General features: G+C 43.6%; 1 protein-coding gene and 1 long non-coding RNA gene across 4 annotated transcripts; both read left to right on the top strand.

Moving 5' to 3' along the window:
* Positions 1–1,728: 1,728 nt before the first annotated feature.
* Positions 1,729–29,680, top strand: POC1B (POC1 centriolar protein B). 3 transcript variants are annotated; one of them, XM_028746650.2, is made up of 12 exons: positions 1,729–1,970; positions 3,868–3,952; positions 5,004–5,175; positions 5,904–6,083; positions 6,262–6,369; positions 8,423–8,538; positions 12,420–12,553; positions 13,918–13,986; positions 14,293–14,445; positions 17,930–18,010; positions 27,009–27,254; positions 29,417–29,680. In XM_028746650.2, exons 1-12 carry the CDS (start codon positions 1,878–1,880, stop codon positions 29,513–29,515), a joined length of 1,536 nt encoding a protein of 511 aa, XP_028602483.2. In that variant the 5' UTR covers positions 1,729–1,877; the 3' UTR covers positions 29,516–29,680. The 3 variants fall into 3 exon arrangements, with proteins under 3 accessions (XP_028602483.2, XP_077790928.1, XP_077790927.1); XM_077934801.1 differs by having other exon boundaries at positions 1,955–1,970; positions 5,023–5,175; XM_077934802.1 differs by lacking the exon at positions 3,868–3,952 and having other exon boundaries at positions 1,879–1,970.
* A 16,145-nt stretch (positions 29,681–45,825) lies between these two features.
* LOC114605945 (uncharacterized) lies at positions 45,826–51,420 on the top strand. Its single transcript, XR_003708707.2, has 3 exons — positions 45,826–45,893; positions 48,409–48,509; positions 49,334–51,420. It is a non-coding gene; the product is annotated as an uncharacterized LOC114605945 (long non-coding RNA).
* Positions 51,421–60,948: the final 9,528 nt, after the last annotated feature.

Genomic DNA, 60,948 nt, shown 5'->3' with positions numbered 1-60,948 from the left:
TGGACAAAGCCAGAATTAGTTGGCTCTGCCTGCCATTTGCTCTAGTTCCACCTGCTGCTAGGATCCTGGACCCTACCAGTCTGATCCTGCCACAGATATTTCCTGTGATAAAAGGAGTGAGGATCCAGTGTTTTTTTGTCTCCCTTTTTTAACCTTGGATCCCCAGATATTGCTGGGCTGTAACTCCCATCATTCCCAGCCAACTCAGCCAATGGTCAGAGATAAAAGAAGTTGTGCTGCATCATAATCTGGGGACTGAACGAAAGGTTGACGAAGACTGCCTTAACTTGCGTAGGATGAACCTATGCTGCTGTTGCATGAATATATATTTTTCGTCAATAGTTTGGACTGCTTTAGTTGTATGTGCTTTCTTTTAAAGCTTGTTCCCTTTTCTTCTACTCTTCTACTGATTTAAATAAACATGATCTTTCTATTTTGAACTCTGATATTTTGCCCAGCTGCAAGAGCTGCTCATGTTAATGTTATCCAACAAATTTGCTTTCCCACCCTCCAAACTTTCAAGGAGAGATGCTGGGAACTGAAGATTGGACTCTGGCTATTTGCAACAAGTCAGGGATTTGGGATAGTATCTCCATCATTATAACTACTCAAAGTCTGGATCTCTACACCACCTTTTCTTTTAGCTTATCAAGGACTAAATATAAGAAGCAGCACCTCCCAGCTTGCCCCACCTCACAGGATTGGTGTGAGTGAGCTCTTTGTCATGCCCCACAAGCAGATTGCCCCTGGGTCCCCTGGTATCACTGTTCTTGGTGTAGTGAGTCTCTGAGTATGAACACCAATTCAGCCTCTCTAGCTGGCAAGACACTCGGGTAGGCTAACTACACTACAGTTTTAAAAACTTATATAATGGGCTGGAAATAAATCTTAATCTAAACCCTGCGTGCATCGTGACAGCCAAAGCAAGCCACTGTTGCGATCACTTTTTTCTTAGTGTCAAAGCCCTTGTTCTTTCAGAAAATGGCTTTGCGGCGAACTTTACCCAACGTAGTTTGGAAATGGAAAATATTAATGTTAATTCGATTTAACACATAATGGTCATAGAATTTCAGTTGTGCGGGGGGGGGGGGACTGCCACTCCCTCTCCCCAATGCCAGTTTGCAAACTTCTGCGCCAAGAACTAAAGAGCTGGTGCTTTTTCTGGGGGGGAAACTGGTCCTGGTGAATTTTTTCCTTATAATTCTAGATTGTTAAGCTCAATGGCGCAGCAACCGCTTTGCATGCAAGAGATTCCAGGCTCTTCCCACATATCAGAAGTGGGTTGCGGTGTTGTTTTTTGCATGCTTAAGGCAAAGAGAAAAGAAAGCCTTGCAAATCCGTGATACCATACCTTTTAACTTCTCCAGCTTCCTCTGCATATAGACACAGATGTGCATATGCATAGATGCGTCTGAATTTCCCCAGCGGGGAGCTGAGAAAAAGTTGCCCCCCTTCCCAGATTCATGAAGTACGATTTTTCTGAACTTCTAAACTGACCTAACGTCACTCTCACCTCAGGCCGAAGCGCACCTGCCAGAAACCCTCTTTAGTCGGGGCCTACAACTCTTCCCTTCGCTTTTCTCCGTAGTTCTAGGTGACGTTTCTCCCTTTCCTCTTTGCGTTCTTCTCTCTCCCATTGCGAAAGCTCCGCGACGCGCGCGCCGTCACTAGGCAACCGCCTCCGCTTCCTCGGAGAGAGCCGGCCCCTTTAAGGGCGCGTCGAACGCCGATGGCATAGATGGGCGAGCTCGGCTTCGGAAAGAGGCCGAGCGGCGCTTCTTCGCTCTCCTCCTCCTTCCTCCTCCCTTCCCCGCCTCGAGCGCCCGCCTATCTCCGCGGGTGAGGCTGGGCCAGCCTTGGGTCGGGACTCGACTGATATGGTCTGGAGAGCGGGGATTTTGACAGGGCCGCGGAAGGTGGTTGGCCGGGAGAGCGGAGGCCCCGGGAGGCCGATGGCGGCGGCGGCGCTGGTAGGAGAGTCTAGGGCGGATCCCCTGGGGAGCCGGCAGCGACGCTGGCCATTCAGGGCGCGGCTCCTCTTCCCCGTCGTTGTTTCCCTTGTCGCGGGGAGTTCCGTCGGTCGGTGTAGTGAATGAGGCGCGGGGGCTCACGGGAAGCCCCGGGTTCAATCCCCGCCCCCCGATGTTAGCAGAGCTGCAGGCTGCGATGAGCTGGGAGGGAAAATCCTTTGTGCTTTTTTCGTGGCTTGTAGGAGGTGCAGCATGGAGACGCATACAAAGATCTCCAGCCATTGAAAACACAGCATTAAGATAAATTCAACAGTGTAAATAAATTGTGATGGATGTAATAAAATACTGAATGGTTTAGTTTATGTAAAATACGCAGGGATTTATGATTTGTAAAATGAACCGTGGAAAGAGAAATCGTTGATATTTTAAGGATGTTTAAATGAGTATTCTAAATTGTAAAACAGAAAATTTAATAAAAATTATATTTATATATATACACACACACACACACACACACACACACAAAAACAAAGATCTGCAGCCAGCAGAAGTTCATCTTTTGATCAGAAATGAAAACAACCTATTTGTATTATTTTGTAACACACACACACACACACACACACACACAAAATTTTCGATTAAAACTATTGAAAAAGAAAATAAATGCGAGCGACCTTGCGAAAGAAGTGGTGCGTGCTTCAGCTGCTAGCTTGGGGTAGGAGTTGCACCAAAAGGAAGGAGCGCCTAGCCCTTGATGGATGGCTGTTCCCCACCCACCCACCTCGCTCGCCCTCTGGCTTCCTCCATGCTTCCTTGCAAGAAGTGAACACAAAGTGGTGATGGCCCACCAACTTGGATGGCTTTTGAAAGAGGATTGGGCAAGTTCAAGGAGGATAAGGCTATAATGCTTCTGAAAACCAGTTGCTGGAAACCGCAGGAAGGGAGTGTGTTGTTGCGCTCAGGACCTGCTTGCAGGCTTCCTGGTGGGCATTTGGTTGGTCACTGTGAAAACAGGGTGCTGGTCTAGATGGGACACTGGCCTGATCCTGAAGGGATATTATGCTCTTATGCTAACTTGAAATATTCATTATCCTTTCACTCACTAGCCAGAGAAGGAGGGCCGGTCATATTATGTCACTGCTGTTGCTTGAAGTGCGGTGGGGAGTCCCGGAACTGTGCTCTTCCATCCCACACACCCCATGCACACCTCAGTTCTTGTTGCACATGACCACCTGGACAGGTACAGAAAGCCTTGCTGGGCAGAATCTTGTACCTTGCTGACTGGAAAGGTGCATTGATAGTGTGTGCCTAACAGTGTAGTCCGACACATATTTATTCAAACATTACTCTTTAGAAAGTTCTGTTAGGATCACACTACTGTATCTTCAAAAATGACTTGACCGAACAATTGGAGAGTAAGAGAAGGGAGACAGTGAATTATTTCTTCATAGAACAGACACCTTTATTGATTTTTTTACAGAATAGAAAGCATGCTTCTACAGAGGTTAACACATTTATTTCATGTATTAAGTTTATTGTTACAAGGTATCATTGTTCTGTTTCTATAGCTGGCTTGTTTAAAAATAGCAGAGTGAGAAGCCATACAACAAGGCTTGGCTATAACTATGAGCCCTGGGTTTAGACAACGCACTAAGCCAAACCACAGCTGAGCTTGCAGCAGCAGGCATAGAAGAGGACAAAACAGCTGCAATCTCATTTCCAGGAGCTTTCATATTTGTGCTTAGTGTTATGTGCAAACCAGGTCTTTGAACTCTTGTGGCACTAACAGCTTGATTGTACTATTTGATTGATTGATTGATTTAAGCAATTCAATGATCAGATTAGGTGACTGCTTGAAGTAAACTTTGAAAACTACAGAAGGTTTCTTCTCCTCTAGGAGGATCCGGTTTTGATCCGCCATTTTAAAGGCCACAAAGATGCAGTCACCTGTGTTGCCTTCAATCCAACTACTAGAGCACTTGGTAAGCTTACTTGTTGAAGCATAAATGAACAAATGATTTGTGTGGTCTCTTGGATATTCCATAAGTTATTTGCCTGTTGGGCAGTTGTAAATATGAGGCTGAATGCCTTGGAATTCTGCCCCAAATGATTTGTCTTCAACACTTCAGAGTTAAGGACTGTATTAACGGCAAATATATATTTCCCAACAAAAACACCAGGTATCAAAATGAGAGCCCTCCCTCTGCATTTATTGGGGTACTTTTATTTGCCTTGATTGCAAGTTTGGGAGGGTAGTGCAAGTGTTGGGTAACTAGTCTTTTAAGGCTGTAATACTGTACACGCTTATGGGAGTTAGTCCCATTGAACTCAGGAGGATTTATTGTTGGTAGATGTTTTTAGGATTGCACTATGGGTGACCTTGAGAATGCACTGTAAGGCTGTAAGGCCATGCACATTTTATCTGAGGGTGAATCACTTATTGGAATAAGCATGCATAGGATTGCTGCTCTGCAATGTGCACCACACCCTGTTTACTGAGACACAATAAGCTCAGTTGAGTTCAAGGAAATGCACACAGAATTGCAGGCTTTGTTTCAGTTGCACTGGTTTTGCTTTGATGCCCTCCACCTTCTCTGGCAACTTAAGGCAAGATCCCAACACTTCTGAGCGTTTCGCAGCCCCAGGCCTCTTGATGCCATTTTGGGTGATGATCTAACCAAGGATAAGCTTACGGTATCACAGCTCCATGACAAGAGGATTTAACAGTGCATTTAACAATGGTCACCTTACAATAATGTCTTTGTAAAATTTGCAAATAAGTGGTGACAACCCTATTTGCTTACCCATTTTCATTCTTCATCCAAACACTAAATAGGTAACATGGTTTGTTATTTGGCTGAATTCTCTGTGGAATTATTGTCCTAGATCTCAAACTAGAATGATTGGACTTCATTAGATTCTGTGTCTTATTTTTATATCAGTTCATGAAATTGGTAGTAATAGTAACAGACCTTTATGTTGGAACACAAAATTGATATCTAAGTGTGGAGCTTTATAATTATTTCTTGCCAGCTACCTCTTCTTTGGATAGGTTTCTTATGATATGGAACTTGAAGCCAAACACCAAAGCCTTCAGATTTGTGGGTCACTTGGAAGGTGTGACCAGTGTACAGTTTTCACCAGATGGAAACTTGTTGGCATCTGCTTCTCAGGATAGGACAGCCAGGCTATGGATTCCATGTATGTAAGTATTACTGAAAATTAAATATTTCCAGGGTTTTTGGTTTCTGAAGGGATGTTGGGCTTAGGCATTGTATTGCTTCCTCTAGTTCAGAGAGGCCAGATTCATATAATCATAGTTGGGGAGGTACCCTGCGATGTAGGAATATGGCAGGTGTCCCATACAGGAATCGAACCTGCTACCTTGGCATTATCAGCGCCACACTCTAACCAACTGAGCTATCCACTTGGATTCCTTCAAGGGAAACCTTCTAGAGGTTGTATGCAAGTGGTGGGTGGGACCAGAGGCAAATATGGGTGGAGCCATGGATGTTATTCTTACCTTCCTACAATAGGCTGTGTTCTATCCATGTACAAGTCAGAGCCTTCTATATTCCACCCCACACACATCTCCATTGAGGCAAGCAAATGCATTATGACAGTTTGCAGACACATTCCAGCCAGGCAAAAGAGGCTGTTGGGCAGGCAAAGGACCAGGTGCAGCCTAAGAGTCCCAAGGGCTAGCCAGAAAGTTCTGGAGGACTCAATTTGGCCCCTGAGTCCCCCAGCTCTGCTCTCATCTTCTGTACTTTGCGCAAAAGGTTTTGGGTTTCGCACTGGGACAAAGAAGCAAGGGAAGCTGTCTCTTTGAGGATACAAACTAGGTTTGATCTGGGTTGAGGGGCGGGGAAATTGGATTAATCTGTTATGTGGTTGTGGGACTAATGCACGTGCAACATATTTTATATACAGTCACGGTGAATCCACACCATTAAAAGGCCATACATCAGCAGTCCGTAGCGTGAACTTCTCGTACGACAGCCAGTTTCTAGCTACTGCATCCAACGACAAGTCTGTAAAAGTCTGGAGTGTTTACAGCCAACGTCTTTTGTTTACCTTATTCCAGCACACACACTGGGTGCGCTGTGCCAAGTGAGTGTTTGCATGCTTTGCCTTCTTGGCAGTAACTTTTTTTTGTCTTTTTAAAACAGCTTCTCATGTCTGTTCAATTCAGGATAAAATGGTCAATCACTAACTTTGCAAGTGGCAATTGATTTAGATGCTAGATGTCGGCGTTTTTAAAGCTGCGGTATATTTCTTTCCTTTCTAGATACTCACCAGATGGAAGATTAATAGTTTCTTGCAGCGATGATAAAACTGTTAAAATCTGGGATTTAAGAAACAAAACCTGTGTTGATGATATAATAGATCATGAAGGGTAAGCAGTATTTGTATATGAAAGGAAATGTGGCAGTGTTGTAGTGACACTTGCAGATCTGCTAGAGGCCTCTTCAGTTGTTGTGAAAAGCAAAGTGTTGGAGGTGCAGCGCCATTTGCACTTTCTCCACGACCAATCTTCCAAACTCAGAGACAAGGCCCAAAGGGGGTTTGTAACTATGTTTGTCACTGTATTTTAAGGCTCTTCAGAGTAATCTACTGTGCTGTAACGTATTAGATGTGCTTCTGGTGTGCTTTAGTTTTCCATTCTGCTCTATAGCCATGTTTGGGCTATAATGAAAAGCCCTCAGTCTCAGATAACGTAAACCTAGTACAATCCAGTCTGCTGTGTTTAGATACCTTCCTTTACTACTTCTCTTTCCTGGAAGGTACACTGTTTAGATATGGAACACATAATAATTTGAATGATGCCAAGTAGTAAGCCAATCCCTAGTTTTCCTAATTAGAGTTTGTTTTAAAAATAAAAAGCTTAGGAAAGAAATAAGCAGCGTACAGGCCAAAATGAAGCACCAAGTATCGTTAAGCTAGCATAAGCTGCACAAGCTAAATTCTCTTACATGGTGGAGATCGCTTGGGTTTTCAACAGTGAAAGCAAAAACATTGCCAAAACTGTTCCATTTTTGTTGTGGGACTTGGGAGGTGAATGATTGACAGCTTGAGGAGCTCAGCCATTGGAAAGATGGCAGGGGATCAAAAGCGTATGTTTCACATATTTGTGAAATTCAGGGCCCCTTAAGAAGTGGGCAGAAAGGAGTGGTTAGAATCAGGGCCATTTTCCATTGGGCATGACTAAACAGACTTTAGCCTTGTCCTTGTGGATGGAGGTGAAGTGCAGGAAATGCAATCTCTGTTTGTGCCTCTGTGATGGAGAAGAAAATCTCTGCGGCAGCAGTAGGATTCCTTAAAGAGGCATGCAGAGTCTACTTTGCTTAGCATGACACTCACTCACCAGTGAGGAACTCTTGGTGACAACATGCACATGCCACCCCATAGATGGAGGGAGTCAATAAACTCACAATGATGAGCCCAGGCTAGGCGTGCACAGTGCCCCTAACCATCAGCCCCACTGATACAGCCAGATCAACAATTCCTCTTCTGCCACTTCCTAGGCAGGAGTTCAAATTTCCTCGAGCTCCAAAACTGTGTTTGCATGCAACCTAGTGTACAAAGAAAGAAAGGAGAGGACATTACTCCCTGAACAGGAGGCAAACTGAGAGTGCACACAGCCATCCCGGGGTAGCATCTGAGATTCAGACGCTTTGGCCAGGCAACCAAGAGAACGGGGTAGGAAATATGACAAAGGCAGCCACAGAAAAACACTGACAGTAGTAGTCTCCAGTGGGACATGAGTTTGGGAAGCAGGAGATAGGAGTTTAAGCAGGCCAGAAAGTCAGGGAAGCAACATCCCATCACTGCTGTGAAAAGAGGGACTTTCTGGCATGCAAGTGACGCCAGCATGGCTGCCAAGAGAAAGTATTGTATCTTGGGAAGGGGTATCTAGGTTCAAATCCTGCTCAGTATCTGCTAACAACTTCATTTTATTCTTTATGGAAACTGCTTTGCGGTTTTTTGGTTTTTTTACAATCATAATACAGTGGTACCTCGGGTTACATACGCTTCAGGTTACATACGCTTCAGGTTACAGACTCCGCTAACCCAGAGATAGTACCTCGGGTTAAGAACTTTGCTTCAGGATGAGAACAGAAATCGTGCAGTGGCGGCACAGCGGCAGTGGGAGGCCCCATTAGCTAAAGTGGTGCTTCAGGTTAAGAACAGTTTCAGGTTAAGTACGGACCTCCGGAACGAATTAAGTACTTAACCCGATGTACCACTGTATAAGTACTATGAAATAAATACATGTATCTCAGTGTGGCCTACCTCACAGGGCAATAGTGAGGGCAGACAGCATGGCTCTGAGTCCTTAGGATGTGATGGAAAACTCATTAAAAAACATGGGCCAATAAAGTAAGCCAAGTGGATGGCATTGTTCTTGTAACAAATGACAAATCGTTATTTTTAATGTTTCCTTGTAGATTTGCCAACTATGTGGATTTCAGTCCTGATGGTACGTGTATAGCTTGCGCAGGCTCCGATCACGCAGTGAAGATCTGGGACATTCGAATAAACAAATTATTGCAGCAGCACCGAGGTAAAAGGTTACTAAACCTCTTTCGTAATTTCTCTAAAAGCTAGTAGAGGTCTTAGTAACTAAGAATGCCGGCTGTGTCCCAGAAAGTTTCCAGTTACAATCATATCTCTGCTGCTAACTTCACTGGCCTAGCCTTTGTCTCTTATCTTTTACTTGGGGATAATAAAGCAAGCCTATGTTACAGACTTGGCCTAAATATTTCAGAAGGTATTTAAATCTGGCATTCTGAGCATCTGAAAGCATACATTAATGCAAAACTAATATTTTAAAAGAGGACTGTTTGATAAGCATATGGCTAATATAGCAGCATGTAATTATATAAATTGCATGAGCCATTTTAAAAGTATGTTCCCTTATCTTCCATTTATGTTGTTGCTTCGGTTTTATTTGGTGTCAGCACTGCCCTTGAATCAGTTTGGGCTTTTTCTTGCCCACTAAATCTTCTTGAGAAACATATTAGTTCAATCTGTAGACTGCCCAGTGTACCATTCTAGTAAATTCACATTTAGCAAGGTCAAAATGCTGACACAGTTTCCACTTTAGGGCCATAGTAAATGACGATCCCCAAAGCATTGAGTGTGTAAATATGAAAAGATGGCAACTCTATAGCAATGATAAACAATAGAGGACCACAATGACTGGAATTAATATCCCAGCTCGCTTCTTAAGCTCATTCTGTGGCCATGTAAAATCTGCAACCTCTCAGACCTATTTTACTTTATAGGATAACCCATTGTATGCTTCTAGTGTCAGTGGTCCCCAGATTTTTGCCTGGTCTTGGTAGCTAGCAAAAACATGCAGACACAACCATGCCCTTCCCCCAACTCCCTCTGATGCTACCCTGAGCTTTAGAGAAGCACGGTCCGTATGCAGGAAGAATCCCACACACCCCTTCCTAGCTCCAAGAGCAGGAGAAAAGTGTGGGTTTGTCTGTGATACACTGTGCTGTAACTTGGAGTGCCTCCAATGCACAGTTCAACCATAGGGAGAACTTCTCCTTCTCCTCTCCAGATTGAAGTTTAGGGGGAGGAGAGGAGCTTGCCAAACATGCCACAACAGGGAGGGCTACCCAATGTGTTTTGTGAATTTGTGGATCCCTCATCTTGGAGGAATGGCAAGATATAAATATAAAAATACACTCATTTTTTCTCACACGGCCCTGCATTGTAAATAAGAAAAACAAAAACAAAAATTAAAACATGTAGCCAAGTAGCAACATGCCTTTGTAAAACTAGTTACGGTTGCTATATATTCTGCTTATAGTTCAAAGTGGTGCATGCTGTTTGTTTTAGTGAAACGTTCCTTTTTGACCAACATGTTCTTTCTGAAACTTCAGGGCTCACCCACGCTTCCTCAATACTGCAGCTAGAAAGCATGGGTCGGAGTTGTTTTCTGCTTGTCTCGCTGTTTACCCCTAGAAAACTTGCTCTTTTGTGCTAAATCAGAGCAAACACCAGCTTGCAGAAAACCTGATTGATGTTTGCTCCAATTCTGTGCTAAAGATCGGAGTTTCCCAGGCAAAAGTGGCAGGACAAGCAGAAGTCTGGATGAGCCCTTATTCTTAATCATGGGTAGGCAAACAAAGGCCCGGGGGCGGGGGGCGGCCCAATCGCCTTCTAAATCCGGCTCGCGGACGGTCTGGGAATCAGCGTGTTTTTACATGAGTAGAATGTGTCCTTTTATTTAAAATGCATCTCTGGGTTATTTCTGGGGCATAGGAATTTGTTCATCCCCCCCCCAAAAAAAAAATAGTCCGGCCCCCCACAAGGTTTGAGGGACAGTGGACCAGCCTCCTGCTGAAAAAGTTTGCTGACCCCTGGGACTCTTGATCAAGGCTTTAAAAGAATCCATCTGCTTTCCCACAATAAGAACTAAGTGTTCTTGCTACTTTAAGCCACAGGATGGCAGCACAGTAGTGTAGATAAAATCACAAGTATCTTTTTCAATCCCCTAATAAAGTAGATACTTTGAGCTTGACCTAGGAGAGAAAAATAAAATCAGCTTGTGTTTCTATGCTCTGCTTTTCTTGCATTTGGTTGTTGAAGGGGTTCAGATTCTCTGTACCCAAAGACCCATCCCTAACCCTGTAATCATTCTCTGTTAGTGTGTGGAGATTCATTTCTTTCAGAAGCCAAAAGCTCTTCTTTAACCTGCAGCAGAGCCAAAGCCTATAGGATTGGCTCACACAGCTGATGTCGGCTCCACCACCATTGGATGGGTAGCAGAGCTGGAGCTGTCTGGATCTCTTTTGCATAACCAGTGCTTGTAGAAAGCTGAAGCCTCAGGCACTTTAAAGCACTGTGCAGGTCTCTTTGCAAGCTCTGTGTGGTGCTTTGAAGTCTCAACTTTGATGCTTCAAAGGTCCCAATCACCTGATGGCATTGGGATGTCAGGTGGTTGACAGGTGGGTCCACAAGGCTAGATCTAATATGGATACTTCCCATGGAGCCAAAAAGTTCCTCACCTCTGGTCTACAGGCTCTTTCACTTAAAACCAGGGCAGGAGAATCCGAAAGTACAGCCATTCTCTCTGAAACCCATGTCAGATCCCTTACACATGGTTTGAAACCCCTTGAAAATGGGTGGTTTTCCAAATCATTCATTTAACCAGCCTTCTTAAAAATCGTTTCTAGACAGCTGGTTCAGGGATTCAGCTGTAAGATCTGGCCTTTTGCCCTGGAACAGTAAGCAACATTTCCCCCTCCAGATGTTGACAGACTCCAATTCCCATCAGCCTTAGCCAGTATAGCCTGTGAACATGAATGATGGGATTTGTGGTCCAATAGCATCAGGTGAGCACCACATTGATTATCCCTGCCCTGGAGTCTAGCAAGCAAGGCAGCATCTTCTTTGAAGGCCATGCCCAAGGACTAGATAACTCTGTGCCTTCTGTTCCCAGCCTACCTCTTGAATATTTTGGATTTGTGAGTCACAAAGCTCTATTATATTTATTTATTTATTTATTTATTTATTTATTTATTTATTTACTGCCTTTCATCCAAGGATTACAGGGGGCTTTACAATTTAAAAACACAAAAATGCAAAACATAGTAACAAACAAAACAATACCCCCCCCCCCATGACAAGAACAGTTTAAAAGGCCATGGGATGTTTAGGTATCCAAAGGCCTGGGAGAAGAGCAATGCTTTTTCCTGACACCTAAATATATGTAACAAAGGTGCCACGCAAGCCAGAGCATTCCACAAGAAGGGAGCCACTGTAGAAAAGGCCTTGTTCTTGTGTTGCCGACCTCTCGCAGAGGAGAGATAAGGAGAAGGGCCTCAGTTGATGATCATATGCCTCCATCTTAAGCGGCACCGTTCAGTGCATCTGTTAACAACTTTGTGTGCAATTCTGCAGAAGAACACAGGGTTCTCAACAAAATGAAGCAGTCCTAACCACAATGCAACACAAAGGGGAAGCAGCTGAGGGGGAACTATAGGCACAGTTTAGGGTCGGCATGGCCAAACTTGGCCCTCCAGCTGTTTTGGGACTACAATTCCCATCATTCCTGACCACTGGTCCTGTTAGCTAGGGATGATGGGAATTGTAGTCCCAAAACAGCTGGAGGGCCAAGTTTGGCCATGCCTGATTTAGGGATAATAGAGTGGCAGTGAATCAGGAAGGTTAGAGGCAAGGATAGGTAGAAAATACTTTAATGATTACTGCAGAATTAAAACAAAAGGTGTTGTTCATTAGAGAATGAACTTCATTTATATTGATGAATCAGTTTTCAGCTGCACTCTTATGAACATGTATCTGGGAGTAAGTGCCTTTGAAAACAATTCACAGTAAGCATGCTGTGGATTGCAGTGTTAGCCAGTGCAGATATTGGCTCCTTTCTTTGCCATCAAAATCTGAATTCTTTTCTACTTAAATCAGTTCACAGGTCCGGCGTGAACTGCACGTCATTCCATCCTTCTGGCAACTATCTCCTCACAGCTTCCAGCGACAGTACTGTTAAGATTTTGGATCTTTTAGGAGGAAGGCTCTTGTACACACTTCATGGGCATGAGGTAGCATGTTGTTCTCTCTTCTACCCTCTTGCTTGTTTGGGCTTCTAAGGACCACCTCATACATTGCTGCTTTCTTGCAAGACATAATTGTTTCAAACGGAAATACAGAGTTACTGGACTGTGAAAAGTGTGGCAATGTATGTGCTTGGGCTGTGAATACAACCGTTCAGCAAACTTAGCAAACACAAAATGTTCAACAGGTGTATCTTTGGCTGTTTTACTTCACATGTTACAATAAAACTGATTTCCTACACTGAATTAAGGCTAAGAGAACTGAACTGAGTTACACAGGCCTGGTTCACACATCACGTGAAGCCAAAGGGAAGATAAAGTTTGGTTTAATGTGAATGAGCAGTGTGCTGGTGCAGGCTGCTGATTCTGCAGGCACTTCGCTTCTGCTGGGAAACAGAACTGGGCTTAATCATTTATTCAATTTCTATCCTACTTAGTGGCCTGGATTTCACCAACCTGGTGCCCTGTAGTTTTTTTGGACTACCTGTCACACCAGCCACAGCCAGCCATGACTGCATTAGTTCACACAGGACTTGAGAGATGAGCCGCTATCACAGGGATGCAGCCTGTACAATTTGGACTGGTATCTGCTTAGCTTGAAACAGTCCTGAGACAGCCTAAACAGAGTTGGAGGGATAGAAAAAGTGAAGCTGGGTGTTATCAGTGTGTTTATCTGAGCTTCCAATTTGTATGCAGTCTTGCTGAGTTCTGTATATCTTTTGAAACAGGCCTAGAGCTAGAATGAAGCTCAGTAGGACTTCACAGGGGATAGGATAATGAACATCATACGTGTTTTATATTTTTGTTTCAAAGGGAGCAAAAGGCCATGCTAATGAATGGCTAACAATGTTATGGCCCCAATATAAACTGCATTGTAGAAAAGGAGAGGGGCTTAAATTAAATTTCTGCCTGTGACACAGGCAATATTAATCAAAAATTTCATATATTTTTTTGCTTTGAGTTGTCAAGTTGAAATGAGACATCAACCTCAAACGTTTAAAGCTTCCCTTCAGATGTCTTCTAAAAATCATATAGTTGTTTATCTCTTCGACATCTGATGGGAGGGTGTTCCACAGCATGGACACAAATGCTGAGAAGGCCCTCTGCCTGGTTCTCTGTCCTTTCACTTCTCACTGTGAAGGCCAGAAGGCCCTCAGCACTAGACCTCAGTGTCCGGGCTGAATGATGGGAGCAGAGACACTCCTTCAAGTACACAGGTATAGGAAAGATGATTGGCAGGAAAAGGATAGGCATTATTATGGAGGGGAGGAGGAAAATATATTAAAATTATAAACTCTATGAAGTCTTTTAATTTTATTTTTAATCTGGCTTCTTTTCTTCTTTTTGACTAGGGACCTGTTCTCTCTGTAGCCTTTTCAAAAGGTGGAGAAACATTTGTCTCTGGTGGTGTGGATGCACAGGTTTGTTAAATATTTTGGTTTCTTAACGTAAAACATAATTTTATTAGATGCTCTAAACAATTAAGAGTTTACTGTGTTTTATTAATACTTTCTTAACAGTCTTACTGACATTATTATAATTTGAGCCCCTGCCCCTTTGTTTGCGCATCTGCGAGGTCTTGCCTTGAGATGCCTCCCTGCCTAAGAGAGGCAAAGTAGCTCGCAGTGTCTCTCCTGTGTCCTTGTGCCAAATGCAAGGACCGCAAAACCAAAAAAGTAAGTGTGAGTTAAACCTCAGTCAATATTTTTATTTATGACTTTTTACAGGTGTTGTTCTGGAAAACAAACTTTGATGCATTTGAATACAAGAAAGTTCTTAAAAATCACATGCGGAAATTACATGGGGATGAACCCCCTCACCTTCTTGATATTTACCCTCGATCACCTCATCGCCATGATGCAAAACCACAATCTGTTGAGGTAAACATTATGGCTTCTAACATCTAACTATTCACAAGTTAACAAGTAGTTGCCTGCAAGTGAGACCTGCAGCAAAATATTGCTTCCTGGAATGTCAGCCAACCAGTCTCATTTCCAGGCTATTCCATTCCATTCCCTCTCAATCTACTCTTTTGCTCTTCTACAGACCCTGAGGTTTTATATGGTCCATTTCCCCATGTTCCTAAATAAGCCCAACAAAAACTAGCTTGTTATCAAATCAGTAAAGAATTAATGTTTTCACCCAGGAACTCAAATCTGTAATCATTGAATCAGTACCAGCACAGACCCCAATATTCACCCCTCCCTTTAATGCAGAAATGTACATCAGTTCAAGTCCTGTTTTTTCCTTTTGAAAATAATTTTTATTTGGTTTTACAGAAATAAAGTTATAACAATACCAAATGAATGTCCACATTTTGAGATTTCTCTGAATCGCCCGACTTCCCCCCACATTCCCTCCTTGGGTCTTAGTGTCAACATTTTCAACTTCATATAATTTCGTGATCCATGTTTTGTGTCTGCCCATATTGTCCATAGTGATTGTTACATTACAAGTGTTATTAAAATCCTGCTAATGTTTTCATCTGCTTACAGTGGTCTCCTAGATATATTACAATTCTTTCCCATTCTTTCTTAAAGTTTTTGTCTTCTTGATTCCTGAGCTTTCTGGTCGGTTTTGCCACTTTGGCGTAGTCCACCAGCTTAGTTTGCTATTCCTCTTTGGTCGGGACTTTGTCTTCTTTCCATCTCTGGGCTAGTAGCATCCGCACAGCTGTCGTCACATACAAGTCTTTTCTGGTCCTTTGGGATGTCAGTACCTATAATTCCTAATAAAAAAAAGCTTCTGGTTTTTTAAAATAAAAGTTATTTTAAACAAAAATCAAATCAAATATCTTTAATACGGTCAATGACCAGCAAGGTTATTTTAAACATTTTTTTCATTTCATTATATATCATTTCCCAGAATGCTTTTATTACGTTACATGACCACCACATATGGTAAACGGTACCTCCTTTTTCTTTACATTTCCAGCAGGTATTTGTACTTGTCTTATACGTTTTTGCTAACTTAGGTAAAGGTACCCCTCACCGTTAGGTACAGTCATGGATGACTCTGGGGTTGCAGCGTTCATCTCACTCTATAGGCCGAGGGAGCCGGCGTTTGTCCACAGTTTTTCCGGGTCATGTGGCCAGCATGACTAAGCAACTTCTGGCAAACCAGAGCAGTGCACAGAAATGCCGTTTACCTTCCCACCGTAGCGGTACCTATTTATCTACTTGCACTTTGACATGCTTTCAAACTGCTAGGTGGGCAGGAGCTGGGACCATGCTAACTTAATAGAAGTCAAATAGATCGGTACATATCTTTATCAACTAAATAAATATTTGTGCACAGGTATAGACAGAGAAGGACAGAAATACATGCAGACATGCAAAAAGAAGGGAACAGTGTCATACAGTGAAAGGCAGTCACCATAATTGTTGGGTTTATTAAGTATTCCCATTAATGAAAAATAACACCTTTTAATATGGCTATTCTATATTTACCAACTGTAGATGGTTTATAATACTCTCAGTCATCTTCTTGATGACCAGGAATAATGCTGATAGGCCATGTCATGTTATCATTGTATCATCATCCAAGATTCTGTACAGTATAGGATAGCTCTATATCATGGGTAGGCAAACTAAGGCCCAGGGGCCAAATCCGGCCCAACCACCTTCTAAATCTGGCCCGCGGACCATCCAGGAATAAGTGTGTTTTTACATGAGTAGAATGTGTGCTTTGATTTAAAATGCATTTCTGGGTTATTTGTGGGGCATAGGAATTCGTTCATTCCCCCCCCCCCAAAAAAATATAGTCCGCCCCCCCCCAAGGTCTGAGGGACAGTGGGCCGCCCCGCCCCCCGCTGAAAAAGTTTGCTGACCCCTGCTCTATATGCTTTCCATAAAAAAATTAAAACAATAGTTGTCATCTAAGGCAAACAGACACTAGATGGCACTAAAATTTAAGAATAGTTTGCACAGCCAGTATGAATTTTTTCCCCCCCAGAATGAATATGTTTTTAAATACTGGAAATGTCACACTGTGTCCCATAGTTTCAATCTTACCTGGGCAATATATGTGATGAAGGACCAGGATATGGATTAATTTTACAGCCACAGGCAAGAGATTACCATAAAAAGTTCTCTGGGCCTCAATTTCCTAAACTGTTCAGTTTCCTTCTGCCATCCTTTATTTTGCACACACATGCACACACCAGTTTTGTAAAACTGTTTTAAATCTGGTGACTTGGAAAAGAGAGTTGAAATAGCTTTATGATCCAGAAGCTGCTAACATTTGGAAGCTTCAGTTGGTACCAAATGCCTTAGCCCCTCTCCTGACAAGTTAAATGAAGACAGGAGCACATGGACCCTGTGTGGCAGTTATCCAGAAGCTACTGCACTAGATTCCTCTAGGCTTTGTGAGGCCTTGCTTGAAGTCCCATCCATGGAAGAAGTTGAAACAATGTCAGGTTAGAATGGGGCTTTCCAGGCCGATTGCTGCACTGATAGTGAGGTGTGCATCTGCACATAATTGTTGATGTTTAAAAATTTATGTTAGCAAGCTTTTTAAAGGTTTTGATGTGACAGAGGGATATTTTAACATCATGTCATTGATTGTGACTGATCTGTTCTTGACTGCCTCAGATATATTTTAGTGTGATTTTAGGATGCTTTGTGGGACGCGGGTGGCACTGTGGGTAAAAGCCTCAGCGCCTAGGGCTTGCCGATCGAAAGGTCGGCGGTTCGAATCCCCGCAGCGGGGTGCGCTCCCGTTGTTCGGTCCCAGCGCCTGCCAACCTAGCAGTTCGAAAGCACCCCCGGGTGCAAGTAGATAAATAGGGACTGCTTACTAGTGGGAAGGTAAACGGCGTTTCCGTGTGCGGCTCTGGCTCGCCAGATGCAGCTTGTCACGCTGGCCACGTGACCCGGAAGTGAGATGGGCGCACAACCCTAGAGTCTGTCAAGACTGGCCCGTACGGGCAGGGGTACCTTTACCTTTACCTTTTAGGATGCTTTGTCACGGTGAGAGTCCTGCTGTTAGCACTCTGCATTTGTGGATAAGGCTTCCAGCAGACATTTTTTACTTACCGTTTTTAAAAGCACTGGTTCATCTTAGAAGTAAGAATGTGGCTTATAACTAGTAATCGCTCAAAACACCTTGAGGAGAAATCCAGTTACCTTGGCAGAAACCAAGCCATACAGAAGAAAATTGTGCTGTTTGTAAATGGCTGCTACTAACTGAGATTACTAGTTGAGATTCCTCCCCTTCCAACTCTGCAATTCTGTGATTTTGATACACATTTAATAGTTTGACAAGGAGAATATTATCTTGACATGTGGTTTTTGAGGGTTTCATCCTGTGTCCATTTTCTGTAGCTGAAACAATCATAATATTTTCAACTCTGATTTTCAACAGATAGATCCCAGCTACGACGTCACAGATATGCAAACACTTGACCCTCCTGTCGTAGATATTACCTCACCTTCTGTTTTACTGGTAAGTTTTCCAAGGATGAATTACAAACTAAAATATAATCCAAACATTGATTCTAATACTTTTTTTTAATCCAGAGCAATTAAAAAGCTGTACATATGTTTGGATAGGGTTGACTTCCAAATCCTGCACAGCATCTGGTACTCATGCCTTATTTATTTAATTACAGCCAAATTACAAGGGTATCCAACGCTACAGATTACCTTATGCCCAAAGGCTCTCCTTCTGTTTTGATGTTGCTGCTTCCTAAATACTTTGACTTCCAATGTCCATGCCTCAGCAACTATATATTTCACACATTGGGTGTATTATTTTCAGATTTCTTCTTATGTGATTTTTGTAGACCATCACCAATAAATGCTGCATGCTAGAGTCTTTGATTCAGCCCTGTGAGACTGTTGCCAAAGATGCCAGGGCAAGAGCTGTTGGTGGCTACTCTGGTTCAGTGAACTACAAGTACAGTGGTACCTCGGGTTACAGACGCTTCAGGTTGCAGACGCTTCAGGTTACAGACTCCGCTAACCCAGAAATAGTACCTTGGGTTAAGAAGTTTACCTCAGGATGAGAACAGAAATCGCGTGGCGGCAGCGCGGCAGTAGCAGGAGGCCCCATTAGCTAAAGTGGTACCTGAGGTTAAGAACAGTTTCAGGTTAAGAACGGACCTCCGGAATGAATTAAGTTCTTAACCCGAGGTACCACTGTAAAGATCTGCTCCACTTTTCTGGGTGAGAACTCCCCTTTGTATACTGCAGCTAGGGAGTATTTTCTTGACCAAAGGTGTCACTTTGAAAAGACAAATAATAGTTCAGTATATGTTATAGCAACCAATAGATCCTAGAGATCTAGAATATGTGTTCTGAAATTAAGTGAAAATGTGCACCACTGTGTTGTTCATTAATAGTCTTTACCAAGCGCTTTGTGTGAAAGGAGGATTCCTTTGTTGCTGCATTAACACCTCAGTGACTCTGTGGGATTTGGGCATGGACGCTCACTCTGTATTGCTTTCCCATAGTACCTTCATAGGGTATTTTACTTGTGAACTGTGACATCCTGTCTCCATCACCAATTCTCTCCTTCACACCTTCTCATTTCCCCCATTTTTCTGGGAATCTAAGCTGTGAGCATTATTCTCACAGCTGATTCTGGGGCATATATAAAATTCCTCACAGCCATCACGAACAACTGCTTCCTTCCTCTTCCTGTGGAAAAGCAACATTCTCTGAGAGCTATACCCTGAGGAATGCAGAAACAGCGGCAGGCCTTTCACACAGGAAATTACTACTCTAGCACTCTCAGAAAGTGCTTCTGTCACTTGGACTGTCTGCCCATAATGAGCTTCCTGCTGACCTACAAGATGATTTACTACTGATCTCAATGCCTTTGCCAGTCTGTAAGCATAACCAGCGGCTAATGAAGCTGGCAATCAGCAGTTCTGTAAATCTGTAACTGCCCTGCTTTAAACTTGAATGTGGTAGGCACACATATCTTTGGCCGAGCTTGTTCAGATTCCATCAAGTATGGTTAGGTAGCAAATTGTTCCTGCTTTCCAAAGTGGAAAATATTGTTGCGAATCACGGAACCATTTACAAACAATTTTACTTTTTTAACATTAAATGTAAACGATTTCTTTTTTAAGCATTCAATGCCTACAGCACAAATAGTTGAAACAGGACACAGAAGGCTTCCATAAGCCATCTTGATGTGCCCCATTGAAATGAGAGGAAGTCATAGAGAAGCAGTGCTGTATCTGAATCTGGAGCATTGCCCTATTTGTATAGTTAACTCTGTTAGGAATATTTGTAAGGCCCATTTTTCTGGGGAAATTGAAGCATGAGCCTCTGCACAACAGTCCAGCCTTTCCTCTTCAGTGACAATAGTACAGTACCCTACCTAGGTAAAGGTAAAGGGACCCCTGACCGTTAGGTCCAGTCGCGGACGACTCTTGGGTTGCGGCACTCATCTCGCTTTACTGGCTGAGGGAGCTGGTGTTTGTCTGCAGACAGCTTCCAGGTCATGTGGCCAGCATGACAAAGCTGCTTCTGGCAAACCAGAGCAGTGCATGGAAACACTGTTTACCTTCCCGCCGGAGCGGTACCTATTTATCTACTTGTACTTTGACGTGCTTTCGAACTGCTAGGTTGGCAGGAGCAGGGACTGAGCAACAAGAGCTCACCCCGTTGTGGGGATTCGAACCGCCGACCTTCTGATCAGCAAGCCCTAGGCTCTGTGGTTCAGACCACAGCACCACCTGCCTCCCTACCTACCCACACATAATGGGGTGGTGGTGATAGATGGGTGGTGATAAGGGAAATGACCATGCCATTGCAGAATAACCATGTGTATGTCTGCCTGCCTGCTCTCCTTTTGGAAATCTTAGATATATGTGCATTACACACCGCATAGGGAGTGCACAGCCTTCAGATAACTTAAAAATGAGTAGGATATAGCTGAGCCAAGGATAAATGTCACACACATGATGGGGAGTGGGAGGTCCATCCCCCCCAGTCGTTGCAAATTATGCCACCAAAAACACCCATCCCCTGAAAATGGGCACAGTCAAAACAGGAATGTGTGTGTTGTCTTGACCTACAAGTGTGGGCGCAGCTGGGGGCGGGAGAGGGGCAGCTGCCTCCTCCATCAATAAAATTCAATAAAAATACATAGCAAACTGAGGTTCTGCTCCCCCCAACAAAAGGCTTGCCCCCCTAACAAAAATCCTGGCTACGCCCATGCCTACAAGATGCAAAAACCTGTTGCATTCCCCCCTTGTTCATGTTCCAGCTAAAGCTGAGCACTTTAACAGAACAATTCTATGCCTGTTTTCCTCTGAAGTCAACCGATTGAAATCAGCATGGCACTTTAAACTCTCTGGCTGGATTGTGTCCCTATGTTAAGAATGCAGCCTTGAGGAAAGACATGCAGTTTGGTAAATGAGAGACATGCACTTGTTTGAACAAAAGCCCAAAAGGCTCTTGGAATCTAAGAGGGTTCCCCCCCCCCCACACACACACACACTGTGGTGTTATGAAGGATGTGGGAGAGAGTGGTAAGATTCTGGGTCACGATAAAGCTAAGGCATAGAAATTCAGTGGTTCTAGAGTAAACCTGGTTCAGACAAACTGCAATCTTTTATGGTGTAGCAGGAAAGAAACCAAGCTGAGCCTGTGAATCTGGAGGTGCTGGATTCAAATCTTGCCTCTGGCTCAAAAGTCACCAGGGGTTTGACAGACCTACATCAAAGCAGAAGCTAACAAAGTATTTAGCTTCTGAAGGGTGACCTTTCCCTTGCTGTCACTCTCCAGATGCCATGCATACCTGACCCTCTAGTGGATGCTCATTTCCTCAACACACTATTGTCTTCCCCAGGCCTCTGAAGAGCTATCTGCTATTTGCACATTTATGCCTTCAAAGAAACACATGTTTAAATTGCTTTTCATAAAGAAAGCTTGTACAATCTAGAAAACGTCACCTGTGATATCTCAGGCACCGAGATAGTCGGTGCTCTTCACTGTCCCTTGTCCTTCAGACTAGCAGAACTTGTTTCTCCTGAGTTTAGTCCCACACATGACAACAATATGTGTGCTTTCCATCATAGAGTTGCAGTGTTTTTGTAATGTTTCGCAGTGTTTCGCAGAGTCGCAGTGTTTCTGCAAAGTTTTCCTTCTCCTTGTGCCTTATTGTTTGCCCCTCTCCATCTTGTCCTCCCACAATTTGCAATAAGGTTAGTATTGTTGCTCCCAGTCTTACTGAGCTATTGCAAGGTTTAGCAGGATGATTAGATGCAAAACAGTGTGACCACTCAAAATCAATATCTATGCAAAATATTATTTCAACCAACAACAAAATATTACAGCATATCATCTCTTCACCCCACAGTGGTAGTGTTCTGTTCAGAGTACAGTGGTACCTCGGGTTACATATGCTTCAGGTTACAGACTCCGCTAACCCAGAAATAGTGCTTCAGGTTAAGAACTTTGTTTCAGGATAAGAACAGAAATCGTGCTCCGGCGGCGCGGCAGCAGCAGGAGGCCCCATTAACTAAAGTGTTGCTTCAGGTTAAGAACAGTTTCAGGTTAAGAACAGACCTCCGGAACGAATTAAGTACTTACCGGTAACCCGAGGTACCACTGTACCTTTCTACGAACTTGAGCAAACAATTTAACACTCTACACTCCACCTTTTCCTTTTTTAAAAATTTCCAAATGACACTCAACATTCCTTGCTGCTAGATTTTGGTGTGTGTGTGTGTGTGTGTGTGTGTGTGTGTGTGTGTGTGTGTATTGCAGCAGAGTGCAGAAAATTAGTCTGGCGAGACTGCTGGTAGCGGGGTCGGGTGGGGAGGAAGAAGCTTAAAGTTTATTATTCCTTGTGAACAAAGCCATTCTGAATACAAGCTTGCATGCGGCCATCATGGAATCATTATGCTAACTAGAGAAGGTCCAACACTCAGCTTTTGTAGCTGGAGTCAGTCCAGGTGCTGCCCTCCCAGGCCAGGTGAGGGAAAGCCTGCAAGGCAGGGAGCAGGTCTTTCAGGACTTGCAACCAAGATGGCTCACTATTAAGAGAGTGTGAAATTGCTCCCTAAGTATTCTCTGTGTTTCAAGTGGACCACAACTAATCATTTTTGTAAGGAAAGAAAATGTGCAGTCAGTGCTGGTGAACTGCTTAGCTTGGAGTAGATTCCATATATATCAGTTCTGCACCATTTCAGACTGAAAATCCAGTTGACAAAGATTCATGTGGCATGTCCTCTTGTGCATCAAAGACAAGATAGGGAAGGCAGGAAGGAGGAGTAGAGCTTGTTAAGCTGTTTTTGGAGAAGGTGCTAGAACTCCACACCAGGAAAGAGAGAGGTTGCTCTGCACCTTTGCCAAAAGGCCTCACTATAAGGTCTTAACTATGGTCTGAAAAAACTTGCTGCAAATAAAACTTGGCTCATTTTTATTTTGATAGCAAATAGTGGGAATGTTTCAGCGGTTTTGAGTTATTTGTCCTTCTCATTTTAAGAGCTTCCTGCAGCAGCTGTTTGCAGGGACACTGAAAACCAGCCTTTATGACATTTCTTTACCCCTCTCTGTAGAGATCATATTGTTATTTTTGGCGCCTCTGGTCTTCACAAGAATTTTTGTAGTTTATGAAGGCACTTGTATGTTCTCCTTCCTGAAGCATTTATATTTAGAGTTGACTTCCTGTCAGGGAATTTCTCACCTTTGGGAGCCCAGCGCCTGATGATTTTAGTGTCTGGTGGTGCCCTCTTTCCCCCCTTTTTTCTTTTTAAACTCAACCTGTTTTGCTGATAGATGAAAATTCAGCTTGCATTTTTAAATGTAAATTAAATTTAGCATATGAAAAGGTCATGTAAAATATTGACTTAATATAAAAATGCAATGTTTTAACATTCATATCTACACAGAAGTATAATTTTATGCAAGTGATTATATGCAACCAATACCTACACATTGCTCTAGTAGAGCACATTTCTTCACTGGGGTAGAAAATGCTTTGTTCTCTCCAATGTCTCACATTTGGGGCATAGCTTGACACTGAAGAGGATGGGACAGGTTAATCAAGCTCACAGAACTAGTGAATATTGGCATTTCCTGTTGTGCGCATCTGCAGCCCTTGCGCACACCTGCGATAGGCTAGATCTTTTTTCCTGTGTTAAAAATGCTAAGCGATAACCATTGATTTACAAGCTATTCAGGAAGCTTCCTTTAAGACCATTTGCAGTCTGAAGCACAACACTCATGGGGCTTTTCCATATTTCACACCCCAAACCCAGATCTGTCAAACAGACCATATAGACCCACTTACTGTTCCGATCGACCATGGCTGAAAAGCAGCTGCTATTTAATGCCATTGTAGTTGTGCTAAATATAGCACAGCTGTCAACCTCAGCAAATAAATAAATAAAACCAGCTTCCCCAACCACAGCTGCAAAGGCAGCAACTGGGGAGCTGAGTTTATTTCCCTTGCATATGTTATCATATAATCAAGTTGATGAGGTTTTATTTTTATTTTTATTTTCTTGTTCTGAAATGACCTGGTGCCCTCCAAAAGCTTGACCAGCTTTATGCTAAATTAGTAATAATAACAAAGTGAGCTGTGAAAATGTTGGTTTCATTAAGGGAGCTGGTAATCCTGTTAGTCTTGCCCCTTGTGGTTTGGGGGGGTGTCCCTGCATTGCCACAGATTTACAGCTCATTCCTAGGGCTTAGGCTGCAAGAATATATGAGGCGACTTCTACTTCTGTCTCCCTGGGAAGCTTTCCTTGAGTACTTCTCCATTCCCCTCCTCCCCTTCCCCAAAGCAATACAAACTTCCCTGTGTATAACTGCTGTGATGTGCCAGGAGGATTCTTGAGTCCTCTGTTGTCCTGCGCCAAACAATCTTTGTAGTGTAAAGCTAGTAGAAAGATCCTTAGGCTTGGCCTTTTCTTGAATCATAGGATCAGTCTGTTGAACAAGAAATTGAACATAGTAAAACACCTAACCTTAAGAGAATAGTTTTTAATCACTTCTTTTTTATAAATTGAAATTGTTACTAACATTTTATTATTCTGTATATTCAGGCACTTTTCTGAACTCTGCATCAATCAAGGGAATATGAACTTTAATTGAAAACTCTGTCTTATACTTCAGAAACTGAGGTGTCCCATCCCTGGGTAACATTGTACAAATGTCAGACATCAGCTAAAAGCCTAACCTGCTTAGGGTGCAGCCCACCAAGTCTTGCTGCCATTGCAGATTCCAGTAGTTTTGATAGGGTTGCTGGGATGGAATACATAAAACGTATATAGTAATTGCTTTCTTCCACAGTCACATGGGGTGTGTGTGTTACCTGATAGGTTCAAGGTGTGTGTGTGTATACACACACACACACACACACACACACACACACACACACAGTCATACCTTGGAAGTCAAACGGGATCCGTTCCGGAATTCTATTTGACTTCCAAAACATTTGAAAACCAAAGCGCAGCTTCTGAATGGCTGCAGGAAGCTGCTGCAGCCAATCAGAAGCCGCGGAAGCCTCGTCGGACGTTTGGCTTCCAAAAGAACGTTAAAAAACCGGAACACTCATTTCCAAGTTTTGATTGTTCGGGAGCAAAAAAGTTTGAGAACTAGGCTGTTTGAAAACCAAGGTATGATTGTATATGCCTTGAAGATAGAGACTTGCTCTCTCATTCTTTGTAAGGTGTCACGAATTCAGATGGCACTATAATAAAGCTATGGTTGGTTTTGACACTTCAAATGTGTGAAAAAAGTAAGTAATATCAAAGGACTAGAACCAATTGGCTACAAAGGAAGTAATATGGTAGGAGTAATAATAAATGATTACAAACTGGCTATTTGTATTTATTTTGCTTGAACAAAATTCAATTCAATTGTCGTCATCTGGTTTGTGATTTAATAAACTATTAGACTGTTGAGGAAAATACATAAGCTTCCTTCCAAACAATGCAGTCAGATATACTGATATTTATTTCTATAATAGCTACTCCTTAAGCATATATCACTGTGCAGATCTAGATCTTAATGAACTCCCATATTACGTATCTAGTCTGTTCTTAAATAAGAGGTAGAGTGTGTGTTTTTCACCTTGCATGCAACAGAGCAATACAAAAAAGTTCAACATCCGAAGGCAAACTGGGAGCTGGCCATCCTATTTTTAAATTACATGCCTCACCAACGTCATGATTCATTAGAAAGCCTATCTTCAAATCCTTGTTTGTCATGAGATCATTCCTGGTATTCCACAGGAAGCTGTCAGATATGCTTTATGTGTGTGATGCCTGGCCAGAGATTAAATGCAGATGGTTTTTGAGTCGGATAACATGGCATGAACTTTCTCTAGAACGCTACGACTTAATTTATTTGCAGGCAAAATTCTTACAACTGATATACTTTGGAGTTAAATAGATTTTGTTAAGGATGTGCTTTTGCCTTTGAATTGTACCAGTGTTTGATGTCATTAGCTATATGGCAGATCTACACGGAATAAATTCCTTCTTGCCTAGATTCAGAGAGAGCAGCACCTGGTCTCTTTGACTAGGCCTGCTTGTTGTATCTGTCAAATGGGAGGGACACTGACTAGAACAAGCTTCGTGCAGGACTGCTGTACTGAGGTTTTTTCTACGATCAAGCCGTGTATCAGTTTTATGAAAAAAAACAAATAAGAACTTAACCTTGGTTTAATGTGGAGAAGAGAATTTATTTCTCTGTGATGCTTTGTGATGCTAAATACTTGGCTCTATCTTTTTAGCTTTCATTATTTAAGCTACAGAGAATTCACTTTATGTTCCTTTTATTTCCCATATGTGTTTCAACATACGTACAGAATACCTCTGCCCCCCCCCCACCCCTACAACCTTATTTAAGAATAGTCCTGATTTTATTTTATTTTGCATTGGAGTCTGTAATAACCTCAGCCCACTTGGCAGGTTCAGATGTTGCCATACTCAAGACTGGAATCTGCCGAAACTGCTTCCATGCAGGAAAAACGGCTTTGGTGCAGTAACACTTCTAACTGTGGCTGAGATCTAAAGAGCTACTTTAGGTGGCCCTGAGAGCTTGGGCTTGCCTAGTAGGCCCCTCCAACTCATAAAGAACTTGCTTTGCGGCCTTGGGAACCAACCCTCAAGGGCATGCAAAACCAGGCTTCTAATCACTGTGTGTTAGTTCAGTCTCATGGTGAGTCTTCCTGCTAGCAGTCACCAGGGAGATTTATTTTGCAAACCACTTCATGATAGTGAAAGGCTACAAGTAAAATACTTCTGGGAGCTTCCAGAACAGCAGAGAATAAAAGAAAAAGGAATACGAGTTATTAAAACTGGTAAGTCCTTTTGGGGAAATGTGAGAGAGAAAAGATGCAGGCTGAGGAGAGAACAGGTATGGCAGGGTAACCACTGCAGTACTCAGCTTTGCTTCCCGAAAGGGAAAAGAGGATGCTGAATATTTTCAAGCTTACCACCATCTGCTTTTCCCTTTAATCGAAGACAAAGCCAAGTATGCCTTTAGCTCAACCTTCCATGCAACAAGAGAGAGTGATCATGCAGCAAGATGGAATGAACAGCCAAGACATGCAGCAGCATTCAGTTTTATCCTCACCAAGAGCAACGAGGACAAGTTTGGAAGACGGAAGTAAATACATTGCGACCACCATGGATGAGCCAGTAGGCATTTCTCCAGTTTTGACTAATGCCTTGGAACATATTGTGGAGCAGCTGGATGTTCTTACTCTTGTGAGTAAATCCCCAACACCATTGCATGTACTGGATTGCCTGCAAGTAAATAATAAATCACTAGGCTTCTTGGGGCTAGTGGTGAAGCGACAAATAGCCCTGTTCCTACTTCAGGGGCCAGCTGGGCCTTGCGTTTGGTCTAGCAGGACTCTTCCTGTCTCCTTACGCCTCTGGGCCCTCAATTCAACATTTATCTATTTTAAAGATTGACATCAGAAACTTTCTATTCAAAAACTTTCTCAGGTGGGCCTACACAAATGGTAACTCCTTCACAAGTTCATTGACCTGAGGCAGGCAACACTCGGTCTCTCTGCCTCAGCCCTTCGTCGATCATAAATGCATAATAATACTATCTACAGAGTTGTAATAATTACCAATACAGCGGTACCTCGCAAGACGAATGCCTCGCAAGACGAAAGGGTTTTCTGTTTTTTGAGTTGCTTCGCAAGACGATTTTCCCTATGGGCTTGCTTCGCAAGACGGAAACGTCTTGCAAGTTTGTTTCCTTTTTCTTAACACCGTTAATACAGTTGCGACTTGACTTCGAGGAGCAACTCATAGAATGCGGTGTAGTAGCCTTTTTTGAGGTTTTTAAAGACTTTGGTGATTTTTGAAGCTTTTCCAAAACTTTCCCGACACCGTGCTTCGCAAGACGAAAAAAATCGCAAGACGACAAAACACGCGGAACGAATTAATTTCGTCTTGCGAGGCACCACTGTATTATGTTTGTGAAGTAAGACTTTTGATTAGTCAGCGAAAGAAATTGCATATCATATGTCAATGCCAGTATATGTCTTTCTGAGATATTGAAGGAAGTAGAAGCACTTTAAATTTAATAAAAGTTGCTACTCTTTATCAGATGGATATGCCACCATAATTAACATACCTGAGCTAAAATAGTGTCGAAAAAGAAAAAATAAGTTTTTTACAATAAAAAAAATTGCTCAGCCCAACGGATAACAAATTCCTCCCCACCCCAATTAGCAAATGCCTTAGTAGATAGATCTACTGATTTAAAACAAACTGCTTTATATGTGAAGTACTTTGAGCTCCTAGAAAAAATATGTCAGCTGCAGAATGAAAACAATAATGGGTGAAATAGAGGATAATTGTATTAGATAAAAGTATGTTATATAAAGCAGTAGGTATAACGTAGGAATAAAATACATCATTGTGGTAAGGGTGAGAAGTCAAAATTTTAAGAAAAACATATTTGGAAACTTAAGTAAATTTGTAAAACTTGTGAAAAGAAAAAAAAATATGACCAAGAGAAAGAAAAAAATACATCCTTTAATCATTTTTGTTATTGTCGATGTAATTAAGGTCTATCAGAGCATTACCCAATTTCTACTGGTACCCGAGAAACACAGAACGTGTCTTACATGGTGTGTTCAAATCCACAAAAACCTGCTCAACACTTCTCACTAACACTATTCCTATCAATTTAATGTGTTCCACAATAGAGTGGAGAATATATTTGAAAGCAGATATCACTGAAAAGTTGGGTTCTGATACAACAAAGTATTTCAGACATTTGTGATGTCCATCCAAGCCCTTGCTGAAGTCCCTTCATAACTCACAATATTTACGTGCCAAGACCTGAGGACCCCCTGAGAAGGGGCTTCCAAGGGTACGGAGGGCATGTGTCACTCATTCTTCCCCAGCTGCAGTCTCCACATCACATGCCTTACCTGCAGCTGTTCAGGGCTGCACCTGTTTGGGGGAAGGGAGAGATTTGGAAAAACCCTAGCGTGTGTGCAGAACATCTCATGTGGCCCTGTGGGTATCGGCTTTGAAAGGGGAACTCTCAACACTTTAGTTTCCAGAGTTGTAGAAGCTGGAGGCTTTATTCTCCGAATCAATACTCTAGTCTGATACAACTGAATACATAGCACATACAGGGATGCTCTGCCAAAAAAAAAAATTTTGGATTTTAGAGTTCTTCTCCAATAGTTGGTTTTATTTTGATGCCGAGACCATGATGTGTTTAGCACAGCAAAAAACCCCATGTATTTTTAAAGTTTCCGCGAGCTACTGAAATGGTGGAATATCTGAATCAAATCTTGCAGTTCTCTGGTTTCTTTAGTGTATTAAGAGAAGTTATTTTGTAAATAAAACATTACGATCAATGACAAGAACTTGTTGCCCTGTTCTCCTAACAGACTGTCTCAATCTTGGAGCAGCGGCTGACTTTGACGGAAGATAAACTGAAAGAGTGCTTAGAGAACCAAGAGAAACTGTTACTCTCTGTCAGAGATTGAAAATAAACAATGCAAATGCATTCTCAGGAAGACAAAACAGTGACATGAAGCAAATAAAATGTGCCTCTTTGGTGTAAGTGATTTCCCTAAAAATCATTGATAACATTTTGAACATGTAATTTTGTGTGTGTGCGTTTATTAAATATATATCTGTGTTTTTCTGAATATCCAATCTGTTTTCTGATATTTGCCCATCCTTTACATGCTGAGCACAGTTCAAAACTCTGCTGATCTCCAGTGTGCATGTTCTCCAGGTGCCGGCACAGTCTCTGCCCCATTCGTTTCCCATGCATCATGGTGCAACATCTTGTTGATGTATGTAGGGCATTCCTTAACTCACAGGAAAAAAGAGGTTGCATCTTGCAGCAAAAGGTGCCATATTCTATACCCCGCATTGTCAGGTAGGAAACACTGGGAAGCCATTACTAGTCAATACTGAGCTAGATGCACGAGCAGATCTGAGTTAGTATAAGACAGGGGTCAGCAAACTTTTTCAGCAGGGGGCCGGCCCACTGTCCATCTTGTGGAGGGCCGGAGTATATTTTGGAGGGGGGGAAATGAATGAATGCCCCACAAATAACCCAGAGATGCATTTTAATTAAAAGGACACATTCTACTCATGTAAAAACACACCGATTCCTGGACTGTCTGCGGGCTGGATTTAGACTGTGATTGGGCCGGATCCGGCCCCTGGGCCTCAGTTTGCCTAGCTATGGTATAAGAGCAGGAACAATGTGGCATGCAAGAATGCTGCAGTGACATCATTTCTGCACCAAATAGAGTGTTTTCTCTTTCCCCTTGTCTGCCTTAAAGAGGAGCAAAATAAGACAAGACTTCATACCAGGTTGTTAGCTGGAACATTGGCCATAATTCTTGCTTCCCCAAATTTCTTTCATTCCCCTAATGACTAAAGTATTCAAGAGGAACTGGATAAATGGTCTTTAATTCAAGGATAATTATTGCACATAGGGTCAACAGAAAAGTGCTTGGGCTGGGCGTCACCAGACTAAAAGGAGCTTGCCTGGAAAGCCTGTACAAGTTGCATGGAAATCATGCTCACTGACTACAGGAAACTGAAATCTGTATCAACTTCTTAATTATTTGAAACCTTACGGGCTAGAAAAGTGATCTTTTGTGTTCTAAATCTGAGATTTCTTTGCATATGCCCCCAGATTCTTCTTATCAGACATGCACAAATTATGTATGTATTCCTTTGGGTTTGTTTGTTTGGGCCTGGAGGCATTGTAAAGAGAAGATATTGTAGAATAAGGGGTGTGTGTGTTGGGCTTCTGCCTGGATACACTGAAGTTCAGACCTGTGTTCAACAAAATGCCAGTGGCTTCAATAGGAATGGTTGTCTGCAGAGAAGTGAGGGTGGTTTCACCATGACTACTTTCCTTCTGTAGCTGCATTGCCACCCATAGAAGCAGCAGCCTCTGTTTTATGACAGAGGGAAATGGTAGTGGAAAAGCAGCAGTCTTGAAGGTTTTATAACCCCCTCACAGATTGGGATGCAACATAAATATATAAGACATAATAAAATCTGAAGAATCAACAATGGCAACAATGTGTCAGCTTGCATTGCAGCACCAGGAGAGCAACAAAACTTCTCCAGTCAACTTAAGGAAATGCCTCAGTATGTCCAGTGCTATTTTTCTAGAAATAGAGGTGCTGGAACTCACCATGAATGCCTCCCTTGTTCTCTAAGAATGGCAATTGTGCCCACCTGAGAGGTGCCGGAACTGAGTTATTGTGATTTCCCCCTGGAAAAAAGCCCTGTTATGTCTCTACAAGTTGCTTAAAGCTCATCACTGTTGGAACCAACCAAACTGCGAGGGGAGGGCATTCCACTGTTGGGGTGCCACTATTAAGAATGTCTTCTCCCATGACACCCCAATGGCAAGCATGGCATTGTTAGGTGTCTCCAGTCCACTTGATCTCAAGGAGTAGGCTGGCATATATAGGGGAGGAGGAGGTGATGCAGAAACTGCCTTCCTGGGCCCTAAGCCATTTACGGATCAACACAAGTACCTGACTTGATAGTTAACTGGCAGCAAGCAGAAGAGGCCAGGGGGGAGGAGCAGCGCTGCAGGCCTTGCCTCCAACAATAGTAGTTCTGGGGTAGTGTGGCGAGGCCAAGGCGGTAGGGACGCCCTGGCGGAGTTCATCCTACATATGCACTCACCACAACCTTGCTGCCACATCACTCCCACACCACTCCAGTAAGCAGCAACACTTCCAGGAGGCCAGGTCCATGGAACATGCCTTCCCGCCAGCTGTTCTTGGCAACTGGTGCAATTCCTCAAACTGTTGTACAGTGGTACCTTGGGTTAAGTATTTAATTCGTTCCGGAAGTCTGTTCTTAACCTGAAGCTGTTCTTAACCTGAAGCACCACTTTAGCTAATGGGGCCGCTGGAGCACGATTTCTGTTCTTATCCTGAAGCAAAGTTCTTAACCCGAGGTACTATTTCTGGGCTAGCGGAGTCTGTAACCTGAAGCGTATGTAACCCAAGGTACCACTGTAGCATATTTGCCACTAGCTGCTACTCACCAGCTTTACCACAATATTCTGCGCTCGTTGCAGCTTCTGAACCAAGCCCAAGGGACAGCCCCACGTGAAGCACATTGCAAAAAATCCATTTGACAATGCGTGTGCCACCACAGCTCTCCTCCTGCTCTTTCTCTGCTGGGTGCTGCCCTGTCACAGAGCTGCTTCACCCAGAAGCACCCACCGCTGCTATTTGTATGTAATGTGTAGTTCAGCCCTTGCTTTCAGCCACTTACGACGCTTAGCAGTTTCCAGATGTTACCATGAAGAAGCTTCAATAAGGAGGCCATAGAAAATGGATCAGGGAGATAAATGAATCCCATAAACTCCTATCCAGCTTTAAGAAATCAGAGACAATGCCAGGAGCAGCGACTGAGTCATCTTTTCATAGGGTTGTGCTTTATCTTGCAAAGCAAAGGTACCTCCAGCTAAGGTTGTTTCCCAAATCCCCTGTGTAAATCCTTTTTTCTTTGAGAAGAGATAAAGGGGGGGAAACAAAAGAGGAAAGGCTCAGGAACCACCTTGATGCTATTTAATTTCCATTGAAGCTTTTCCAACCCTTGATGGTCGAACCTGAAAGCTTTACTGTCTTTATTGCTTCACCTGTATTGAATATCAAGGTCTGTGGCAAGATAAATCATTTAGAAAGCACAGCAAAGCATGTTCACACCAGACGGTTGTTTCTGGGAGCAATTGTGTCAGGGAAAAAGTTCCGTGAAGTTCAAAAGGTGCTAAAGCATCTGTAAGCTGGGGTTTTTTTTTAAGCAGGTAAACTCCAGCGGAGGCACATGGAACAGGCCTGCTGCTTCATGTTCCCTTCCCTCCTCTCACATCTCTGTCAACAAAACATTAAAGCTGCCGGCCCCTTTGAGGCAGGAAACAGGACAGACTGTGGCAGGTAGTATTTCTTTCTCGATGAAAACATCTGTCACGCTTGCAGTTTTGTTTTGTTTTTTGAATATATTTTGGGGCATATATTATGACTAGAAGGATCATCAGGCTTGGAAAGAAGTTTTGTTTTGTTTTTTAAATGCAGATATAAAATGTAATATTCCCAATTGACTGCCAAATACTAATTCAGTTGCGCCAAAGGAGTAAATGGATTGAGTGAAGCTGGATTTGCAGTTGTATGCAGTGGGCAGATTTGGGGACTTTGCTGAGGAAATGCTTTAATTTGTAATTGTAATTTCTCCCCATCATTAGATCTTAATACAACAACAAGAGTTTGTTTTTAGTTGCTACCTTCTAATGAGGAGATGCTTTTGAGGTCAAGCAAATTCAGCCATTGTAGAAAATTAGGTTTGTGTCCATAATCCGTTCCATCTCTATAATGCTATGGCCTAGTTCACCGCTGACCATAGCTGTGGAGGGAAAGCATTAATGCATTATCACATATATGTTGTGTGTGCACGCACAACACCCTGAAAATGTGTTTTTTCTTTCAAAAACACCCCCAAAAAATGCAATTTTCTGATCTAAGATCCAGAACAAAGTGCCACCTTTTGGAAATTTCCCCCGAATGTCAATTCCGCCTTTGAACTCCCAGACGTATGACAGCCCTATGTGAGTCCTGCAGACACATGGCTACATTGCTTGGTAGGTGTGCCTGGAGCTTGTGAGCATTCTGTCCACACTTGTAGATGGAATTATTTAGTCAAGTATATGACCTAGACGGGACGCGGGTGGCACTGTGGGTTAAACCACAGAGCCTAGGGCTTGCCGAACAGATGGTCGGCGGTTCGAATCCCCACGACGGGGTGAGCTCCCATTGCTCGGTCCCAGCTCCTGCCAACCTAACAGTTCAAAAGCACATCAAAGTGCAAGTAGATAAATAGGTACCACTCCGGTGGGAAGATAAACAGCATTTCCATGCACTGCTCTGGTTTGCCAGAAGCGGCTTACTCATGCTGGCCACATGACCCGGAAGCTGTACGCTGGCTTCCTCGACCAATAAAGCAAGATGAGCGCCGCAACCCCAGAGTCAGCCATGACTGGACCTAATGGTCAGGGGTCCATTTACCTTAACCTATGACCTAGACCTCTAGTTTCTGTCAGATTGGCAGAGTATTTGTTTTGCCATCTTAAGTTAGAATGACTGTAGGGTTTCAGGTTTTTGTTTTCTTTTCAACCCTCTATGCCTTGCGACACGATGGAAGGAAATGAGAGTCTCTGCTTTGGAAGTAGGTATGAATGAATGTTGGAGAGTATTTGGAACATCTGCCTCCGGTGGCTATTTTCATCCTTGCAAACAATCTGCTCAGTGAACTACAAATTCTGCATCTTGTTGTCAAAACCCATTTGCTCGCTGGAGTGAAAAATGAGAGAAATGGCTCTTGCCATTTTTCAGAGGCAGATCCGGTACTGCTGTGACCATCATGTGCAGAATTATAGGGCTGGAAGGATTGGAAGATCGTCTTCTTCAGTCTCATGCCATAAGATGGGATTCTCTACATGTTTTTTCATACTCCCCCACCCATGGAGTAAACTCAGGCTATAGTGTATCATAATTTATCTCAGAGGGGAATTAAGACTGTATTGATCTTCATGACAACACAACCTTTATATGTCACAAGTTTTGTCAAACTCACTCTCCTCAGTCTTTGGCTTCAGCTGTTTGGGGCATGGGGACGCGGGTGGTGCTGTGGGTAAAACCTCAGCGCCTAGGACTTGCCGATCACATGGTCGGCGGTTCGAATCCCCGCGGCGGGGTGCACTCCCGTCGTTCGGTCCCAGCGCCTGCCAACCTAGCAGTTCGAAAGCACCTCCGGGTGCAAGTAGATAAATAGGGACCGCTTTCTAGCGGGAAGGTAAACGGCGTTCCGTGTGCTGCGCTGGCTCGCCAGATGCAGCTTGTCACGCTGGCCACGTGACCCAGAAGTGTCTGCGGACAGCGCTGGCTCCCGGCCTCTAGAGTGAGATGAGCGCACAACCCTAGAGTCTGTCAAGACTGGCCCGTATGGGCAGGGGTACCTTTACCTTCACCTTATTTGGGGCATACAGAAGAAGGGAATAACATGCCTCCTATTGTAAGATTATTAAAAGCTGTTTAGAAGCCATTCCCCAGTTGTGCTGCTGTTGGGTTGGGTTAACAAGAAATAAACCTTTAATTACCTGCTGTATCTGTTGCGCTCTTCTGCTTTAACCAACCATTTAGGATGTGCTCAGGCAATTATTCGAGATGGGATTCTCTAATGTAACAGAAAGCAATGTTCAGGAAGCCCCATATTAGTAAACATATGGCAATAGAATATTTCCTAGTGCTCTCCCGTGAGCACTTTCCTTGCCACAGACAGTGCTCTTAACAAGAGAAGTATTTTTAAGGTTCATCGAAATGGGCCAGCTCGCCCAATGTAACCAGAGGAGGCTCATTAAGTTGAGTGCAGCTATGCTGCTTTTACGGTGGTATTAATTAGCAGAATATGTTTTAATTAGCGGGAATCTTCCACGATATGTAAGCGAGACTCCTCTCACAAGCTTATTCTTAAAGCCCACTTTTGATCATGCTTCCATTTTCAGTAGGTAAATTCACTGCCCAATGAATTGAAATGACAGTACTAGAATGTTAATCCCACGCTATCCGATAAATGTCCATGACGCTAAATGATGATACAGCAATTTTGTACATGGAGAAGCCACTGGTGATGCATGTTAACATGACAACTGGACTTGTGACACATAACACAGGTCTGCTTTATGCCTGCCTGTGCCTGTAAGTTGGCCCCTGTCTCTTGTTCTGCATTCTGTCTAAGTGATGAGTGACAGCTCCCCTTGAATACACAAACTGAGAAATAGGCCTCATTTGGCAGAGAGATGCAGAAACCCTGTGGTAGCAGATGCTCATTCTTAAACCTTGAGGATGGCGCTGACCATTAGCAACAAAATAAACTTGTGTGCATACTTTGTCATGTATATTAATAACATACAGTGGTACCTCGGGTTACATACGCTTCAGGTTACATACGCTTCAGGTTACACACTCCGCTAACCCAGAAATAGTGCTTCAGGTTAAGAACTTTGCTTCAGGATAAGAACAGAAATCGGGCTCCGGCGGTGCGGCAGCAACAGGAGGCCCCATTAGCTAAAGTGGTGCTTCAGGTTAAGAAGAGTTTCAGGTTAAGAACGAATTAAGTACTTAACCTGAGGTACCACTGTAATCAGTTTTCTGAGGGCAGCTCCTCTTGTAGCCAGAATCATATAATTGTAGAGTTGGAACCCCAAAGAGGCATCTAGTCCAAACTCCTAGAATACAGGAATCTCAACTAAAGCATCCAAGACAGAAGGCCATCCAACCTCTGTTTAAAAACCTCCAAGGAAGGAGAGTCCCAAACAGCTCTTGCTGTCAGAAAGTTATTCCTGATGTTTAGTCAGCATTTCAGATCTTGTTACTTGAAACCATTGGTTCAGGTCGAGAGCATGAGAAAACAAGCTTCCATGTGACAGCCCTTAAGATATTTAAAGATGGCTTTCATATGTCCTTTCATTCTCCTCTTTTCCAGGCTAAACATACCCAGCTCCCTCAACCGTTCCTCATAAGGCTTGGTTTCCAGACCCTTGATCATCTTGGTTGTCCTCCTCTGCACACGTTTCAGCTTGTCAATAGCCTTCTTAAATTGCTGGACTCCGTATTCCAGATGTAGTCTGAGCAACGCAGAAAAAAGTGGTACTGTCACTTCCCTTGATCTGGACATTATAGTTCTGTTGATGCAGTCTAGAATAGCATTAGCTTGTTTTGCTGCTGTATCACACTGTTGATTCATGTGAAGCTTGTGGTCCACTAAGATGTCTAAGATACAAAAGAAGAAGATAGCAGCAGGGTCATGAAAACCCAAAGCTTTGCAGATTTTTTCCCTGCGGGGGGACCTAAGAGAGCAAATCCTCCAAACAGTTCAATGAAGAATGAGCATGCTGGGTGGGCATGGAATGCCAAATGTCACTTTGGAGGGAGAAACTAGGGAAATGAGAGGGAAGGTGATAGAATGGAGTATCCTGGAAACGGGCAAGGCTGCTTGGCTAGGACCCTGGACAGGAGCTCTCCACCCTGAAACCTTTTGAAGGACCTGCTTGTGATATCTAGTGGTGATCAAGGATGAAGTGCTTCCAACATCCTTTGTTTCACACTAGAATCAAATACGTTGACCTTAAAAAAAAGAAAAAGAATAGTTAATGGGTTACTAAGGCTTAAGGGTTTTTTGTCTTTACTTTAAAAATGTGTCAGGGCTTAAATATTAATGGCATTGTTTCTTGTGGTCTAATGAGGTAAATAAAAATCTTCAACGTCCTGCAATAGCAATCAAGCTATTAGGAAGAGGAAACGAGCAGTCTGGTTACACAGAACATATTGTACCTTTCAAACATTAACTATTGTTAAGTGTCTGTTGCCCCAGACACAGTGGCTACAAGGCACAGGAGGAGAGGTAAATTCGACCCCGGGGAACATCATTTTAACAAGCCATTCCTTAATTCAGAGACGTCTGCTTTCCCCCACTGTCTCCCAGAAACCATTTGAAGCAAACCATTTTCACTGACCAAACGTGGTTTCTTTCTATGCTCAGAGAAGTGAGGTACCGGTACTTTGGAAGCAACTTAGAAGGGAATATTTTGAGGTCTAACAGCCTATATTTTCATGCTTTACTTTGCTGCATGTTTTGTGATTTTACATCTCTCCTGGACCAGCTCTCAGCAAAGAGTACTTGCCCCAACCTGGATTTAGGCAACCAGGGAATCCTCCTTTTATTATACGATTATATTGTATTATTTCCTCTTAGCCAAATACAAAACAAAAATTCCAACAGTTAAAAAACAGTTTAGGAACTGTGACCCCAACAATGTACGGTTTAATGAACATACAAGTGGAAAATTGCCTTAAAAGTCTGACAGAGTTGTATCCAATTTCAGAAGAAAGAATCCTTTAAACTGAGGGGCTTTGTTTAAAAAGTAGGTGGAGGGAGGAGTCAGGAAAGTCCATTCCCTTCAGGGAGGTTGGGTACTATTTTAAACCACTATAAAAGAGCTTCAGCTACAAATGGAGAAAATGGATTAGAGAGAGTATGAACAAGCCCAGAAGATACCAGTGTGGTTAAACAGTGGCATTAAAGAAGCCATAAAAGGATTGCATCTTTTGAAAAGTGCAAATAAAGAAAACTTTGGAATGCACAAGCTCTGCTTTAAAACAAAACAAAACACTACAGTAGGGACAAAAGAACAGTCTGGGCAGCAGTAGAATAATTATTAATATTATTCATTTCATTAAAAAGTATACATAATTCAATTTGTACGGCTTAAAAATATTATATTATATGGAATTGTTATGCCCTTCCTTAAAGCTGTTTAGAAAATTTGAAAATCTTGGGTTGCCCAATTTCTAGTAATGATTGAGTTATATTTTCCCCTTGACAAATGTAAAAATAATGCATCACTTTCGTCATAAAGGTAACATCACAGCGCCTTGCCAAAGTTACAAAGACAATGTCTAAGTAGATTGAATATTGGGGAAGTACCAATAAAATCACTACTGATGGAAATTGGGAGTCTCGCTGCAGTAATCTTGATCATATTGATTCCTTCCCACCTACCCAACAAGAAGCAGCCCCAACAGTTTCACCAGATAGGAAGGAAATTTACATTGTTACTGTTATAAACCCAACTGATAAACACCTGGCAAAATCCATTCAGTGTAGCAGGCATATAGCACAGTACAAGGTTTGGTCAAAACATGCCAACTTCAAATATACCAGTTTGACTCCAAACTGGCTATGATTACCCAAGAGAGAGATACTGAGGTTGTGACAGACAGCTTACTGAAAATGGCAGCTCAGAGAACAGTTGCAGGGAAAGAAAGGAAGTTTGATATTGGGAATTGTTAAGAAAGGGGGGGGGGGGGGAGTGGAACCTGCCAATGTCATGGTCCCTTTATAAAAAATGTAGAGTACAGCTGTATTTTGAATACTCCTGTTCTCAGTGCCCCAGCTCAAAAATGATGCTGTGGAGCAGGGGGTTGGGCGGGGGCAGGGAGATGCTCTCTGGGCTCAGGGCTTAACCCCAAGTGGGTTCACCTACCACCCAGCATGGCCATGTCAGGGATGATGGGAGATATAGTCCAATGACACCTGGAAAAGGTACAGAAAGGAGCAACTTGGATAACTGGGGAATTGAAGTATCTTCCCCTTATTGAAAGGTATATTTTTGGGGGGGGGGGTGTGTTAGGCATCAATCCAAAATGTGCTTGGTAGGGAGGAAGCCCCTTTTAAATAACTGTGATTTATTCCAAGTGTTAAGGGTATCGGGTGGTTGCTTGACAGCAATCAGGCAAGATGCCTCACTAGTCTGTTCTTACTGGTGCTAAAAAAACCTTTACAATGCAGAGCGCCTCTATTCCACGTCTTGCTCATTCACTGGCAGAATCTGAGAGTGGGCGGTCCTTAAATCTTCCCCAGCAGAGTAGCTTCTTGACCCCCAGTCTGCGCCTCCCCTCTCTACGTGAAAGCCTACTGCGCAAGGAAGGCTTGGGTAAAGGGGGACCTCCCTCCTCCCCGCTTTGCTCAGGCAAGGTGTCCTGGCACTGCCTTGCATCCTCCGAGCCCTGCATCTCCTCCCCACTAGAGGCGTGGCTTCCTTCCTCCGCTGTGGAAGTGCTGCTTCCCACGATCTTTGGGGGCTCCCTGTAATCCATCCGCCTTTTCCCCTCTCGCCCCTGAGCCGATGGCAGTTCCCTGACACCAAGTAAACATGCATAGGATCGGGCTGTATATATAGAATGGGGGGGGGATGTTATACAAGGAGAATGTGCTATGATGTTTATGAAATTATGTATGGTTTTGAGAAACCCATGTTGGTCTGATCCCTGACCTGCAATATCAGGCATTTTGGAATCTGAGGTGGGCCCCCTCCCCACCAGGGAAGAATCGGGGAGGGAAGATCTACATCGGGAATAAAAATCAACATTGCGGCCTGCTGCCCCTGTGGATCCTGTGACCTGAAGTAGTTGCCTCAGCTTGCCTCTTGGCCCTGTGCAATATTCTCACCGGACTATTTTGCAGGATTGCAGACTGGGGGTCAAGATCGCTGCTGCAGCCTGCCCTGGGACAGGGGAGGGGAAGGAAGTCTGTGTTGCAAATTTGTACTAGATGACACCTAGGCACTGACTGAACACCATATATTGAGCTACAGAGAAGGTATGAATTCGCACTATAGTTTTATTAGCATGGAAAGAGAGAGCAGCCAAGCTGCAATCACTTTAATCCACTTTAAACAAAAGTCCTACGGATGGTTTGCGTTCTTCTTAGTCAAACTTGGTTCTGTTCTCTGCGTTCTTTGAATTCCCTTAGATAAATGTCAAGTGGGTACTTGCTATTTACAAAGAAAGTCATCTTAGCACTTTGCATGAAATTGAAATAAATGGCCAATTTCTCCCTTCAACAGCTCTTTCTATCTCTTCCAGAGCTATAGGTAAAAAAAAATTGATCCCCTTTCCCCTGGCGAAACTCAAGGTGATAATGGCTGCAATCCTCTGCACACTTACATGGGAGTAAGCAGTGGTGCTCCAGCGGGGGGCGGGGGTGGAGAGCAGGCGGGGGCGGGGCTGGTGCGCTCCCCCCCCACCCCTCTTCCTCCGCCAGTGGGAGTAAACTGGATTGAATACAGCAGGACGTACTTCTGAATATATCGAGCAATGCTCTATAAGCTGAAGATCATTTGGGTGATTCACGGGCACATTGAGACATCAAGACACAAAACGCTTGTGACCATGGCTTCACATTTTTCAAGCTCTTATTTCATGTTGTTGTTGTTGTTGTTGTTTAGTCGTTTAGTCGTGTCCGACTCTTCGTGACCCCATGGACCAGAGCACGCCAGGCACCTCTGTCCTCCACTGCCTCCCGCAGTTTGGTCAAACTCATGCTGGTAACCTCGAAAACACTATCCAACCATCTCGTCCTCTGTCGCTCCCTTCTCCTTGTGCCCTCCATCTTTCCCAGCATCAGTGTCTTCTCCAGGGAGTCTTCTCTTCTCATGAGGTGGCCAAAGTACTGGAGCCTCAGCTTTACGATCTGTCCTTCCAGTGAGCACTCAGGGCTGATTTCCTTCAGAATGGATGCGTTTGATCTTCTTGCAGTCCATGGGACTCTCAAGAGTCTTCTCCAGCACCAGAATTCAAAAGCATCAATTCTTCGGCGATCAGCCTTCTTTATGGTCCAGCTCTCACTTCCATACATCACTACTGGGAAAACCATGGCTTTAACTATACTTATTTCATAGCGGATTCCAAATATTTTATTTGCTCCAAATTGCCAGAAGAGCGTTAGTGCCATTGTGCCTGCCTTTACTACTTCTGGTGCTTGTGATTGGCACTGCTTAAAGTTGGGTAGCGTGGGTGTGCAGCTATGAGATTAGCGCAATTTAAATAAATAAATAAAATGAAGTAAAAGGACTTTACCTGAGCCATGAAGATCTGGTTGATAAAGGTATTCTGGTGCACAATTGCATTTTTGGTGGTTTTTTAAATATTAAAAAGAGCAGTAGCCTCTTTCCATCAATGCCCCTAGCACTTGTAGTCCTCTATGCCAGGCATGTCCAGCAGGTAGATCACTAGACGTCTGTGGTAGATCACTGGTAGATCAGTGGCTCCCCCCAAAGAAACCGAACAGCTTTGGCCTCCCTAATTAAGAAAAGCTCAACACTGGAAGACACAAGATTTGCCCACTCTGGAAGAATGGCAGATGCAAGTGATAGACTACATGGAATTGGCAGAAATGACTGGCAGAATCCGAGACCTGGGAGAAGAGCTAGTGGAAGAGGATTGGAAGAAATTTAAAGACTACCTGCAAAAACATTGCAAAATGTTTGAATGCTAAAATGATGCAGGATATAAAGACAATTTGGCATTAGTGACATAGTTGAAAGGAATATGTAAAAAATGTTTTATAAGAATAAGAGTGAAAAAGCTAGAATAATATTATGTCAAATTTAAACAAAATGATATAAAGGGAAAAATTGGAGACATAATAGTTGAAATGTATAACATAGAATAAGATTTGAAAAAGGGTAAGGCACTGCTGAATACGATTGTGTAAAAGGGAACACAGAAAAGGGAGATGTGAGGAAGTCAGGAAGGAGGGTTATGAAAACAATAAGTAAGAAACTGGATTTTTATGTCTTTTTTATGTCTTTTTTCTTCTACTTTTTATGTTTTGTATTGCATCTTTCTGTTTTTATTTGATTGTGATAATGTTCTTTCTTTCTTTCTTTCTTTCTTTCTTTTTGGTTTTGATTGTGAAGTTTGTTTTACCGTTCAAAATTTCAATAAACATCTTTTTTTAAAAAATAAAATAAAAAAAGCTCAACATTTTGGCCCTTCACCCCCCAAAACGGGCCTTCCCTCCTCCCTAAAAGAAGCTCAAAAGGTTGACCTGAACCCCACATAACAGGGCTTTCCTTCCTAAAAAAAAAAAAGCTCAAAAACGTTGACCTTAACCCCCAAAAGGGGGGTAGATCACAGCCAGTCTTTAACTCTGTAAGTAGATCGCAGTCTCTTGGGAGTTGGCCACCCCTGCTCTGTACCATACTCCATGCTGTTTCATGTTATGCAGAAAGGAGAGCATCACAGGTCTCTGAAGCTAAACTAAACTTCTGTTTTTAAAGGTAAAGGTACCCCTGCCCGTACGGGCTAGTCTTGACAGACTCTAGGGTTGTGCGCCCATCTCACTTAAGAGGCCGGGGGCCAGCGCTGTCCGGAGACACTTCCGGGTCACGTGGCCAGCGTGACATCGCTGTTCTGGTGAGCCAGAGCAGCACACGGAAACGCCGTTTACCTTCCCGCTAGTAAGCGGTCCCTATTTATCTACTTGCACCCGGGGGTGCTTTCGAACTGCTAGGTTGGCAGGCGCTGGGACCGAGCAGCGGGAGCACACCCCGCCGCGGGGATTCGAACCGCCGACCTTTCGATCGGCAAGCCCTAGGCGCTGAGGCTTTAACCCACAGCGCCAAACTTCTGTTTTTATGTGGTCTCTAATGACAGATCAATAAGTCTGTGGTACTGAGAAGCTACTATGTCCCTTGGCCAATAAAGCAAGATGATTGCCGCAACCCCAGAGTCAGTCACGACTGGACCTAATGGTCAGGGGTCCCTTTACCTTTACCTTTATGTTCTCTGAAACACAGGGTATTTACAACTAATAATATTATGATGACGATTAATTTATTGTTATTGTTTTGTTGCTGTTATTCTATGTCTATATGTAGCTTAATGCCAGAATAGGCTTGTAAGTAGATTCAATTATTTGGATCCTCCATAGAAATAAAACAACATGAAAACAATTTAATATACCGTATTTTTCGCACGATTGGACGCACCGGACCATAGGACGCACCTAGTTTTTTGGGGGGGAAATAAAGGAAAAAATTTTTCCCTTTATTTCCCCCCCAAAAGCAGGTCAGGGAAACCGAACCAGGTCGAGGAACAGCGGGATAGTGGCGCTGCGCCTCCCTGCTGTCCCCCGAGCTTGTGGGGCTGGCTGATGTCTGCCTGGCGCGCGGGGCGCTCTGCTTCAGGGCGCCCCACCCGCCAGGCAGCAGGCTGCTATCCGCAGCGTGGGGAGCCCTGTGGGGAACTCCTGCAAGGCTCCCCACTCTGCGGATGTCTGCCTGGCGCGAGGGGCGCTCTGCTTCAGGGCGCCCCACCCGCCAGGCAGCAGGCTGCTATCCGCAGCGTGGGGAGCCCTGTGGGGAGCCCTGTGGGGAACTCCTGCAAGCCTCCCCACGCTGCGGATGTGTTCCCGAAGCTCCTGGAGCTCTGCTTTCAGGGCGCCCGACGCTCCGGGAAGCAGGCTGCTATCTGCAGCCTAGACACGGCTAGCAGAGCGCTAATCCCGAAGCTTGGGGCGTGCGGAGCTCAGCGCGCCCCAAGCTTCTGGGCACCGGCAAGGTCTCCGCTAGCCTAGTGGAGACCTTGCCGGCGCCCAGAAGCTTGGGGCGCGCTGAGCTCGCACGCCCCAAGCTTCGGGATTAGCGCAGCGGTCCGCTAGCCGTGGGAGAGCCGCGCGACGTCGCGGGGCTCTCCCAGGGCTAGCGAGACCTTGCCGGCACCCAGAAGCTTGGGGCGCGCTGTGCTCCGCACGCCCCAAACTTCGGGATTAGCGCAGCGGTCCGCTAGCCCTGGGAGAGCCGCGCGACGTCGCGGGGCTCTCCCACGGCTGGCGGAGACCTTGCCGGCACCCAGAAGCTTGGGGCGCGCTGAGCTCTGCACGCCCCAAGCTTCGGGATTAGCGCAGCGCTTCGCTAGCCCTGGGAGAGCCGTGCGACGTCGCGGGGCTCTCCCAGGGCTAGCGAGACCTTGCCGGCACCCAGAAGCTTGGGGCGCGCTGAGCTCTGCACGCCCCAAGCTTCGGGATTAGCGCAGTGGTCCGCTAGCCCTGGGAGAGCCGCGCGACGTCGCGGGGCTCTCCCAGGGCTAGCGGAGACCTTGCCGGCACCCAGAAGCTTGGGGCGCGCTGAGCTCCGCATGCCCCAAGCTTCGGGATTAGCGCAGTGGTCCGCTAGCCCTGGGATAGCCGCGCGACGTCGCGGGGCTCTCCCAGGGCTAGCGGAGACCCTGCTTGCACCCAGAAGCTTGGGGCGCGCTACGCTCCGCACGCCCCAAGCTTTGGGATTAATGCTGCGCTCCGCTAGCGGTGGGAGAGCTGGGTCTCCCACGGCTAGCGGATAGCTTCCTGAAGCCTGGAGAGCGAGAGGGGTCGGTGCGCACCGACCCCTCTCACTCTCCAGGCTTCAGCGAAAGCCTGCATTCGCTCCATAGGACGCACACACATTTTCCCTTGCTTTTTAGGAGGGAAAAAGTGCGTCCTATGGTGCGAAAAATACGGTAACTAGCTGAACACATGGTTGCTTTCTTACAAAGTATATAAGCATGGCAAGAGGGTAGTCTCTCCAATTAATCTGAAATTAGGAGGGAAAACAAAGCTTATACTTGGGGTCAAACTACACAGGAGGTTAAGCATGGCTTTATTTTGAATCAGAAACTATTCCTGTGTAACTTGAATTGACATTGACATGTGATTACTGTATTATTTCATGGAGGTCACACAGGTACGTAAGCTGGAAAGAATGGTGAGTGATGCCCAGCAAAGATACACAGGACAATGGAGTAAGGCAGAGAGTATTAGAGAGAAACTTTTATCACCACTAAAGTGGATATTTTTAACTATGGATGTTGAAATATAAGTGAAGGATCTGCAACTGGTGAAAGACAAAGAGAGAGTTTGCATTAGTCTGGATGAGAAAGAAAGCTACGCCTGAGCTCAGTTAGGCCACAGGAACAGGGGGAGGGGGAGGAAATGATGGATATTTTGCAGTGTTTTGGAGGGAGATGTTTATCCCATTAGTTAAGGGCAAGAGGAGGGCAAGTGATGAGAGATCCAAAAACGAGGCAATGTGGTTGAGATGGTTGGAAAGAATGGTGCTGAGCAAGCAAGCAAGGTTTAGGGGTGGATTATGATGAATGGGGCTGAGGTGGGAGTGCTGGTGAGTCATGCGGAGGAAAATGTGGTGGTCATGGGAGTTGTAGCGCTTGATAAGTTTTCCCAGAGCAAGTGTGGAGAGAGAGAGAGAGAGAGAGAGAGAGAGAGAGAGAGAGAGAGAGAGAGAGCAGGAAAGGGCCTACTCTGCTAGAGCCTTGCCTTGTGGAGTTTGAAGGAAGAAAGAGCTGCCACCCACAGAGGCCTTAAAAGAATCCTCCGACAAGGAAGAGAAGAAACTCCAGAGAAGTTTAACCTATTTAACCGGCAGCTGCATCTTCAAGCCTCAGCTTCAAGCAGTGTGGAAGGGAAGAGCCCATGGCCGTAAGTAGCTGTCAGTAATTTAGTACTTCCAAGCAGTCCTGTTTTTAAATAGCCAACTCAGAAGAAAAACAGAGCACAGCAAGGAGGTATTGGACAAGGTTTCCTTATCTCGACAGGAAATGTGATTACCTCAGTGCTGCAACCGCATAGGATCATAGGAAGTTGCCTTCTGCCAATTCACACCATTGCTTCATCTGGTCTGCTGCACTGTCTGGCAGCTTTCAGAAAGACATATTTCCTAGACATGCCAGGGATTGAACTTGTAACCCTCCTGTATGCAAAATTCGGACATGTCTCTCATACGAGAGCAAACGAAATCTATGGTTTCCCAACATTCATTTTGACTGGTTCTGCTTACCCTGAAGCACACATGACTTTAAGTCGGAAGGCCGATGCCTCTTTCTGTTTATGCAGCCACTTTTTGCCAGGCTGTGCAAAGAGATCTTTCATTTCAAGTTTCCTTATCATGCTCGTAGATCAGAGCTCTCCCCAGCCTTTTTCACCCCCCAGACCTCTCACTCTGCTGACTGCTCCTTTCCTGTTTACCCGACATGCTGTCTTGTTACCCAGTGGGATGTTTTCCCTTCGCAGCTCACTGAGGCGCCCAGCTTGTTTTCCTTCTCAAACTCTACTAGGATCTGCTGGTGTCTTTTGAGGCAGACCATCCTGTTTTCAGACAAAGTTCCTGTCTTCTTGAGAACAATTGTTTCTAGGTGTTTTCCCAACAGCATCTGCAGTTGACCTTTTGAAAACCGCATGACATCCCCTCCCTTTTTCCCCTCCACTCACACTTTGCATGTTCTCAAACAGTCTGCTTTCAAAAGGTATGATGGACCATCATAAGCTATGTTGGTATGATCTCACAGAAGACAATTTCAAGGCATGATATTGTACTGCTGCTGTATGAACATGCTGGGCAAATTCCTGGTAGGGCTGCCTTTAAAAACAAATTTATTAATGACAATAATCCACCAACAGCATACAAATCAATACGTATGGCTAACCTGATCCAAAACACACACACACCTCACTCACACACGAAAACAAAGATCACCACAGCCAATCACAAGCAAACAATCACACCCTAGACCAACCCCAACCTCTCTCACCACCAAAGGAACACAAGTGAACAACACAAGCAACGCTGACACCAAACTCTACATACATTAAACATAATAGAAACACCGCCACCCGACCCCATCCATCTTCCCTCTCTCCACCCCCCTTTCTTTTTTCTTTCTTTTTTCTTCTCCCCCTAATGCCTCAACAAATGAAACGAATTTGCAAAAATGTTACATGGGGAAAAAAAATATACGAGGCACTACACTTCTGTAAAACAAGAAAATCCTTAATAAAATATTTAAAAAACCAAAAAACCAAATTGATTAATAATAATAATAATAATAATAATAATAATAATAATAATAATAATAGTTTGGTGCATATGGACATTTTGCTCCTTCTCTATTCTTGACTGTGTTGTTTCAGGCTACCCTGCACAGCCCAGAATCTGGCCTATTGTGATGTGTGAACCATGAGCAGTAAACCAGTAACATTAATAACAATAACTAATTTGTATGCTTTAAATTAGGCATAGGCAAACTCCAGCCCTCCAGATGTTTTGGAACTACAATTCCCATCATCCCTAGCTAACAGGACCAGTGGTCAGGGATTATGGGAACTGTAGTCTCAAAACAGCTGGAGGGCCAGAGTTTGCCTATGCCTGCTTTAAATTATTTACAGGATAGTTCCAACATGGGTACCATATCAGCAAAACAAAAACAAAAACTCATCTTCTTTGAAGAGGATTTTGTTTTAATGGCTTTTCTTTCTACCTTGGTGAAACGCAACAAACGTGCTCTGGTTTTCTGAGGTAATTTGTTTTAAAATCCCCACCACCTGCCTAGGTTAATTAAGTGTTTCCATTTCTTTGTTTTGAGGAAAACTTATCAGAACTTCTGAGTGCTACCTGGAAACTTTGGGTTGTTATCCAACATTATATTCAGAGAAGACACAATGAAATTAATGGACTTGGCAAACTGAGTTCCATTCCTTTGAATGGCTGTACTCTGAGTAAAACTTCCTTGGCTACAACCCATAATGACAAAGGCCACTGTATCAGAATGGACTCCGTGAGCTACCTTTGCCTGTCAAACAGTTCCAGAAACAAGCCTGTCAACAATGTGGTTTAATGTAATGTTATTGGGGAGGTCACAATGTCAATTTCTCTAACTGTAGGATCTTTTGCAGGTCCTGATACCTTTATTTCCACTGAAAGCAAAAGGCATTCAGATTCCTGACTCTGAACCATTCATGGGCATAAGCTCATAAATCAAGGTTTTTGAAGCTCTGGTAATTAACAGGCTGAAGTTACACAACCCCCAGCCTTCCACTTAGGGTAGATCTTCTCAGACAAAGTCAATACATCCAGCTGAATAAATAACATCAGGCCAGGGATCCCTTCCTCTGTTAAGTGATAAAAAGCTGATAATGTCTCCATCTTCCCAAAGCACAGGTGCTGCAGATCAGAGGAGCCAGTAATGCCAACTGAGTCCCCCTTGCAAAGGAAAAGGCATGGATTGCTTCATATTGACTTACTGTTTAAATGAGATCAGTGTGAGTTTTTATTCTTTTTCTTTTGGGGCTAAGGATGCAAGCCTAATCACTCAAATGGTGTGAACTGGCAGGCTTCCATTCAGCCTCACCGCTTTACACCAGCTATGGCTGAGTGACTTCGATTGTACCTTCCGCTATCCTGAAACCTAATGGACTTCTGGCATTCACAGATGCACTCTCCTCTCTTCCCCAGCCTCCTCTCACAGGCTAGCTTCCTGCTTCTGATTTCCTCCTTGCCTTTCTCTTCCACCTTTGAAAGAGTGAGATAAATATCCTCTTACAATGCAGAGGATGAAGCTCAATATTACTTTCATGAGCATGACTTGTGGAGAGGGCAAAACAACCTTAATGGCCAACTCTGTATAGCTGGGCCATGTTGCTATAAGAACCCCCCTTCTCCCATATATAAAAATAAACGTCAGAGGCCCTGCTGACTCTGTGTGTCCCATTGCTGTTAGGGAGGTTTTTAATATTTGTTGTTTTATTCTGTTGGGAGCCGCCCAGAGTGGCTGGGGAAACCCAGCCGGATGGGCGGGGTACAAAGAATAAATTATTGTTGCTGTTGTTGTCATCGTCATCAACACATTAGATGGACTCGGGCCATTTTCCCATGTGTCGCCGAAGGAGACCTGCTAGTTTCCATCTTTCTTCCATCAGAGGTTTAAACCTGGGCAGCAGATTAGGCAGCCACACAGGTCTCCCTGGCTGCAATGTATTGGGTTTCTAGTTAAACTATAGTATTTCTAGAGTTGCATGTGCAAATGTTATGCTAAGCAGTGTCCTCTCCTATCCTCTAGTTTAGTGATGCATTTTCTCTCTTTCAGCAAAGCGTAAGTGGACACCACTGTCTTGTACCACTTAACCAGGAATAAGGGAACTATAAACCAGGGGTGCAGGAAAAGGAAAAGACCTGCATTCCAGGACACCCACAATTCCTGAAGGATGCTGCACACATCCCCTGGTAGCCCTGCCATCTCGAGTTGGCCTTCTGCAGTGATAAAAGGCAATGTAAGCCACCCTACCTTAGTTGTCGCAACCAAGTCATTTAGAATGTTATGCAGAACCCTACAAGATCCTAGGAAACACTGATCCCCCCCCCCCAAACTGTATTGTTTCTCTTGATTTTTTTCTCCATCACAACATACAGAGAGCTGGATAGTCTGACGGGTTGCATAAGTTGGGTTTAATGAGCAGTACTGAAAACCATGTTATGTTATGTAAACCACCCTTAAAACATGAATAACATATGGTATACAAACACATTGGCATGAACAAATGATTTAGGCTGCAATCCTAACTATGTTTACGCAGAAGTAAGTTTCAGTGAATTAAATGAGCTTACTCCCAGGTAAGTGAAGATTTAAATTGAGCTACTACTTCTTATATATAGCATGGTCCCCATCCCCCTTGATTATAAGTCAACTATTTTGATAGAACTGCCTTTCTACTGCTTCCAGATATCTACTTGCTCTTCTTTCCTACCATGCCGGTCCTATTAAGTGCTGTCTATTGATGGAAAGAACTGTGTGTGGGTTTTTTGCTTTTGCTTTTAAAGGGATGGTGACACAGCTGAAAAAAGAATTAATCTAATGTGCAAAAAAATATTAGAGAACGGCTATATCCAGTGTAGATTCATTGCAATTAAGTGAGATGCCTAGCTTAGCTTCACTGGCTCTAGAAGGTCTACACTCTGAGTAGCACTAGCATTCGATACAACCCAGATTCTTTAATGAGAGAGAAAGGTTAAATCTTAGTTTAGTAGCACCAGAAAGGAAAGGATTTATCATGCTGGCATAAAAACTGACTTCAGAAGGACTTGCCTGCTCTTGCATAGCCTGGCATGTCATGTCCTCGACCTTTCAGCGATGCCCAGCACTGAAACACAGGCAAGCCCAAGGAGCCAAATAGTTTACTTTGTCATCTGTTCACATCTGGTAACTAAGGTTTTGGAGCTTTTGGTACAGGCAACTCTGTTGGGAGATGACATTCTCCTTCGGGAATTCATCATGCTAGAACACATTTTCAAATGGCAAAACCATTTTTTTAAAGCTGCCCACTTAAACTTTTTCACAAATTTAAAAGGCATAGCTACAACTCTAATGCCTTTTTAAGTGTAAGGTAAAGGGACCCCTGGCCATTAGGTCCAGTCGTGACCGACTCTGGGGTTGCGGCGCTCATCTCGCTTTATTGGCCGAGGGAGCCGGCGTACAGCTTCCGGGTCATGTGGGCAGCATGACTAAGCTGCTTCTGGTGAGCCAGAGCAGCGCACGGAAACGCTGTTTACCTTCCCGCCGGAGCGGTACCTATTTATCTACTTGCACTTTGACGTTCTTTCGAACTGCTAGGTTGGCAGGAGCAGGGACCGAGCAACGGGAGCTCACCCCGTCGCAGGGATTCGAACCACCGACCTTCTGATCAGCAAGTCCTAGGCTCTGTGGTTTAACCCACAGCACCACCCGCGTCCCTAATGCCTTTTAGGCACAGATATATCAAAGAGAAATCCCCATTTCCCTCTTCCTTCTACTTCAGGGATGGGGAACTTGTGACCCCCCTAATGGTGTTGGACTACAATTCTCATCCTCTTTGACTCTTGGCTACACTGGGTGGGGCTGATAGGAGTTGAACAACATCTGGAGGTTCGCAGGTTCCCTATCCCTGCTTTGTTTGGCTATTGCGTTCATGCAAGAGAAGCTTCCTTTGTTCGCCACCTGTCAGTTTAGTGCAAATAGCAATTCCCAAAGAAAGAACAATACCATGCAGGCTTGTGCACGTCATAACACAGAACTTCCCCGAGTGAATTGCACTTAGTGAGCAATACCCAGAACTCACCAATCCCGGGACATGGACAGACAGGTTATTAATGTATTTTATTTATTTTTTAAAAAATGAATGCACCACTTGATTGCTAAAAACAAACAAACCTCAAAACAGTTTACAAAATATAAAACCATAGAATCAAGAAAAAACAACACAGCCCTACTTTAAAACATACTAAAGTTAGAATACTAAAACGGATTAACATTACCTCAACTTGTCTTGCTGAATGCAAGGTGGTTCTTTTAAAAATGAGATTCAGAAGTAATACAAAACACAAGTGAGTGAGAAGATTGAAGGTTTTGTTCTAAACAGCAAGCAATATATATGGTACATACCAAGCAAGCATTTCAATCTGCCACTTGGAAGCCCTCAAGAAGTGGCGAAGTGACTCTCCCAGGTAGCCCCAGGTTGCACAGCCCTGTGGCCATCAGTCCATGCGCGAGCTTCTGCCCACACCCATCCGATTTATAGATAGCTACCTGTTAGCCTGTGTTGCTTGCCAGACTGGCTACATGCAGAGTATTCATTAGCCACCCTCTCCCAGTGCCTCACTTTCTCCAAACAATGCCCAACATCAAAGAAGGTACCTAGCCCTCTCACTTCTTCCTAACTGATTAAGACATTAAAGGCTGTTCTCAGACATCAAACAGCTTTGATAGGGAAAAGGAAGGAGCAGGGGGCAGGAAGGATAACCATGTCAGATCACTAACTCCTCGAAATACAAATATATTCAGGATAGATTGCCCATACACAACTTTCTAAGCATCTAAGTAGGCTTGTCTAAACAAGAATGTTTTCAGCAGGAGCCGAAAGGAGTAAAGCAAAGGAGCCTTCTTAATCTCTAAAGTGTGAGTGGTTGTCACACTAAATGACCGGGTTCTTACGAATATAGAACGGGTATTATCTGCCAAGGGAGTCAGTGTGGCTTGCTTGAATTTGATGTATAGAAAGGGTGGGAAGTTTGGAAGCAATCTTATTGGTTTCTATCAGACCTTGTCTCCTTTGACTGGTGGCAGAAGCTCAGGATCTCATGGAGAAGCCGCTTGCAGCACCTGTCCCTTGATCCTTTCTGTTGGAACACACCTGGGGGGGCACATGCAGCCCTTGGAATGAGACAGACCTCTCCGGGCATCTTCCTGATGAAGCGCAGCCCGGCACATTCACAAATCAGTCCCGATGCGCACTTGCAACACATATTAAAAGACATGTGCATTCTCACTCAGCAGGGTATAGCAGAAACGATTGTGGAGTGTGAGAGTAACATTCTAAGCAATATATACAGGACAAAGCAACCATGGTGTCCTCTCACTTCTCCTTCGAGAGAGACCAAAAAAACAAAAAACAGTACAAAAGTACAGTACAGCGGAACAGATAAGACTGACTTCCGTTCTAAGATTTTCCAAGCCTAGAAAGTAAACACATGTGATGTAACAATCACACATCCAGCAACGGAGGAGTGAAATGCTAACACTTTCCACTAGGAGAGGGTCGCCAACAGCATGCCCTCCATAGATATTAACTCCAAATCCCATCAGCTCCAGCCACTTGCGCAATGGGACAGGTATGATGGGAGTTGGAGTCGAACAACATCTTGAAAGCATCGCATTGGCTGTCTTGAACTAGGGATGTCAGGAATTGAAACATGCAAAGCATGTGCTCTACCGCTGAGCAGTAAATCTTGAACCCCTGTCTCAGGTGTGTTTCTATGAAAGCCTCCAGGCAAGGGAGCTATTCAGGTGCTGAACAAAGAGATTTGGGGATGGCGGTGTTCCGTGAAATGTGATACACAAGTTGATAGAATCAGACCTGAGAGCTCTGGGGTCAAAGCTGCCTTCATCCATGAACTGATTTAGTAGCCACAGGTAGGCCAGTATTTCAGTTTCCATTTTTCATCCGTTAAATAATAATGATGATGATTCATAGCAATGATTCACTTCCCAGTAAGGCTGTTGTCTAGGAAGTCCCATGGTTGTGCCACATGCTGTGGGAACAAATGAAAAGAAAGTGTAAGTATATTTTACAGAGCTCAAAAGAAACCCTCAGTAAAAATAGTTGACTAAAGTCATAAAAACCAGATTGATGCAGCAGCAAATCTTTAAACCTTTTCCTTCCTTCACTGCTTTTTGTGGAGACCAGGTGCTGTGTCCAAGATTTCACAGGAAATATTTAATATTACTTTAAGTGTAACAAACAAACAAACAAACAAACAAACAAACAAACAAACAAACAGGTGAGAAGCCAAGGGAGCCTAATGTGCTAACACATACATGCACAGACTCTCAGCACTATTAAATGTATTTTTTGGAGGTGTCAGCATGTTGGCACAAACCATATAACCGTATTGTTTGGGGACATTTCAGTAAGGAGAATTTTCCTGCAGGTTTCTGAATTGGGTTAGAAAAGCACCCCACAAAACCATTAATATTAAATGTCAGTTGTAATAAAGTTGTTTCTAAACAGCTTTCAATATTTTTGTCACATTTTTACTTCAATAGTTTTTGTTGTTTGTAATTGAAAATTAAAGCCACAAGCTTATTAAATAAACAGAAACGGACAAATCATCACTGCACAGAAAAAGTCTACCTCCTCTGAATATGTCTTTTCTGGCTCTGGGTCTTCTGACATAACAGACATATCTGGGGCCAAAATATCACCCCTGTATATTGGAAATCTCATTGTGGTAGAAGATACACCACCAAAACTCTTAAATGTGATTCCCCCTCTGCACACAATTGGATGAAGGCTAACAAACTAAATTTACCAAAATACTTTGTGAGGAGCGACAAATCCTAAGTAAGTATGAGAGTGCTTTAAATGTATGCTGTGTCTGTAGTCGGGGTGGAAGGGAAAATAGAATGAGGCTGTCATGGAAGGAGACATGGCTGGGATAGTGTACGTGAGCAACCATGCTGCAGCATTTTGTTGCAGGTCCCACATGTAATCTATCCAAACATTCTCTTTCAAATATGTGATGAATTCAATTAGCATTGAAAATGTCAGGAATATAGAACAGCTTTATTCTATAATGCAATTTCCAGACAATTTGTATAAGATGTCTCTCTCCTCACTGCTTTAAAATATTTTTTCTCTTTAAAACCAACGCACCCTAATGTGTTGAGACAATAATAAATCAGACATTAATTTAAAAATCCTGCTAATCATTTCATAGATGCATGGGAAGTTCAGTGCGTAAAATCCCTCACACAAGCATTTGAGAGCATGAGAGGAATTCTGCTAAGCTGCCACAAATGTCAAAAGTTCTTAGCTATCCTGACACTTACATAATTGCCCTACACAGACACCCACACACTGGAATAGACCCTAAACCATTCAAAATTGCATGTGTGAGTCATGGTGTGTTCCTATTATGCAAAATTCCATCCAAATTTTTATTCTCAGAAAAGATTTATAATGCTGAAAGTTAAGGAGTGGGTGTCACTTCAAGGAAAGCTTCATCTAACAAATGCAAAAGGTTTGGCAAAGTACTTCGTCTTTTACAGGCCCCATTTCAGAAAACTCTTCATGCCCTCTTGCAAAACTGTCCAAGTTCCATGAATGAACAGGAAAAGAGCTGGACCAACTAATCTTAACTTCTTCCATTGTCAACGAGGGGGAAAAGCAAGCGTAGGGCCAAGACCAGAAATCCTCAAATGTTCTGCAATCTTTTCCATGTTATGGACCACCATCTGAAAACTTGAACTGTGCCCTGCAGAAAAGAAAAGGAAAAAGCTGGGGCAGGAGAACAGTTTTGCAGAAGTACAGGCTAGAGGAAGCCTTCAGAATGCTGTTCTCCTGCCTCAAGATGCACGGCATTCTTATATGACTTTTGCAGGGAGTTTAGTCATGCCACTTTAAAGTCTCGTTACAGGGAAGGATTCTGGGAGAGAGACGGAAGCAGGTGAAAACCACTTCAGAGCCTACTTCAGTCAGACTCTTCCCAACCCAGAGGGAATTCGGCCAACAACTACCGTATTTTTTTGCTCTATAAGACTCACTTTTTCCCTCCTAAAAAGTAAGGGGAAATGTGTGTGCGTCTTATGGAGCGAAAGCAGGCTGTGCAGCTATCCCAGAAGCCAGAGCAGCAAGAGGGATTGCTGCTTTCACTGCACAGCGATCCCTCTTGCTGTTCTGGCTTCTGAGATTCAGAATATTTTTTTTCTTGTTTTCCTCCTCCAAAAACTAGGTGCGTCTTATGGTCTTATAGAGCAAAAAATACGGTACCCTCTGGGAAGGATTCCAGGAAAGAGGTTGGAAGGTAAAGATCACCTCAGAGCCGATACTTGCTTTACTTTGCAATCCTACCTCTGGGCTATCTGCCTAAGGGGAAGTCCTGTTGGCTTGTTACATGTTGATATAGTTTATTGAGCTCTTTAAAAATGTGTCTGGGTGTTATTTATAAGTCTCCTTGGAAGTATCTCGAAAGCCAGGATATAAATAGCTGTAATTGATTGATACATTGATTGGCCTGGAGTTCCAGCTCTGTTATTCAAGGAAGTTGCCCTCAGTTCCCATTTGTTTAAGCATCATGTTCACAGCAGCCTGTTGGCTGTGCCATCCATTTTGCTTTTGTACCGAAGTCTTGAGAACTATTGGCCAGCTCTTTCAATCCCTTTCTGCAAAAATGAGCAAAGAGATGTTGTGTGACCCTTCTCCTGTAGCAATGCATCCTCAACATAGGGGAGCTGTGGCGTCTGCAAGTTCCCCCATCACACACACACTGAATAGAAGCTATAGAGTACAGACCAACAAGGAATGGCAGCTGGGGGTGGGGGAGACATGGCCAGGAAAGAAAGAAGATTGCCACTTAACTTAAAGCTCTGCTCCAAGGCTCAGAAGAACTGTTTAGACCAAAAGCCCTGCTGTCTAAAAAAACCCACCTCAAGCCTTGAAGAAAGAGAGAGGTGAACGCAATAGGATTCAGAAAAGCTGCAAATGAAAGACCTTGCTCAATTCTGCCGGCCCCAAGATAGAAGGCTCACTTCAACAAGGACACTAGCCAAGACACCCTTTCCTCAAAATCTTCATTGGGGAAATAAAGTGTTAAAAATATTGTTGCATGCAAACCCAATCTCTGAGCACCATGAGATTCCAGGTACTTACGCAGAGTTCGTGTTTCCTTTGGCATGAGGGTCAGTGGAGACTGTAGTATCTTTATGATATATGGTTTATTGGTTTATTTGCATATATATATATATATGAATACACACACACACACACACACACACACACACAACCTGAGCCTACAGGGGAGGGGTTCACAGCATTAACACCCCCAAAAAGTCTTGCTTCCCCCATAGCCACAGCCTTGGATTCAAACAGAAATGGAACATTGCTCCGTCTTTCTGTCTTCTCAACTTGCTGCTTTGCTCACATCACTCAACTCTCTGCTCTCAGCTCTGACCTTTCTCTTTCTAACTACCAGCAATTCGGGGGGAGGGGCCCCCACCCATTTGTCTAGCACAGTTTCCCTGCCTTTGTTATCTTAATGGCCCATTACTTCACCAGGAAGCTAACCTGGCTATTCCAAGACTTGGAAGGGGAGCCCATGTATTAGAAGAGTCTCTGCATATAGCCTACTCCCCCACCACCCCAACCTCATAACATTGTCTTAAGAGAAAAATTTGCAGTGCAACAAGAATCCATAAAGAAGCTTATTAAAAATACTTGGAAGGAACGAATGCTTCCAATGGAAGCATGAAACTGACAGAATTTAATGCAAGGACACTGTAACAGAAATAACAATAGCAACAAAAGAACTAAGCCAAAAATCCATGACAAAAAATATCAAAGAATTATAGATAGACAGACAGATGATAGATAGATAGATGATAGATAGATAGATAGATGATAGATAGATATAGATAGATAGATAGATGATAGATAGATAGATAGATAGATATAGATAGATGATAGATAGATGATATAGATAGATAGATGATAGATATAGATGATAGATAGATAGATAGATAGATAGATAGATAGATAGATAGATAGATGATATAGATAGATAGATGATAGATAGATAGATAGATAGATGATAGATAGATAGAGATAGAGATATGCAACAAGCTTGAAGATGGGAGAAAATCGAAACAGGAGAATGAATTTATATTTACTCATTTTTTGACAAGGGAATGGAAGAGAATAATCCTGCACAATTTATTGCCCTTTGGCTTAAATCACTGCTTCTAGACCTCATAATCTCTGCTGATGATTTTGAATGGGCACACAGAGCACTTGAACCCAAACTGAAGGAGGGAGCTCCCCACCCCCACTGTGATATAATTGTCTGCTTTGCCCATTAGAGGAAGAAGGAGGAAGCGTGGAAGAACCTGAGGAACAAGGAATGGCAGATTATCCTAAATCAGATTGTTCCTTTACCTTTCTTCACTTGGTTATACCAGGTGTAACCACCCTATTTAAGAGCTAATTGTGACCTATCTATTGCAGTTATATCCCACCTTTTCCTTCAATGAGCTCAGAGTGGCATATGTGCTTCTCCCCCTCATTTGATTCTCATGACAAAACTGTGATGTAGGTTATACTGGCCCAAGGTTACCCAGTGAGCTTCGTGCCCAAGAAGGGATTTGAATCCTGGTCTCCTAGGTTCTATTCAGACACTCTAGTTGCTACTATACCATGCTGGCTCACCCTGGGATGTGAGACACCAGGGTTCAGTAAGGTAGGTCTTGGCCACATGCATGAAGCAGAGCAGAGGAGGGAGCTCACAAGTTTGTCTTTTTCAAATTGACTCTAGGCTAAAATCCACAGGGAAAAGAAGACTCAGTTCAACCAGTCATTGTGCAAAACCTGTGGCACTTAGCCCACTATATTAATGTAATAAACTGAGAAAAATGAATGGTTTTATGAGCAGTGTAACAGCACCACCTGTAATGGGGATGAAAAATCTTGTTACTTGTCATAAAGCACCATTTGCTACATAGCCCATAAAAATCTAAAGATAGTAAAAAGTCTTCCTAAACTTATGAGTCTTAGTCCTTTCCAATAAACAGGTGAGCAAAAACAACTTTGTTTCATACGTATTCTAACAGCCAGCTATCCAGCAGGTTTTTGTACAATCTGGTTCAGGGTTTTATACAACCCTGAACACCTGCTCTTGGTTGTTTTGGGCTTGTACTTCTGTATATACGTTATTTCAACTCCCTACGGAAAACTTCCACATGAAAACTAGGTTATTTTATCTACGATGGCATCCTAATTGCCCCCATTTTGGAACAGCAAGGCCTGTTTGTTGGAACACATCTGTCTCCCTAATGTGAACTCCAGAAAAGCAACATTTGAGACATTCTTCTTTTTTTCTTGTCATTTTAACTTTTGCACTGGTGTTGAAAACTGGAAGTTGTTTACTTTCTTCAGATTATAAAACAACCCTTCAGTTCTCTTGTGACTTAAGTCCCGAGGGGTCAGAGCAACTACCTAGAGAGAGGCTTGGAATAAGAGGAGCCTGGAAACCCAGAAGAAAACAACTCTTTTACAGAGAGAACAGGTAAGAGTTTTTAGTGCTGTGTCATGAGGAAGAAGTTTACACTTTGGGGATCTTTAGAGAGGACCAGGTGAAAGAAGAGCAAACCACATGCCTCTAAGGTAGGGGTTAAAATGACAGAACTGTATTGCAACAGATCTATAGTAGAGCAATAATACCCATCAACCCCAGCAAAGCCTGGTCAAGGATGATGGAAGTTGTAGTCCAGCAATGACCAGAGTGCAAAAGATTTTCCCCACCTGCTTTATAGGGACCAACCCAAATTCTACAAAATAGTGAGTTCAGTGGAACTGGCTTCCAAGTAAACGTGCATGAATTTTTAAAACCAACTTTGATGGTTTTAAAAGAGGATGAGACAACTTCATGGTGGATGAGCCAGCAACAGCAACTGAACATGGTGGTGATGCTGTACCTCCCTGTTGGAGGCAATATAGCTGTGAACATGAGTTACTGAAATTTGCAGGTAGGGGACCGTGATGAAATGGTGCAGGTTCTGTTCGGAGGCTTCTCATGCGCATGTGGTTGGCCACTTTGAAAGCAGAGCATTGGCTGAGATGAGTCTTCAGCCAGCAGAGTTGTTATGATCTTACGGACTGTTGTGGATATGCCCCCCCCCCCAGTGCTAGGGCTCATGCATGTTTCATAATTAGAACATGCTGTTTCCAATTGCCTTCCAGCATCATCCTGCGGTTCAGTCTAAAACAGCTACTCACCCATTGCCTTCAGCACAACCTGTACCTCTGGGGTATTTTTTTCTTTTCTTTTTAAAGCAAGTCAACTGCCCAAGCGTCATGCCCTCCAGCTGCCAATGGCGCAGCAGCTTGCCTGTCTCATCACATCCCTGCCAAAGCTAAATGTAAATCAGTCAGACTCTGAGAACAAAAAGAAGTGCCATTTGGTTGAGTCTTCCTTCACCCCGTGCCACCTCCAAAACGTTCTTTGCTCTACAGAACCCATTGCAGCAATGAAAGAAAGAAGAAATCCTTGCTTAGAGCATGGTTTTTGAGCTGAGGAGACCCAGATTTGGATTCCTCTTCAGCTATGAAACTCACCAGCCGTTTTGGAGCTTGCCACTATTGCCCACAGGGTTGTTGTGAGGCAAAGGTCGCAATCTTATACACCTGTACCAGAGAGTACATCCACTTGAATTCAGTAGGACCTACCTCTGGGTAGATATGAGCAGGACTGTGCCATAATTCTAAGCCCCTTGGACGAAGGCCGATATACAAATTAATAACAAAGCAACATCACATCCGATATATGATGCAAATTTTATTTGTAACTTCATAAACCCATCAGCCACCTAGGAAACTTTTGTTTAAAAGGTGTGATATTGGAGAATCTTTCCAAAATAAGAGAAGTGACTCCATTAGAGTTCGGTCATTTCCTTTCCATTGCGCAACTTGCCAATACCATTTTTCTCTTACAGCCCTGATTAATCTCATCCATAACCATTTAAAACATCTAAAGGTAAAGATACCCCTGCCCGTACAGGCCAGTCTTGACAGACTCTAGGGTTGTGCGCCCATCTCACTCAAGAGGCCGGGGGCCAGCGCTGTCCGGAGACACTTCCGGGTCACGTGGCCAGCGTGACATCGCTGCTCTGGCGAGCCAGAGCCGCACATGGAAACGCCGTTTACCTTCCCGCTAGTAAGCGGTCCCTATTTATCTACTTGCACCCGGGGGTGCTTTCAAACTGCTAGGTTGGCAGGCGCTGGGACCGAACAACGGGAGCGCACCCCGCCGCGGGGATTCGAACCGCCGACCTTTCGATCGGCAAGCCCTAGGCGCTGAGGCTTTTACCCACAGCGCCACCCGCGTGCCCTTAAAACATCTAAGTAGCCTCTATTCAGCAGGTAAAAACACTTAGTTTGAATAAAGAATCAGTTCTGATGAAACTATAGACACTTGTTGAAAAACCCACCAGCCTGTAGTGTAAGCTTTTCAGCAGGGGTCAGGTTGGAAGTGGAGTGTCACAGGCCTTTTATTACAAATCCAGATTCATGCTCCTATACTCCCCGCTATTGTTGTCTCTCTGTTGCTAACCTAATATTGCCCCAAAGGTATCACAGTTGAGGCATATCCTAGGACCTGCAACATACCATACCGCATACTGGA

Source organism: Podarcis muralis, chromosome 10, assembly GCF_964188315.1.
Source record: "Podarcis muralis chromosome 10, rPodMur119.hap1.1, whole genome shotgun sequence".
In the NCBI taxonomy this organism is placed as follows: domain Eukaryota; kingdom Metazoa; phylum Chordata; class Lepidosauria; order Squamata; family Lacertidae; genus Podarcis; species Podarcis muralis.
This window is presented reverse-complemented; position numbering and strand designations above follow the sequence as displayed.

Bases quoted from the DNA above. Each gene is read 5' to 3' on its own strand.
- POC1B (XM_028746650.2), top strand. From the start codon at position 1,878: ATGGTCTGGAGAGCGGGGATTTTGACAGGGCCGCGGAAGGTGGTTGGC. The intron at 6,084-6,261 runs GTGAGTGTTTGC...TTTCCTTTCTAG, and splicing joins CACTGGGTGCGCTGTGCCAA to ATACTCACCAGATGGAAGAT. The intron at 12,554-13,917 runs GTAGCATGTTGT...CTTTTTGACTAG, and splicing joins ACACACTTCATGGGCATGAG to GGACCTGTTCTCTCTGTAGC.